Source organism: Malus domestica, chromosome 05 (assembly GCF_042453785.1).
Source record: "Malus domestica chromosome 05, GDT2T_hap1".
NCBI classification, from domain to species: Eukaryota; Viridiplantae; Streptophyta; class Magnoliopsida; order Rosales; family Rosaceae; genus Malus; species Malus domestica.
In genome coordinates this window covers 23,481,801-23,552,594 of record NC_091665.1, presented here as the reverse complement: position 1 = coordinate 23,552,594, position 70,794 = coordinate 23,481,801, and the positions used below count along the sequence as shown (strand labels likewise).

At 37.8% G+C, this 70,794-nt stretch overlaps 7 protein-coding genes, 1 long non-coding RNA gene and 1 pseudogene across 13 annotated transcripts in view; all 9 read right to left on the bottom strand.

Moving 5' to 3' along the window:
* The window catches only part of LOC139196454 (uncharacterized), a 2,402-nt gene extending 1,376 nt beyond the window's left edge, over positions 1–1,026 (bottom strand). Inside the window, exon 1 of one of the 2 annotated variants that reach the window (XR_011581369.1) lies at positions 1–1,026. This exon is cut by the window's left edge and continues 447 nt beyond it. The gene's annotated coding sequence lies outside the window, so the exon portion shown is untranslated. The other variant, XM_070822413.1, reaches the window with a different exon arrangement.
* Positions 1,027–1,962: 936 nt separating this feature from the next.
* LOC139196455 (uncharacterized) lies at positions 1,963–2,850 on the bottom strand. The gene is made up of 4 exons (XR_011581370.1): positions 2,633–2,850; positions 2,451–2,548; positions 2,270–2,367; positions 1,963–2,094 (listed from the first exon to the last, which is right to left on the bottom strand). It is a non-coding gene; the product is annotated as an uncharacterized lncRNA (long non-coding RNA).
* A 14,135-nt stretch (positions 2,851–16,985) lies between these two features.
* LOC103436239 (probable amidase At4g34880) lies at positions 16,986–19,600 on the bottom strand. The gene is made up of 5 exons (XM_008374663.4): positions 18,996–19,600; positions 18,318–18,532; positions 17,926–18,165; positions 17,629–17,827; positions 16,986–17,453 (listed from the first exon to the last, which is right to left on the bottom strand). The coding sequence occupies exons 1-5, from the start codon at positions 19,521–19,523 to the stop codon at positions 17,097–17,099; spliced, it is 1,539 nt and encodes a 512-aa protein (XP_008372885.3). The 5' UTR covers positions 19,524–19,600; the 3' UTR covers positions 16,986–17,096.
* Positions 19,601–19,711: 111 nt separating this feature from the next.
* LOC103436263 (probable amidase At4g34880) lies at positions 19,712–22,682 on the bottom strand (annotated as a pseudogene).
* Positions 22,683–24,580: 1,898 nt separating this feature from the next.
* LOC103436240 (uncharacterized) lies at positions 24,581–27,291 on the bottom strand. The gene is made up of 3 exons (XM_008374664.4): positions 26,387–27,291; positions 25,513–26,038; positions 24,581–25,137 (listed from the first exon to the last, which is right to left on the bottom strand). Exons 1-3 carry the CDS (start codon positions 26,535–26,537, stop codon positions 24,786–24,788), a joined length of 1,029 nt encoding a protein of 342 aa, XP_008372886.3. The 5' UTR covers positions 26,538–27,291; the 3' UTR covers positions 24,581–24,785.
* A 2,136-nt stretch (positions 27,292–29,427) lies between these two features.
* Positions 29,428–32,030, bottom strand: LOC114824841 (eukaryotic translation initiation factor 4B3-like). Its single transcript, XM_029102183.2, has 2 exons — positions 30,679–32,030; positions 29,428–29,778 (listed from the first exon to the last, which is right to left on the bottom strand). Exons 1-2 carry the CDS (start codon positions 31,842–31,844, stop codon positions 29,682–29,684), a joined length of 1,263 nt encoding a protein of 420 aa, XP_028958016.2. The 5' UTR covers positions 31,845–32,030; the 3' UTR covers positions 29,428–29,681.
* Positions 32,031–40,262: 8,232 nt separating this feature from the next.
* On the bottom strand, positions 40,263–44,116 carry LOC103420051 (probable magnesium transporter NIPA6). 4 transcript variants are annotated; one of them, XM_017328022.3, is made up of 9 exons: positions 43,722–44,116; positions 43,484–43,540; positions 43,279–43,369; positions 43,024–43,184; positions 42,788–42,915; positions 42,548–42,718; positions 41,955–42,047; positions 41,712–41,835; positions 40,263–41,185 (listed from the first exon to the last, which is right to left on the bottom strand). In XM_017328022.3, exons 1-9 carry the CDS (start codon positions 43,843–43,845, stop codon positions 41,088–41,090), a joined length of 1,047 nt encoding a protein of 348 aa, XP_017183511.3. In that variant the 5' UTR covers positions 43,846–44,116; the 3' UTR covers positions 40,263–41,087. The 4 variants fall into 4 exon arrangements, with proteins under 4 accessions (XP_017183511.3, XP_017183512.3, XP_008356336.3 ...); XM_017328023.3 differs by having other exon boundaries at positions 40,263–41,182; XM_008358114.4 differs by having other exon boundaries at positions 42,548–42,685.
* Positions 44,117–46,267: 2,151 nt separating this feature from the next.
* Positions 46,268–47,330, bottom strand: LOC103420052 (peptidyl-prolyl cis-trans isomerase 1). Its single transcript, XM_008358117.4, has one exon. It carries the CDS (start codon positions 47,029–47,031, stop codon positions 46,513–46,515), a length of 519 nt encoding a protein of 172 aa, XP_008356339.2. The 5' UTR covers positions 47,032–47,330; the 3' UTR covers positions 46,268–46,512.
* A 1,906-nt stretch (positions 47,331–49,236) lies between these two features.
* On the bottom strand, positions 49,237–67,473 carry LOC103436238 (uncharacterized). 2 transcript variants are annotated; one of them, XR_011580538.1, is made up of 32 exons: positions 67,227–67,473; positions 66,956–67,129; positions 66,424–66,519; positions 66,109–66,178; positions 65,869–66,002; positions 64,951–65,091; positions 64,714–64,871; positions 63,658–63,826; positions 63,331–63,429; positions 63,017–63,094; positions 62,872–62,931; positions 62,601–62,758; positions 62,146–62,347; positions 61,468–61,587; positions 60,477–60,562; positions 60,276–60,380; positions 59,243–59,320; positions 58,771–58,859; positions 58,400–58,548; positions 56,827–56,970; positions 56,630–56,737; positions 56,123–56,233; positions 55,481–55,585; positions 55,260–55,370; positions 54,485–54,648; positions 53,858–54,308; positions 53,365–53,472; positions 53,106–53,164; positions 51,939–52,318; positions 49,998–51,560; positions 49,661–49,868; positions 49,237–49,547 (listed from the first exon to the last, which is right to left on the bottom strand). XR_011580538.1 is itself a non-coding variant. In XM_008374659.4 (32 exons), the coding sequence occupies exons 1-32, from the start codon at positions 67,332–67,334 to the stop codon at positions 49,447–49,449; spliced, it is 5,892 nt and encodes a 1,963-aa protein (XP_008372881.3). In that variant the 5' UTR covers positions 67,335–67,473; the 3' UTR covers positions 49,237–49,446. The 2 variants fall into 2 exon arrangements, 1 of the variants encoding a protein (XP_008372881.3); XM_008374659.4 differs by having other exon boundaries at positions 51,939–52,323.
* Positions 67,474–70,794: the final 3,321 nt, after the last annotated feature.

The window sequence follows — 70,794 nt, the reverse complement described above, 5'->3', positions numbered from 1 at the left end:
AGTCCCTGTTTTCTTGCTTACCTTCTCCACTGCATAAGGAAAATCAAAATAAGAAATACAACTTTCCAAATAAAGTAAGGAAAAGAGCAAAGTTTACATGAAGGATACAACTTACTCGATCGTCCTTGGCTCTCGGAAACTAAGGGTTGGAAACCGTACCGACGAAATAAGGGTCGTAGCTTGCTTAAGTGTCTATCCTCTTTGGGCACCCTCAACACCTTCTCTATGTCAGATAGCTCCTGCCCAAACAGTTTGATGGTGCCCCGCGTCACTACATGAAGCAAAGTGTTAAAAGCAAGAAAAGACCACAACAAATAGCAAATAGTACGAACGGTTGATACGTTACAACCTACAGTCTGGAAGTGAGTAAGCACACGTCGCTCAGGCGTGACACCCTTATCATACTCCCAATCATTATACAGAAAGCACCAACGGTTTTTCCATGTGTAGTATGCCTTTTTCTTACCATACACAATACGCTCTCTCTCACTCCGACATGCACACTCGGCATAACCAGTGCATGATTTTGCTGGGCGCATCTTGTAACAGTAACGCCACTGATGGAAGGAAGGCTCACACAACCCACACTCCATCCAAATGATATAAAATCCAATCAAAGTATCCCAGAAACCAGGATTGAGTTGCCCAGGTGCATATCCGATCAAAGATAACATCTTTTGCAACCACGGATGTAAAGGTAGTCTCACCCCTAAAGTCAGTAATATCTGGGTGTAGAACATAACATGACCCTGGGGAGGCTCAGAAGGCCATTCTTCATCATGTACCAAACGTATCCCTACACTACGAGGGATATTACATGACTGCCTTAGCGCCTCAACCTGCTTCTCATTATCTAACAAGTTATTCTTTAGATGGTCTGCTGTGAACTCAGAGCGAACTATGGGTATGGCATCAAAAACAACCCCCTCACCCAACGCCATGGAGGAAGAACTAGCAATAGCTAAAGTTTGACGGTTGGGAAGATCATCCAATGTTTCTCTAGTACCGGACTCTAACAAAGACCCTGAAGACTCCGACATTGCAGACTTAGACTTAGAGCTAAAGCTAGAAGAGCCCTCATCACTAGAACTTCCAGGCTCTGACATCTACAATAAGAAGAAACAAATTCTATCACTACATGCATGATCAAAACATAAGGAAGTTCCTATATTACCCACATGAAGATGGTGCAAAGCGATGCCGGAACCCTTCTCAATCAGAAAGCAATCCGTCTTCCACAGTCACTACAAAACAAGCAAATGAAGACCGTGTCAAGCGCCAAAAAAAAAAAAAAAAAAAAAACAAATAGCTTCATCCAAAAAGCTTCACCCGAAAAGCTTCACCTCCAAAGCTTCACCCACAAAGCTTCACCTAAAAAGCTTCACCCACAAAGCTTCACCCAAAAAACTTCACCCGAAAAGCTTCACTTAAAAAAGCTTCACCTACAAAGCTTCACCTAAAAAAGCTTCACCTAGAAAGCTCCCTCTACATACTTTCACCATCAAAGCTTCACCATCAAAGCTTCACCTAGAAAGCTTCAACACCAAAGCTTCACCTACAAAGCTTCAACACAAAACCTTGCTCCAAATAAACAAATTTTGTTCACAAAACCCAAGATGCCCTTGAACTTGTACAAAAACACTTGGGTAAACATAAACATTTTTTGTTTTACACCCACAAGGGCCCAAAATCTTCCTTCTTATTTATTCACTTATATATGTTCCCAAACATATTATAATAGATCAAATAATAATTCAAACATATTATAATAGATCAAATAATAATTCAAAGTCCAAAATTTAGTTATGGACAAAAATACAAGCAATTCACCAGTACTGAAGTTGCTACAAAAACTGGAATCTTCCCCAGCTTAGAAATCCAACAAAGCTTCGCCTCCTTTCCCCTATCAAATTTTTGCAGCTGCTGCTTTTCTCCAATGGAGCTGAATTTTGGACACCCTCTAGTTCTTGAGCAGATGAACAACTTTCAAGAAGGAATCGTTTCTGTTTGAGCGACGGAAATTAAAGTGTTGAAGCTCCAAACATGATAGTCGGCTTCTTGCAGATTTCGAAGCTGTTGTGATGTTTCGAAGATCTGGAAATATTTAACCGTTAGTTCATCCTGAATTTTTGATATGTTATGAAAGAGTCGATAAGGAACAACTTCAATGAAGAAAGCATGCCGATCTGAACAATATAAAATGGAGTTTCAAAGCTCACAACAAATCTGACGGGTTGGCAGACAAATGATAAACAGTCACTCATCATACCTGGATTTCTGGAGTTATACTGCTCCGAGGGACCTCAAATTTGGATATGTTGTAGTTCACAAGTTAAGGAACAACTTCGATGAAGAAAGCATGCTGATCTGAGCAAGAGAAAATAGAGTTTCAAAGCTCACAACAAATCTGACGGGTTGACAGACAAATGATAAACAGTCACTCATCATACCTGGATTTCTGGAGTTATACTGCTCCGAGGGACCTCAAATTTGGATATGTTGTAGTTCACAAGTTAAGGAACAACTTCGATGAAGAAAGTATGTTGATCTGAGCAAGAGAAAATGGAGTTTTTGAAGCTCACAACAAGTCTGACGCGTTGATATACAAATGACGAACAATCACTCATCATACCTGAATTTCTGGAGTTGTACTGCTCCGATGGATCTCCAATTCGGATATGTTGTAGTTCACGAGCTAAGGAACAACTTTCGTGAAGATGGTTTTGCGATTTGAGCCACAGAAAATGGTGTTATATTGAAGAGCTACCACTCCCTCTACGTAGACACCCTCCTTGGTTTACCTAGCTCCAACACCCACATTTCCTTCAACAAGACTGCAGCAAATCCGATTGTGAGGAAAGATGGCAATCTTTCCAGCCAAAAAGGAAAGGCAAAGCAAAAGAAAATTAAACACATTGATGGCATATTATGAAAGAAGAAAAGGAAAAGTAGTACATGATGATGAAGTGTGGGAACAACATCATGACAAATGATGATGAGTCATGCTTTCCCCCCTCCTTGGATTCGGCTGAAAACATCCCCCTATTTGGATTCAGCTGAAAACATCCCACTCAGTCGACAAAAAAAAAAAAAAAAAAAAAAAAAAAAAAAAAAACACAAAAAAAACAAAAAATAAACAAAAAAATAAACAAAAAAATAAAAAACAAAAAAAAAACAAAAACAAAAAAAAAAACAAAAAAGGGCCTAGGCCTCCACTTCTTTGGGCCTAACACATCTTCATAACAAAAAAAACAATATATGAAGAACGAGCCTTGGGTTACCACTTCGAAAAGAAACAAGTGAAGTTTTCCTACTCATGACATTGACTACTAGCTAGACACCTCATTCGGCAACTCTCTTCGCCTGAAGACTTGGGGGACTCCCACCATATGCTACTGCACCTTGACACTCGGCAGTCTCACAACCACTCAGTGACTTGGATTTTTCAAGTCTCCAACCGAGAAGTTTTCCTCACTCGGGAAATTAAGGGAACACTACCTCAAACTACATGCTTCACTCACAAAGCTTCAACAATACAGGTTTCAACAAAAGCAAAAATTCAAAGAACTTTATGAAGAAGGCTTTGGTGTATTTAACACAATATGTTGAAATGAACCAAAGCTTATTTATTAATATTTTCGATAAGCCACAAATATGTACATATACATGAGTCAAAATAAACAAACAAAATGAAGCCTTCACAAAGGTTGCTTAGGGGAAGTCTCAGCAGTCGGTAGAGCCCCAGAAAGAGAAAGCACCGGAGGGTGGTTATCCGGAGCCTCAGTACTTGACAAAACCCCAGAAGGAGGAGGCATTGGAGGTTCATCATTTGAAGCTTCATTACCAGGTACAGCCCCAGAGGACGAAGGCAATAAATGCCTTTGGAACAAACCCACAAACCGCTGATGATCAAGTAAAACCTTACCATCAGATTCCTTCATCTGGTCAAGCTTCCTCTTCATGTTTGTAGCATAGTCATGGGCGAGCCGGTGCAACTGCTTATTCTCATGCTTGAGCCCTCTAATCTCCTGTTTGAGACTCATCACTTCAGCAGCCAATGATTCAACTTGGCGGGTTCTAGCAAATAGGCGTTGGGCCATATTAGACACAGAACCTGCACACTGAACACTAAGAGCCAGAGAGTCCTTAACAGCCAACTCATCAGACCGTTTGGAAAGTAGTCTGTTATCTTTGGGAGTGAGAAGGTTCATGGCCACCACTGCAGCGGTTATATCATTCTTCATCACAGAATCCCCAACGGTAAGAGGACCAGTAGGGGATATGAAGGATGGGCGCCATATGTTGTCTGGAGAAGGCGTGGCTGTCTCTTCTCCAAGGTTCAAGTCAAAACGACGGTCGGAGGGTCCAGACATTTTCAAATGTGTTGAAGAAGGAAGAGGTCAGACAAATCAAGATCTTAGAAGTGCAAGAAATGAGCTTCTACTGGTAGAGATTCAAGTGTGCTGTGGAACTTAATGCCAGCCTCTATAAAAATCTGCACTCGACGGAGCTTCAGAAATCGAAGAGGCGTTTGCTTTCTCAAAAGCTGGGCTGCTCAGAGACCACGAGGGCCGATCTCAGAAATCGAAGAAGCACCTGCTTTTTCAGCCTCGTCAGCACCTGTCACATGCACAATCAGCTTTGCGGAAATTACGGGCAATCTGTCGAAGATTTCTGGTGAAGTAGAAAGCACGTGAATCTTACTGTTCAATCACCGCTCTCCATATGCACCATCAACTCCTCGGGTACCACATATAACTTTGTCAAAGATCTCTGACAAAGTTTAGGCACGAGAATTTCGAAGTTCCAGCTACCCTACTATTACCCATAAGGGTAAAGGAACAGCACCACTGCTTGACAACTGGAAAGTCCCTATATGTGTCGACCTCCGTGTTTTGCGGCAAGACAGGTTGGCAAGAACGTCCAACCTTTACTCACATTCGAGAAAAGACTCCCAACATAATTACTTTCTCAAAAACCGGAGTAGCACCGCTTTCCGAATCTCGAGAGTCAGATCCTCGACGGGATTGCTTGTTCGAAAACCGAAAAGGCACAACTCTCGGAACTTCGAGAGCCAGATTTCCTTAGATAAAGCTTGTCTGTAATCTTCACACGTAACATCAGCTTTCCAGATACCACATACCACTTTTTCAAAGTGCTCTGACAAAATTAAAACACGTGAAGCTGGCAGCTCCCACTACATTGCTGTGACCAAGAAGGGTAAAGGAATAGCATTACTACTTGTTATTGGGAAATCCCTATATACATTGACCTCCCTCCTCAACGGACAGGCAAACCTGCAAAAATGCTCAACCCTTTCTCGCATTCGAAAAGGCACCCTCAACATAACCTCTCGAAATACTCAGCTTTATTTCCCCCCGATAATACCTCAGCAAATAAGCCACACCAAGAACAAGAGTATCTCATATCATCAGGGTCGAAAGCAAGAGTATCCCATATCATGCTTTCTCCCTGTCTTTGTCTTTGTCCTTGTCCACACCTGCAGGATAAGGAGAAAGAGAGCAGTCAGTCGGAACCTGAAATCAAACCTCCAATTTGGAACTGACTGCCTGGAGCCTTTGCCTGGTTGCTTACTTAGCATTGCTCTCGAGTACTCATCCTCAACTGCTGTCAAGGTCACGAATTCCACCGGCAAATACCTCATGACAGTTGATCAGATATTGGCTCTTTACACTGAAGCTGCCAAGCGTGGATGAGTCACTATGAAGGAATGTTCTGAAGGACCATTTAAATGCAAAGGTTGCACACCACTTCTGCCATGCAAAAGATTGAAGCAGAAGGTTCAACGGTGAGCTGAAACAGATCACTACAGCACGACACCTTTCCATACCACATTCATTATTCCGTCAACAGCAAAAGTATCCCATATCATCAAGGTCGAACGTACTCTAGATTTGATGGACTTGTTTTGACCCTCAAATTTTTGAGTCGGCCTTATACTCTGAAGGGCACCAGAAAACCCTCCAGCACAGTTCAAGAATAAGCCTGTGGAAAGTTACTTCTTCAAAAGCAAAAGTATCTCATATCATCTCTTATCCATTTGCTTCTCCTTATCCTGGCAGTTGAATGAGAGACAAGGAGAAGGAGAACAATCAACCGGAAGCCGAAGTCAAACCTCTGATCCTGGGTTGCTTACTTGGAAGTTTGACTGCTTACCTTGTCTGTCACCTCTTTCGGCAGATCTCCTAGCTCGGCGACTTGGGGGACTCCTACTATAGGGTTTGTATCACACTTGACTAAGCCCGAAACTACAACTAAGCTTCAAGTGAAATTGATACATTACCTTGTGCGTCAACATCAGCTAAATACACCATTCCCGGATGGAGGAAAGGTACTTCCAGAGAAGGGCAGATGAAGATCAGACCACACTTCGGTACTTAGAAGTTTCGTGATTACTCAAGGGATTGGATCTTGCAAGTCCCCAACCGAGGAGTTTCCCTCACTCGGGAACTTAGGGGAGCACTGTTTGTACCATACTTGACCAATCCCGAAACTACCGAGCACCGGCCAACGCTATACTGTCAAGGACCCAGAAGAGTTCCCCTCCGACCAGGAGGCCAATCACTACTCGACACGTGTCAAGATTAGAAGCCAATCAGAGCGCAGCACGTGTCGACATCAAGAACCAATCATAACATGACACATGTCAATGTGACAAAGCTACAAGTTTTTCTATAAATAGGGGTCATTCCCCCACAATATGGCCTAATGCCATTTGTGTTAAATCATTCACAAGAACTCACTAAATTGAGAGCTTGATCCTTTGTACTTGTGTAAGCCCTTCACTACTAATAAGAACTTCTCTACTCCGTGGACGTAGCCAATCTGGGTGAACCACGTACATCCTGTGTTTGCTTCTCTGTCTCTATTCATTTACGTACTTATCCTCACTAGTGACCGAAGCAACCAAGCGAAGGTCGTAAATTCAACATTTTCTGTTGGTCCAAAGTCCTCACAGATTTTGTGCATCAACAAAAATATATATATATATATATAAAAAAAAATTGCCATCCTCAACCTCTTCTTCCGGATCTCCCTCACAACCTCTCATCCCATCCCTTTGCTCAATCTTTCTTTCTCCAACCTCCACAACGCTCCCTCCCACACCTCCCGCTTCCATAATCAAGCTTTTTTATTTCCTAGCTCGCACATCCCTCCCACCCCCGATCTGCTGATCCCCATAAATCCTCATTTGTCACTCTCGTTAATAGGTGTTTGGATGGAAATTTAATGCTGGGCTTTGTGAGGATGGAGGCCCAAGAATGCAAAAGCAAAAGTAAGATTGGGCTCGGACAAGTCGACAGGCCCAAGAAGAATTAAAACCATTTTAGCAAGGTATAGGCCACATGCCTATGTTAGAAGTGATGGGCAACATAAGGGCATCTCACCATCAGCCAAAAAAACACTTTTCAAGGGTATGGATGGTAAATGTCTATAAAAGCATAAAGGGACACCAGAGACAAGTTCATACCCAGAAAGCTGTGTTTTGTCCAGACTTTGCCCTTTTTAGTCATAGATTCCCCATAGAAAGCCACCTTTTGTCAAGTTTAGAAGCTCTGCTACCTTCCCTTAGTATTGTAGTATTGAATCCCTTTAGGAAACCCTTTTTACATTTCATTTTCCAGTGTCTACAACCTCTATAAACATAAAGAAAAGTGGTTGCAAGAAGTTGAACATTGCCCGACAAGATTAAATCTTGTCCGAGTCTCTTTTGTTTGTACTTACATAAAGTAGATCTGTTGTTTAATGCATATCTCATTATGTTTTAAAATCACTTTCAACTGTTTTTCATTTGAAGTCTCATTTGTGATCAAATCCGGCTAAACTAATGAACCTGTTTTCTTTAAAGCAAACTGTGATAAAAGAAATGGTTGGAAGGACCTTGAACCCTCTTCATTTTGGACATACAATATCATGAGTAAAGGTCCTTGTTTACAAGGCAAGAAAAATAACCTTATGCAGACTTAACTCATCTGTGACAATTCAATAAGATTAAGAAGTTTAAAGTAACTTGTGGCGCAAGTAATGAACCCAATAAATAATCAATAAAGACAGTCTATTATATAAGGATAGCAGTGCCACGCTCAGATCTATGTTAGCTTTGATTGTAAGCTTCAAGGCCTAACAAAGGCCCTACAAAGGCACCTTTCAAACTAACAGCAAACTCATATTGCAGCACACCAAGCAACAAACCTTGCCCGACAGGCAAGAGCCCTGGGGAGCTATGCGAGGGACAGATCCAGCCCGAACAATAGGTTCTACAAGTAGCTAAAACATCGTTTGTTAAAAAATATATATATATATAGTGTTAATGGTCTATTAAGTGTAAAAACACGTGTTGAAAAATTAAGTAAGAAGACATAGACGGAACATGCATTCTGAGACAGCAGGCCACAAAGCTTTTTAAGAGTGTATAAAGTTTCTTTCCACTTACTTCTACATCTTTTCTAAAATTGTATGTTGGTTAAGAACAAAAGTTAGGAATGTTTGATAATCATAGATTTGAAGAAGTTTTCAAAACAAATGCTTATATTATCACGTTGTGAATCTCAATCTTGCATGTAGAAATTAGAGATACAAACAACATTACAACCAATTATTTGACCAATGGTCACCATTTCTTTTCTAGGACATATGACAAATTGCTAACTATTTTGAGTAGCCAAAGTAATTAGCTACTGCAAAACCAAAAATAATTTCGTCTTAGGATAGTTGAGAGATGTAACAGTCGATCAATCGGTAGAATGTCGTTGTTTGACCAATATATAGGTGTCAATCAATCGACGACACCCGCATGCCGCAAAGTATTTCGTACTTTTGGTTCCGTTATGGAGTTCCTTCTAAGAAAATATAAATGTTAGTTTTAAAAATAAAATGCCAAATTTTAAAAGTGAAATTCTTTCTCTAAGTTTTTGGAGCTGAACTATATTTTGTGAATGGTGTTCAGCTATTCGCACATATGCTTTTTTTTTTCTTTTTTGTACGAGGGAATTTTATTGATATCAAAAAAAAGGTACACCTAGTAAGGGGGAACGTAAACTTAACTCCTCATAATACAAGAAAAAATGATTAAAAAATACATGAAAATAAGGGGGGGACATAAACCTTACCCTTCTAGAAACAAAAACAACACAGATACAAGGAAAAGATAGGGAGAACATGAAATCTAACCCCTCTAAAGCCGAACCTAAAGGTCTAAACCTGCAAAACAAAACAAGCAACATCACAAGGTTAAGAAACAAATTAAGAAAGTGAAACAAACCTGTATGCCGAGATGCTCATTAATTTGAGAAGCGAAAGCCAAGCAAGCCAACATAGTATGAAAACAAAGCAAGACGAACCGCCATTGGAGGGAAATCATGCCCATATAACAAAATTGTTCGCAACTACATTTCATTTGCAATATATGTGGGAGGCATAGAAAGTCATCTTCCGAATAACACTGAAAGAGTCACTTTCAAGCCAATGGCAATGCCAACCCTTTTTTTTTTTTTTTTTTTTTTTGGTAATCTTTTTTTTGGGAGGGGGTGAACATTCCAAAAACACTAAACTATCTAAGAAGTACAAACAAGGTGGTTCTTATCAACTCCCAAAATATCATCAGACAAGAGATCACCAATCCAAATAGGAAGTTCTTCACGAAAACAAAAGCCCAGATCAAGGTTGTAGCTTCAATTGGCTAAACAATCTGTCACATAATTCCGCTCTGTAAATATGCTTGAGTTGAGAGTATTCGAATTGGTTCAAAATCTCATGGCAATTACACAAAAAAGACGTGAGAGGATGAAAAGTAGCAACCTCAGCCAGCAGCATAGCCTGCATTAGATTCACAGAAGTAGCGGAATCCATTTCCACAATAATCCAAAATATCCCTTTATCAGTTGCAAGATAAGGCCAAAGAACAAACCCCAATTTCATCTTCAAGAACTTGACCTTACCCAAATTGACAGTAAACCCACCTATCCAATCACCAGAAGAATCACGGATAATAGCATTAGCCCCAATTCTACCTAACCCACTCATTCTAGAGCCATCCACGTTCAATTTAAAACATCCCATCGTAGGAGGATCCCACTTAAGAAGAGTATGAACTTTCTAAGAAACAACCATATCAGCTTTCTCAGCTTGGTAAGCATTATGCCACTCCACGACATTCAAATAATCAACCCCTTTTAGGATCAATAGGGAACTGAAAATTATCATGAAAAATATGATTGTTCCTCCATTTCCAAATATTCCACAACACAAAAGCAAAGATGTCACACCAAGCAGCATGATCATACCATTTTTCTTTAGATAATAAATTAGCCATCAACCACTCATACAAATCAAGACTAAAGGAATGACTAACCTGATTAAGAACAAAAGCAGCTGAACAAACACCTTGAGCCCTGCCACAATCCCTTAAAAGGTGCAAAATAGATTCCTCAGGCCAAGAACAATAACTACACGAAGCATCTGTAGTCATATTTCTTCTAGCTCCCTGAGCATTAGTGAGGAGTTTCCCCTTGAAAATAAACCATAAAAATATTTTCAATTTAGGCAGAATATTCCATATAAATTTCCATCCCACCTTAGGCCACCAATCACCTAATAGAACAAACTATAGGCAGACTTCACATTGAAGGAACCATTAGAAGTAGTCTTCCAAATTCGACAGCCACCCTTGGCATTAAAAATACCAATGGGAAAACTAATAATTCGTTGAACAAGGTCTTCACTCACAACAACTCTGAGCTTAGGAATATCCCACCGCCCATCTTTGAAAAAAATCAGAAACAACACAATTATGATTCTGACTATTAAGAGCCATTTCATGATGCATTAAAGGTTGATCTATAATCCAAGAATCCTTCCAAAACTGAACTTTATTACCCCTCCTAACTTTCCATGTCATACCTTTACAAAGCAACTTAGTACCATAAAGCACCCCCTTCCAAGTTGAAGACCATGCACCCTTATCACAAACATCATGACTAAGAATAGACTCACCTTTCAAGTATGTAGAATCAATAAATTTTAGCCCATAGCCCGTGATCTTTACAATGAAGCCTCCAACCAATCTTAGCTAGAAGGGCTTGATTCATTTCTGCATATTTCTTATAACCAAGACCATTTTTATTCTTTAGTCTACAAACAAGGTCCCATTGACACAAATGAACCTTATGGTGCCGTTCAGTATCCCCCCCCCCCCAAAAGAAATTTATGTTAAGATTATCAAGGTCCTCACACACATTGACAGGAAGCTTGGAGATTTGCATCACATAGACAGGAATTGAAGAAGTCATAGCTTGAATAAGGGTAGCTTTACCAGCCGAGGACAACACTTTGCTCTTCGAGGAAGCTAATTTCTTACAAACTTTGTCAACAACAAAGCTATAGGTAGAAGAAGTGACCTTAGAATGCACAATAGGCACTCCCAAATAATTACCAAGATCATTAACAAGAGGGGAGCCACAAATGGAGCTAATCTTGCTAGCAGTTTCTTTGCAAGTGTTAGTAGTAAATGACAGATTTGTGTAAATTCAGCATCTGACCAGAAGCATTACAAAACCTTTCCAGACACAGTTTCATAATTCTAGCTTGATTAAAAGTAGCCTCAGAAAACAAAATTAGACCATCTGCAAAAAAATTAAATGAGACACACTTGGCCCCGATTGAGAAGTTTTCACAGGCTTCCACCCTCTTCTTCGAATGCAACAAAAATAAGATGAGACAACTTCTCAATCCACAACATGAACAAATAAGGAGAAAGAGGATCTCCTTGCCTTAAACCATTTGTAGGAATGAACTCATCAGTCAACTCCCTGTTCAAACAAATCTAATACTTATCGGAAGAAACACAAGCCATAATAAGCTCAATAAAAGAATGAGGTAGCCCTACCTCATGAAGCACATAATCGATAAACTTCCAACTAAGATTGTCATAAGTCTTAGACAAATCAATCTTCAAACCAATAAATCCTTTTTGACCTTTTGAGATTTTAAACTTATGCATTACCTCCTAAGCAATCAGAATGTTATCAGTTATGTGTCTACTGGGAACAAAGCTAACCTGATTCGAACTGATTAAATCCGGGAGAATAGGCCTTAGTCTAGCAACAATAACTTCAGAACAATAACTTTAGAAATGATCTTATAGAGAGTGTTACATAGACTGAGAGGCAGAAATTGAAGCATAGTTTGAGGATTATCCACTTTAGGAACCAACACAATCAATGTATTATTTAAGCCATCCGGAAGTCTTCCTCTGTGAAAAGCATCAGAGACTAAATTATATAAATCACCTCCATAATGGGACCACTGATTCTGATAAGAACCCGAAGGAAAACCATCAACATCATGAGCCTTAAAGCTACCAATATTGAAAAGGCTTTCTTTCACTTCTAGAGGAGTAACATTTATATTTAAAGAGGCACAATCATCAGGACAAATAACAGGGAAAAGACTAGGAAGACCTCGGACTTGACGAGAATATTGACCATGAGAAAACAACTTTTGAAAATAAGCGACAGCAGTAGCCTTTATGCCTTCGGTATCTTCCACCCATACCCCATGATCAATTTTCAAACCTTCAATTATGTTCCTTCTCCTCCGAATGATAGTGGCAAGTTGGAAAAATTTAGTATTCGTATCACCTTCCTCAACCACTTTAGTCTAGATTTTTTATGCCAGAAAATTGCTTCTTGCGCCAGGAGCTCATTGAACTTCGCAATCAGCTTATCTTCCAAATTACTAAGATAAACATTAGGACCACTACATAACACCTTCTAAATACCTTCTAACCTAGCAAGGAGCCTGTTTTTCTTCTGTCTTAGATGACCAAACACCTCATAATTTCACGTTTTTAGAGGAACAACCAGAGTACAAGTTTTGTCCACAGCAGACCCACAAGAATTCTCCCAAATATTAGAAACTTACTCACAAAAATTCTCATGTTTGCCCCACATTGCTTCAAACCAAAAAGACATCAAAGAAGTAGAAGACATGAAACCAAACTTCAAGCATATCTTAATAGGGCAGTAATCAAATTTCGTGTTGGGTAAATGCCAAACATAAGCTTAGGATATAAAATTCACCCTAAATTACAAAAAGCTCTGTCAATTCTTTGAAATGCTTTTTATTGGTCTAAGTGTATTTAGGACAAGTAAAATCCAAGTCAATCATACCATGATTATCCACCCACCTTTTAAACCCCTTTAATATGCACAGATGAGCAACCCCAATTTTGTCATTAATACTCAACATATCATTAAAGTCCTCTGCAAGCAACCAGGGCATTTGATGGCATTCAGCAACAAAATCCAAATACTCCCACAACCTATCCCTTTTAGCAACACAAGGACTAGCATAAATTGCAGTGAATATCCAAGAAGCATTTCCATAACTTTAAACACAAACAGAAATAGACTAATCAGAGATTCATAAGTACCAATCAAATCAAATTGAACCTTTTTATCATCCCACAGTAACCACAACCCTCCAGAGAAATCAACAACATCCACAATCTCATAATTGGAATATCCCAAAGATTTCACAACAAATAAAGCTTTACTACCACTAATTTGTGGCTCACACATAAACATCTTCATACGATGATTATGAATTAAATTTTGCACATTGGTAGAAAATTGGGTGCATCCTTCACCTCGAGCATTCATCATAAACAAAATCAAGAAAAGATAAGACAAAAGGCCTAAGCCCATCAAAGACCGAGAGGTATACCTTCAACATTGTTGAAGGCAAAACCTGACAAATTCCCACCTGGAATGCATTGCTGACCATTCATCAAATCCATAATCTCATTTTGATCTAATCCCTCAGACAATTCCTCATCATTAGAAACAGAATGATCCAAGATATTAGGGGGTTGATGACAGAAGATAAACACCCATTTCTCTTTAGAAACATGTTGACCACTAGCTCACCCAGCATCTTGATGAGAGAGCCAGGATCATCAACCTTCTTTCCATCAATATTCATTTCCCTATTTGTAGCAAGAGCCCCCTAATTAAATTTCATTTTTTTCACAACCATCTTAGGACTTGCATCAACAATAGAGTTAGCAACCACATTTTTATTAGAGTTATCATTAATAATTGGTCGAACCTCATTCCTTTTAGCACAATGCCAACCCTATTGATATGCAAACTCTATACCAAAATAATTGCTGATAATTCTACCAAAAAAAAAAAGTTGCAATGACCAATCCCTTGGCAGACACCACCAAGGGACTGACCATGACAATCTAAAAAAAACTCTGCAACAAGCAGCAGAACCAGGATTTTCTTTAGACAAACCATTTGTATCAAGTTTAATCCAAAAAAACCAAGGGGAAGACCAAAACACACGAAGAATAGTTGGCACCTTGCAAGGGATAGATGGGATCATTAGAGAAGAAATGATACGAGAGTCAAAACCCGGAGAGTAACTAAGAATAAACTTCTTACCATGAACAATCCCAGAATTGATGGACATGCAAAGACGATAAAAATAGATTGGGCGACCCTCGAAAATAAACTATTTTAAGCTTTCCATAGTAGAAAGGCCCACAAAAATCTAGAGATTGTGCAACTATTGGAAAAAGGGCTTACGTACATAGGCATCCTAAAAAACAGCCAATGAATTTGAAAATGACCAAGATGTACCAAATTAATATGCTAACCACCTCTAAAGCTACCTAGGTATCTAGCACTCGAAGAAATGATGAAAAGTAGATTCCTCAAAGCTATGACATAAACAACAAATGGATGCCAAAGAAATTCCACGTTTTTGTAGTGCATCTTCGGTAGGAAGTTTGTCATGAAAGCCGCCAAACCAAAATAGACAGTTAAGGCGGAATAAAATGTCCCTAAATAACCTTGGCCCAAGTACAATCTCTACATTTTTTCCAAAATTTCAATTCGTGTTTATAGTAATTAATTATTTCATTAAATCCACCATCATATTACAAGCAAAATATTGCCCGTCAAAATTGTTCAATGCTGATCATTTCAATAGTGAATACACTCAATAATAGAATCGTCATTCGTAACACTAAAATAATGGGTCTTGAACTTTGCAAACACTCTAGCGATTATAAACCTCTCCTTAATAAATATACCATCAGTAAAACCAAAATCATCGTACGTCAAGTTCACATACCCTAGCTTGCTATCGTCATAGACTTATGACACATAGAGCCCTTGCACGTTTCTAATCACTTTAAAAGTGCGCTCGAGGCCTTCTGGAAGCGGATTGTAGATGGCCCACATGCTGCTACATGGCATGGGCGACTTGTCGCATTTCGGTTTTACTAAGGATAAATTTACGGGGAGCTCTTTCAATATGTTTTCGCAGACTCAAGTGACAGACGAGGAGGCTGATTGAGAGGTGGCGATTATGGGAGGCAGATGGAGGTTTAGAATGGCTAGAAAGTTTGTGAAGTTCAAGACCCATTATTTTAATGTTACCGATGATGATTTTAACATTGAGGATAATGTCTCTCTCTTTCACCATTAAAATGAGCATTGAGTAATGTTGAAGGGCAATATTTTGTTTGTAATATGAAGGTTGATTTAATGGAGTAATTAATAACAATTAAACCAAAGTCAATGTAGACCGTAAAGTGTTTGGACTTGATTCCTTAGCGAAGCTTGAAGTGTTTGGACATATTTGACAACGCCATCTAATGCGAAGCCCGTTACCTATATGTGGGTGTTCGTAAGGAAGCGTAATGAGTGTGTTGCAAAGCACGCCTTGTGGAGCAAGGCTTCTCTCAACACCCTGTAATTGACTACAACGTACTAATGTCAATGTAGACCGTAAAATGTTTGGACTTGATTCCTTAGCTAAGCTTGAAGTGTTTGGACATATTTAATTAACAACGCCATCTAATGTAAAGCCCGTTGGCTACATGTGGGTGTTCATAAGGAAGCATAATGAGTACATTACAAAGCACGCCTTATGGTGCAAGGCTTCTCTCAACGCCCTGTAGTTGACTACAAGGATGTCATAACGTTCTGCTACCTTATCAGTCTAATAGCTTCCAAGAAACTAAGTATGTAGCTCATGGACGTGGTCACAACACATCTCTATGGGGATCTAGATAGTATGAAAGTTCTTGAAGGACTTGCATTGACTAGTTCAAAAAGTTTACGACCATGGAAAACATTTTCTATTTGATTTAGACGTTTGGTATGAATTAAAGCAATCCAGACGAATGTGATATAACCGTCTTAGCGAGTATTTGATTAGTCATGGATATGTGAATAACAAGTTATGCCCTTGCATGTTCATTAAGAAGTCATATCCTGAAGTTGCAAGTGTTGTAGTCTTAGTTGATGAGATGAATCTCATTGGAACTCTAAAGGAGCTTGAAAAAATTTCTCGCACCTGTAGTCAAAATTTGAGATGAAGGATCTTGGAAAAAAAAACTCAATATTGTCTTAGACTAGAGATAGAGTGTTGTTCGGATGGTATTCTGTTCCACCAATTGAACTACATCCAAAAGGTGTTGGCCACGATAACAAGGATAAGGCAAAGCTTTCGAGTACTCCCATAGTTGTCCGAACTCTGGATGCAAAACGAGATCAATTTTGTCCTAAAGATGAAGATGAAGAGATATTGAAACCTAGAGTTCCTTACCTAAGTGCAAGCTTTATGATGAACTTTCTTGCCTTACAAGTAATGATGATCAGATATATTGATATATTGATAATTTGATCTAAAAATGAATAGGCAAAAAGTGGTTTCACCTCTAATGGATAAGAACAATCAATCTAAAACAGAACAAAATAATATATCAGAACATGGACTGCTCATATCAGATTAGAATGTGAATAATGCTAAACCATGTTTTGCATTGAAAGACTAAACATCATTTAATCCTTTAAACTATTATGCAAGGCTTTAGTTTTGTGGACAACACATATCAAGTGACGTGATAGCATGTATAGATGTTGGGTTGCACATATGAATAGCTGTTTAGTAAGATGATATCTTCATTAAATTCTTTAATGTAGAATGCTCTTAGCTCATTTATAGATATTACAATACACCACCGTTCACGATTCGAAAACAATAACTCTAAAGCTTCAAGGCAGAAATGGAGGAGCCTTTCTAACTTTAGTAGCTTGCTCAAAGCCATAGGCAATCTGTATAAGCTTTGGCTCAGAACCCTTCAGTCCCCCAAATGTTATCCCAAAAGGTACACCCTTCTTGTCAAACCCAGCAGGGACACTGATTCCTGGGAATCCCCCAATTGCAAGCACGGGTGAAACATCTGATCCAGGAGTCACCAATGCATCTAACCTGTTGTCCTTCAACAATTTCTCAAATCCATCCTTTGTCAGCTTTGCCAAATTCAACAATGCTGCCTTTTCATTGTTTCCTATCCCATTTGTTGCTTGGGCTGCAAGAAAAATATCTTGCCCAAATTCCTTGATCATTTCCTGGAAAATCAATCAAAGCATAATGGTCACCATTTAGGAAAGGCTTGAGTAAGTCTACGTCGATGAAGGAAAATTCTTGGCTCCATACGTATGTGAAGTCATTCCTCCTTAATGTAAGGATAAATGACTTTTTACATGTAAAGAGCCAAAAAAAAAAAAACAAAAATGTACTTACCACACCCGAGAACTTGAGGTTGAAGGCAATTACATCTGCTAAAGATCGAACCGGAGATACTACTAGGTCTTTTAAATACGCATTCAAGGCTAGTTTGAACTCAGCCAGTGAAGCTATGGCTTCCCCACTCAAATTGAAGTTCAATATAACATCAATGTTAGCTATTTCTAGATGGTCTACCAATACAGCACCTTCGTGCCTGCAATTTTGCAAAAAACAACAGGGTTCTTCACAAATAAGCTCCTCGAAGGCTAACGGGTTGATAGAATAGCAGTTGGGAAGAGCAAATGTTTTTACCTTAGAGTCTTGAAATGTTTCTCAAACGATTGAAGTTGGAGAGATCCGCTGCCAGAAGTGAAGAACGGATTCCTGACTATTCCCAATCTCTTACCTTTGAGTCCATATCTCTGAAGGAATTGTTTATAGCCACCACGCGGAATGTACTTGGATGCCTCTCGGGTTGCTTGATCATTGTAGTCATAGCCTACAATGGCGTCAAGAACATCAACCGCGTCTGACACTGTCCTTGTGATGGGTCTGATACAATCAAACACAACGCGATTCATTAGTAACCGTTGCCAAATATTGTTGAAACAAGTAATGAACATTACACTTGCAAAATATATTTTATGACATCTGATTATCTATCATATACTCCAATTTTATTGCTGATTAATTAACATAATTACCCAATGGTGTCCTGTCTGGGAGTTACCGGGATCACCCCAGCACGGCTGGTGAGACCAACGGTTGGTTTGATGCCCACTACAGAGTTGAAACTTGCCGGACAAAGTATTGAGCCATCAGTCTCAGTCCCCAGAGTTACTGCTACCAAATTTGCCGCAGCTGAAATTGCAGGTCCACTGCTTGAGCCACATGGAGTTGCTGATAGCACATAAGGGTTCTGTTCACAACACCAACCATAGTGCATTTGTATTATAACGAAATGTTACAGAAATAGGCATAAACAAAACCGGTTACAAACTTTTGTTAAAAAAATAATAGAATTGTCAGCATTACATGGACAATAATCAGTAAATAAACCACAGTTTAGTGCCCTTTATTGTCTGTTTAGTGTCCCTATAATTCTATTTGATTAAAAGTTTGTAACCGGTTTTATTTGTGCATAGTTTGAGTAAAAACTTTGAGTTCACAAGCATTACAAACTTATAATAAATAAAAAAATAGAATCGCCAACATTACACAGACAATTATCCGTATATAAACCACAGTTTAGTGCCTTTTATTGTCTGTTTAGGGTCCTTACAATTTTATTTTGTTTTAAAAATTTGTAACTAGTTCTGTTTGTGCATAGTTTGAGTCAAAACTCAGAGTTCACAAGCATTTGACAAGAACTTCATACTGACCTTTCCTTGGCCACCTCTGGGACTCCAACCAGCAGGTGCTGCAAGAGACCTAAAGTGAGCCCACTCACTCAAGCTAGCCTTCCCCAATATGATGGCACCGGCATTCCTCAACCTGGTCACCACGCCAGCATCCCGAGGCACCACGGAACCAAGCAGCGCAAACGAGCCAGCAGTCGTGTTCAGCTTATCTTTCGTTCCAATGTTGTCCTTGAGCAAAACCGGAATGCCATGCAACCCAGAGTAATAATTGGGGCCCTTACTCTTTCGCTGATAGTCGGCCTTATCAGCTTGGTAAAGCACGTCCGGGTTGACCTCTATGACGGCGCTGAGGAGAGGGTTGAGCCGGCGGATTTCTTGAAGGTAGAACTCAACAAGTTTTCTTGAAGTGAGTTGGTTTTGTTTGAAAGCTTGTTGGAGGTCAGAGATTGTAGCTTCTTTAATATAGAACCCATGGACATACAAAGTTTGGGAACCAAATGAAGTTAAAGACAGAAGAATCAAGAGCAACAACGGAAGTTTTGTGGCCATGGAAAGGCAATGGAGTAGCAGATTGCTGAGACAAGTAATTTGCCTAGGTTCTTGATCTAGAATTCATTTAAATAAACAAAAACTTTGGACCAACTGGCAATTTAATTAATCCCAATTTGGCATGGTTTATTTTTTAAATACATGCTAAGACAGTAAAATACATGGTGCAGTCAAATACAACAACGAAATTAGCAGAAAAGGGCTAAGAGCATATAGAATTGAATCAACAATCGGCGAAATTCTGCGGCGTTGCCGGTAGAAGACATAGTCCAGATAAATGCAGACACGGTTTTTAGCATTATATCTTTTGCTAGACACTTGTTTTATGACCAATTCAGAGCCTTGGCCGTCCCAATTCCAGTAGATGTAACTTCTACTGCTTAATTGTTTGTGTTTGGGATTTGATAGGCATTTGTCCTGTACTTTCGCACGCGTTTGGGAAAAATGGTTACTAGGGTTTTGATACATCAACAAATTGTAGGTGGAATCTGTGACTTGATATTACACACATCAGAACAACTTGCAGAACCAGACACTGATTGTTCATGAGCCGCATAATTTTTGTTTTGTTTGCTGTACAGCATGATTGTGAACTTTACTGTTTGGAGGGTCAAGCAGCCTTGTTGAGCCCCTCACGTTGACGGTGTTCTTGCAAGGGACTGTGTTTGAGGTGTTCTCGAGTGGCTAGGCGGGGTCTTTCTTCAGATGTGGTGAAGGTGGGTTTCGAGGACTCAACTTCAGGAGTGACATTGGCAGTGTTGGACATAAATTTGGTCTGAGAACCAACAGGTGGTGGCTTCCTGATCTTAGTTGCTTGCTCAAATGCGTACGCGGCCTCAATCAGCTTTGGCTCCGAACCCTTTAGTCCCCCAAAGCAAATGCCAAATGGGTACTTTTCAGTGTCATGATATCCTGCCGGCACAACAATGCCAGGAAAACCACCAACTCCGAGGATTGAATGAGCAGAGTTGGAATAAGTTACCAAGGCATCTAGGCTCTCATCTTTCGTCAACTTCTCAAATCCATCTCTAGACAATCTTGCTAAATTTGACAATATTTCTTGCTCTTTTGCTCCTATACCGTTAGTCTTCTCAGCCGCTTCTAAGAGATGTTGTCCATATTCACTTAACTTTTTCCTGCAAATGACCATTTAGTTTCATTCGTAATTTGTTCGTCCATGGTTATCGAATGCACTTAGTTTAAACTTGTTTGCACACAATATTTTGGGATAACAAAATGACGAAGACGTCAATGCATAAACAAAGAGTCTTGTAGTCAGTACTCATACTCACCAAAACTGAGTTATTCTTGTTGAATGCTATCACGTCTCTCAAACTTCTCACCGGAGATTCAACTAGTTTACTTAGGTATGGGTTCAAGGCCATTTTGAATTCCGCTAATATTGCTACAAGTTCACCGCTCGAAGATGAATCCAGTATATCTTCAATATTGACTATGTCGAGATTCTCAACCAAAACTGCACCTTGTTTCCTACATTGCAGCAAGTAATAGTATATCATATTTATAGACTAGAAAATGTTTTCTGTTACCTCAGTGTGGTAACGTGCTGCTCAAAAGTTTGATTCAAGAACTGATCGTCCTTGACTTGACTAAACAAGCGACTTACTATCCCCAATCTCTTTCCTTTGAGACCATTAGCCCTGAGAAACTGTCCATAGCCACCCACCAGAATGTACTGTGAGGCTTCATTTGTAGCAATATTGTTGCTATCAATGCTGACAATAGCATCCAGGACATGAACAGAATCAGCTACAGTCCTACAGATTGGCCTGTTCCAAGTTCCAAATGATAACTTTGTTACTCTCAGTTTTGAGTTAATCAGATAAATTAGATGTTACTATTGATGAATTAATACAAAATACCAGAGCAACGGAAAGTGTAAATGTACGATCACTTATAGAAACTGCAAAACTTCAGGCACAGAGTAAATTTGCTAGATAACAATAAGCATCACGTACCCAACTGTGTCCTGTCTTGGACTGACTAGTGAGACCAACGGTTGGCTTGAAGCCTACTACCGAGTTATAACTGGACGGACAGAAGATAGAGCTGTCAGTCTGTGTCCCTAGAGCCACAGCTACCATATTTGCAGATACAGATATTGCTGGTCCACTACTTGATCCACAAACTTCCAGTGATGGATTACAAGGATTCGGCATGTCAAAACAAAATCACGAGTTTGATTCTAGTTCATTCCAAATTTGTTTATTAAATCCACAGATGAAGTACAATTTAGATACTGATCCATGGACCCGAATTTCACAAAAACGGAAATCACATTTACTAATCACAACTCTTAAACAAAACACAGAAACGTTCTAAAGGAGATCACTACTCGGTGCAAACACTAATTTAGCAAAACATATCACTAGTTTTCGGCATTGTGAACAACTAACTATCAGTATAAACAACACAACTTGATGCTGAACAAACCTCGCAGCTTTATAATGCTACTGCATAGATATATCATGTGTTAAAGTTTCAGAAACGGTTAAGTGGGCCACCACTAATCACACCGATATCGTATAACATTTAAGGAGCTGGTAATCAAGTCTAAGTAGAACTCAACACACCTTGGCCGCCTCTGGCACTCCATCCGTCCAGCGCAGAAAACGACCGGATATGCAACCACTCGCTCAAGCTACCCTTTCCTAGAATAACAGCCCCAGAGCTCCTCAGCTTCGCCACAACCCCGGCATCCCTCGGAACTTTGGAACCCAACAGCGCAAACGACCCGACCGTGGTGTTAAGCTTGTACCTGGTTCCAATATTGTCCTTGAGTAGAATCGGAATCCCGTGCAGCTTCGGCAGCGGTCTGCTTCTGGCTGATGGGTTGGATGCCCATTCCCGGCGTTGTTCGTCGGCGGAATCGGCCTGGGAAAGCGCCTGGGTTCACCTCCAGGACCCCTCTGAGATGGCCGTTGAGGGTTTGGATTTTTTCCAGGTAGAACTGAACTAGTTGACGTGAAGTCAGAGTCTTGACCTTGAAAGCAAGCTGGAGGTCGTCAATGGTGGATTCTTCGATTGGGGTTTTGGGTGGTTCGGTTTCGAACCCATTTGAGATTTGGGGTTCAATTATAAGCAGAAACGAGAGGAGAGAGGAGAGTGCAGCCATTGTTTAAAATTCATAATTTTTTTTATATTTCATTTTGTTTAGGAGTGTGCTATTCACACATCATTTTTTAATTCATTAATTTCTGTCCCTAGATCTTCTTCAATTCATTCGATCCGACGATTGAAAATCAAAAAGATATGGGAGAAGTAAAAATGAATGTGTGGATATCACACCCCTTTGTTTATTATTCTGCAAAGAAATCAAGTTTGTTTATGCCCCCTGTTGCAAGCAATCGCGTTGAACAGTGACTCCGGCTCGACTAGTAAGACCAACAGTTGGTTTGAAGCCTACTACCGAGTATCAGATGACAATATAAAGAGTAGTCTAACCTCATGTATAACACATGGCAACAAGCAAGGTGCGTAAAGCATATCTCGTGGGCCAACCTAATCTGATAGAGTGAAGAAAATTAAGGACCTACTATAAAACCAATTGATACGATGAGAAGTCGTCAAACCTCTTGTAAGTTCATGCAAGGTCACTATTCCCGTGGGATCTATTCTCAACAAAACAGAAGATGAAGCCGTCTGTCTCTGTCCCTAGAGCCACAGCTACCGTATTTGCAGATACAGATATTGTTGGTCCGCTACTTATCCACAAACTCTCAGTGACGAATTATAAGGATTCTGCAATAATGCTGCTATAACCAATCAAAAGTGGCTCTAAAGCTTCAAACCTTTAAGTGAAGGAGGCTTCCTAATCTTTAGTTCCCTGCTCAAAGCCATATGCCATCTCAATTAGCTTTGGCTCCCAACCCTTTAGGCCTCAGCTCCCCAAAGGAAAGGCCACCTGGTACCCCATCATCATATCCTGCTGGGACAATCACACCAGGGGAGCCGCTAATCGCAACCAATGGCGACACGCCTTGAACAGGAGCCGCCACGGCACCTATATATATATATAGGAATAGGATCCGAAAGGAGAAAGGTACCAAAAACAGCTAAGAGAGAGTGTAAATAATTTCTCTGTGATCTCTTTCTGTGAAAATCTTTCTTCTTTTTTTGTGGGGTAGTAATTGTTCCTTGGCATGCCCATTGTATCAACCATGTGTGTCACATTGTTGACATTGGTGTGGAGATGAGTATATTTCATTGTCAATTGATTAATTTTGAGTTCGATGCTCTAATTCTACATCATTCGGAGCGAATTGACAGAAAACTCAAAAGTGTACGAAAAAATAAATAGTTAAGACCACAAGTAGACATGTTGATAATCTCAAGACATTATGTCGCCGATTTATGGTTGTGGCAGCTTCATTTGATAAACAAGTTTGATGCCTTACTGTTACTATCAAATTATTAATAATGTCTCATCACCATAGTGTAGAATCATCCTTTGTTTCATTAAAGAAAATGTATTTAACTCGCACCTTCCTAAACTTGGGCCCACCAACCACCGCAAACTCCTGCTCAACCTCCGTTACCGGGTTTCTTGAAAGTAGACTGATGGAGCTGCCATTGAACTGGCCACTAGTAACCCCAAAGTTAAGGTGAGCCACAAGCATCAGTTCATCGTTTACCCGTAAACACATATGCACCTGTAGAGACTAGAGTTCCCAATAACTGTGAAGGTTTCTCCGTCGATGAGTCGTCCATGACTCATCGGGGTCGGCCCGGCCCCAAAACTTAAAAATGCCCGATGGGCGCTGCCAGAGCCTGACCAAGCCCAATGACGAATCGTGCTTGGTATGTAGTTTGCCTTCACATTCACCATCCTAATGGACACCAACCTTCGAACCCGGAACCGAGAGGAATAATGCTTGGCACTTATCCACTAGGTTCGGAGGAAGGCCGGTTACTTGTTATGTAGTAATTGTTCTGTTTTTACATTTTGCATTCAGGTGTTTGCTCTTTCTTATGAGTCTAAAACTTTAAATTTGTAATTAATTATAAAATTTGGATGATGGATGAACTACAACTCGTTAACTCAAAATATAGATGAAGATGAACTATTGTTCAAATAAAATACATAAAAACGTCTTGCGCATATCATAATATGCAAGAGATTATAGTTTCAGCAGCAAAGCCTTTTAACTCTATACTCATAATTAGAGTTCGACTCTCAGCCTCCCTCTCTCTAGAATAAAAAATACATAATTGTAGCTTAAGATAAACATAGAAAGAAGCTCACTTGCAAGCAGTAAATTTGCAAGGGACTTTCCCATAACCTGAATTAGCCCTAATAAACCTCAGTCCTGTGAGGAGGACATTTCTGTTGGAGCCAATCAAGCCCCAATTCAAATGCTGAACCACAGCAATTGAATTGTAAGGATATTGAAGACTGTTGTAGGAGTTGAGAAGGGCGGTAATCCCTTCCCTTAGGAGTGTCCTATAAGAGTCTCCTCTTCCTTGTAGGCCTTGCCACAATGTTAGGTCAGTCCCATATCTCCTAGCGGCCAGCGGTCCGAAAATAACGGCTACCTTGGTGTTCGGGTTCACAGCCCTCCAGTAGCAGTTGTGCTCCCGCAATGTCCACTGCCTGAGAGATCACGATCCAATCAAATAGTCAGCTTTTTTTCATTGGTAAAAAGGAGAGGAGGGATTCAAACTTGAAATTTGTTTCATTATTGGGAATACATGTATCACTCTATCAAGAGTTAGTTGGTAACTATAATACAGTTATGTGTAACGTATTACATCATAGTAAACTTTATATTTTGTGTTTTTACGGAGCAACGAATCTAAATTATTCGGTGTTTGATGTGCTAAAGAACCTTAAAACTTCTTACAGAACTACAGTATATTTCTACAGTCTAGTACAACTTAGTCAATTGAACGGTAAAAGTCGTTCCTACTTGCTTCGTAAATGATAGATTGACACAATCCTATACGGCTTACTTAATGAATAACTTACTGATGTGGGCATGCTGTAGCTTCCACGAAGGGCATTGGTGGCATTGGAGGCAATGAGGGCAGTGGTGGCAGTGGGGGCAATCGAGGCATTGGGGGAAGCCTAAAAGGCGGAGGGATCCAAGGCGTCACTGGTTTAGGCGGAGGGCTAGCCGGCGTTACTGGTTTAGGCAGAGGGTTAGTTGGCGCTACTGGTATAGGCGGAGGGTTAACCGGCGTTACGGGTGCAGGCACAGGATTATAAGATGACTTAGGGCAAAAAGACATAGGCTGAGCAGGCTGAGTGAGCAAAGAGTCGACGGCATACATCTCCATGTCAAACATCCTAAACATAAGTTTAAGACTTTGAGCAGGACCGGCACTAACCACACAGCCACTACCTGTGCTTGAAGAAACCTGAGCATAACAACCACTCAAGTCTGGTGTCCCATCAAACTTGATGGCATAGTTTCCGAACAAATTTGTAGTCTCCTCCCTTGACATTGTGATCTGCCCATTACTGTCACTACATGCCACTTGCACCTTAACTCCTGAAAAAATCAAAGCATATAAGTTTAGCATTAAGAATCTAAATAGAGAATGTGATTCAACTACCACGAAAATTACATAAATTTTATCCTTCTGTACACTTCTATATACACGCGTCCCCTTAGCGAGCGTGCATAAATAATTTTCCTAGCTAAAACGGGGACCGATCTTATACCGGTTATCCCATTTTGGAGTAGCCTCTTGATTGTGTTAAGTATGTTTGCTTGATGATGAGATTGCAGCGAGGCTCGGTCTAGATTGATTGTTTCTTAGTTTCTTTCGGCTTCAAACACCGAAAATAAATTTAAAAAGAGAATGTAGTACAAGGAATCAGAGAATAGGGAACTCACCATAGATGGGGTAATCAAAGAGGGATATTTCACCATCTTTGCATTGGTCACAGAAGACAGTGCCACTCACCATTGTATTTGCCTGAGTTCCATCAATGACTGCACACAAAACCAGAATTGCTGCCAAAATTAAATTCTCCGGCCAATCCATGAGAGAGAGAGAAGGTTGTTGGTGTAAGAAGAACGTGAAGAACTACAATACAATAGCAATAGTGAGAAGAAGAAGGCAAAGGCTTATATTTCCAACTCTCAACTGCCAATATTTATGCAGGCCGTCTCTAACATTTTGGAGGCTCGTGCGAAATAAAGTGACCCTCCTTATTTAAAAATAATAATAAATAAAAATTAAACAATATATTCGTACAGAGTTGAACAATAAATATTCAAATTTAATTGAAATCAACATCTCATTCTTATTAATTGAATAATCTCCAATTGTCATGACATTATGATTTATGGTTCATCTATGAAAAAAAAATGGAGCACGAATGAAAGATTGATACAGAAATACACTTGTAATTGTAGAAGATAGTATTACACAAGTTAGTTTTTTTATTACTAAAGAAAAGTGAAAGAAAATAATACACTAGTTTTTCTATTGCTAGAGAAATGTTTAAGTATAAGCTCCACTTAATCAATTGATAATAAATAAAACTAACGAAAACTCCAAAAAAAATTTAGTTTTAATGAAAAATGACAAATAAATGTGTAGTGAATAGTATCAAAGAAAGATAAAAATATGATTTTTCGTTAAAAGTGAACAGTATCGGAAGTGTTTCGTTAAAACTTCCTTGATAATATCATATGATGATGATTTTTCTTTTTAATAAAAAAAAATTTCATTGTAAAATTTATACATTTGTGAAATATAGGAGGGTCAAAATTTGGGGACCCTCTATCACTGCACTTTTTACACACCCCCAACGTCCCTTGTATTTATGGTGTGTGGAAAGGGAAAACTATTTTCAAACTAGGAGGGACATAGTACAGATTGCAGAGCTACATTTAAGGCTTGGTAGTAATTGCCCAATATCCTTGGTTTCATTACAACTACTGTTGGAATCACGAGTGTGACACCGACAATTGATGGCCTAAATCATCTAGATCTACAAATTTAGAAGTTGAGACTTCTCTAAACTTTGATTGAAAATCACAAGTGGTACTTGCGGTTTACGGTAATTAGTAAATTTGAATGTTAATTGTAATTTTATCAATTTTATGCTTACGGTATACTTCTGATGCTAGTTTTGATTTAAATGTTTATTGTCGATGATTTGTATAACTTCACATCCACATGTATCAAATCCATGCGCATGACTTCCAAATTAATGTACTAATGAAATCTAAGACCCGTCGTAAACTTAACTGGTTACTTCCAGTTACGCAAGTCAACAATGGAACCCGCTGCATTCTCAATCTGGGGTTCAACTAAAGTTGATGGTAGAAGTACATTATATATGAGTAAATGTTGTTAATTTTGACAATTAGCAAAAAAAAAAAAAAAAAAAAAAAGGGAGTTTTAACTCTTCTGGACTGTTTATTTTTAACGAAAAACTACATTTTTACGTTTTACTGGCACTATTCACTATACCTTTAAAAATAAGGAAAACTAATGAAAATGGCTGGAAAACTTTGAGTTTTAATGATAAGGACAAAATAAAGGATAAAGTGAATAGTATCAGGATTGACTTTTTAGTGTAAAAATGTGGTTTTTCGTTAAAATGAACAGTACCGGATGCTTTTCGTTAAAGTTTCCTTAAAAATTACACTAGCCGGTGGGCTGACATTTTAGTTTAAGAGTCACTCAATACATGGACATTGAATTCACATTGAGAGAGACCAAAAAAAAGGTCCGTATGTTGGAAGTATTAAGAGACGTGGGTCGGTTTGCTGCCAGATATAGACATGAATTTCAAGCCCCTGCTGGTCGTTGGATGGAGGGTATTAGTTGGCCGTCAAAGTAGCAACACACATTCATGAGAGAGAGAGAGAGAGAGAGAGAGGGAGAGAGAGGGTGTGGTGAATTGCAAGGCCAACAACTACAGAGAATGGGGTTTCTTCTTTAATGTCTTTCAACTGCACCTCCTCATACGTCTGCAAAAGATATGGGCTTTCTCTTCGGTATGTCTATTTGATGGCTAGGGCACATGGAGAAGGTGAACTTTTCATTTGATGTCCATGTCTCAGTTCTTTTCTAGACAGGACGTCGTTCTTGTGTCGGAAAAGCTGGAGTTGACAAAATTTTCTAGATGTGTCTGCCTTTTAAGAAAAAATAGACGTCATGCATAGAAAATCTCTACTCTTCAAATTCGCTCCGTTTAGGTTTAGATATCAATTACGTGAACCAAAAGTTTTCGTTATAGCAGCAGAACAAATGCATGAACAATGTTTTATTTTTTTTAGTACATAGATATTTTTATACTAAGGGAAGAGGGAGTTCGTTTAGGCCAAACAATGGGCAGCCAAATTTGGTATCGAATTCGCCATCCACGAAATTCAAACTTAAGACATCTTACTTCCAAGTAAAGAGAAAGACCGAGTCTGGCCAAATAAGAAAATGATTTCAAACATCTTTCTCAGAATAAAGCATACAATACTTGCCCTGGCCCCTAGTGTATGACTCCACCCCTGCCAATACATTACATTTCATTCAATCAGAATGTCAACTTGCTATACTTTACTCGAAACTACCATGCATTCCATGGAGGTAAAAAATCGGGTGATTCACAAGGCATTAAACTTCACAAAACACTAACGCTGCAAAATTGCAAATAAACGAACAATCAACACACCCTCTTCCAGTATTGTCTACCTATTCAGCTCACACCAAGCCTACACGTTCAGCAACATATCGATCACACCGTAACGCACAAAGTTATACTGCATCCGCGTAAAAGCAATGAAAAAGTTATACAGATAACATACGAAGAATCGTGAATCATCAAATGCACAACACATGAACATCCAGATTTACTTGATCACAAATTTAAACCAAATTCAGCAACCGCGCACAAGCGCTCAACAAATGTGGGAACCAAGAATTCAGGGTCAAAAATAATAATTAGAGTAACAGTAGTTCTCAATCTTAAATACAAGATACAAACAAATCCTATGAGCAAAACTAGTATAACTGTTTAAAAAAGCCTACAAAAATCGTCTCAAGTTCAACGTGTAACAGTCACATCCGAGAGCATAAATTATAAAAACTGAAAATTCAACAGCGTCGTGGATCCAACATCTCAAGTAACCTTAAATCTTTTCCCATGGCTTACACCAAACCTGCAAAATCTCCTCTTCAATTCTCATCAACATGCTCATTCTCTGGTTTATCTGGTTCAACATGGTTGCCCTCTGGTTCCTCAGAGTTGCTCTTAGTCTCACTTTTATCAGCACTGCACCCAAATGAAACAATGAGGATCAAAGTTTTAATAAAAATCTGAGAATAGCAAACACGTAGTTTGAAGGACATGCAATTGCACAGTGACACGTTACAAAGTTGAAACTAACGGAGGAGGAATGCATGGTTGCATGAGCCTTAAACTTTAAATGATTCCATTCAAGGTAGCTATATCCTTCTAGCCCAATATTCAGAAATTAGCAAATACTTGCAACTGCAAGTAGTGCATAAAACACCTTCTTTCTTTGTGCAGTTGCCGGGATAGGTAGCTAAGTGTGTGAGTGTGTGTGTTCAAACAGAAGGATAAACATCTATGGATCACTGCTTGGCCTTCGAAATATGTAATAAGGTAAAAAATGAAAAAGAAGGGTGCTTTAAAAAAATACATTACAGGAGGGACCAGTAAAGAGATAATAGTGCCCTTACTTTAAGTTTTTCTACATGAGACAGATAATGACAAAGTGGATTGCAAACCACCAAGTTCGTAAAACTCTACCAATTAATAAGATAATAAGATAGCGAGCAATGGTCAGCCAAGTAAAATTCTTTTGAATACAGAAGCAGCGTTCAGAGTTCGAAAAGCTTCATTTGAACATAGATGTGTGCATCAATGCCCAACAACTTCCCACAAGGTTCATAGAGCTAACCTAAACAATCCCTATATACAAAGAAAAACTGAAAGACTCAGCACACACAACACACAACTAATATGCTAATTCACTGTTCCATCAAGCACCATTTCCCAAAAACTCATTCAAAAAATTCCAACAGCAATGCATTGCTAACATGCAATCAAAATCAACATGCAAGTACCGAAAGGATCAACTTTACAACTAAGCATCCTAACTACGAGTATTTGAAGTTCCCAATCGATCATATTACTAAAACAACATACCTCTGGGGGCGTGAATCAGGCTTCCTCCAAGCTCTCTCAGTTCGATCACCAGCACGCCCATTTCCCATCCCAAAACTCCTCCTCCCTAACGACTCGCTGTTAGCTATCTCCGCCACCTCCTTAATCTTAGCAGACTCAAGCTGCTCATCAATCTCCTTCCAGTCCTTCCCTTTCTCCGCCAACACCTCCTCCCTCGGCCTTGCTGCACCAAATGGGTTCGAGCCCTTGGGCTTCGGTGCAGTGGCCGACCCTGGTGAGGTCTCGTTGCTCACAGGCAAAGTCCTAGGCTGCAAATTGAGCCTCGGCCTCGCAGTACTCTCATTAAGACCACCATTACTCTCCCCCCTCTTCTTCCCCCACACATCAGAATCCGCACCACCGCCATTGGACACGTACCCAACCTTCCTCTCTCGATCAAATCCAGACCCACCATTAGTCTCCTCCTTCTTCCTCCCCCAATTATCAGAATCAGCACCTCCATTAGACGGGAACCCTACTTTCCTCTCCCGATCAAACCCGCCACCGCCAAATCTCCGTCCCTCCAACGGCATGGAGCTCTTATTCGACACCCAGCTGTCGGATTCATCAGCCTTCGACTGTGACCCACCCAAAAAACTACCTCCTCCTCCTCTCTCCCTCCTCTCAAAGGAATTTCCCGGCATCGATTTCTTCGCGGCGCCCCAATCATCAACCTCATCCGCCCTCGAAGGTTCATCTCGATTCGATTCCTTCCCAAACCCACCTTCCTTCCTCTGACCCCACTTCGAATCCGACGACTCGTCACCGTTGGAATACCTGCTGTTTCCCCGATCGCCCCCATAAGTCTTGAACCCGCCGCCGAGCCGATTCCGATCAAGCTCCTCGGCCGTTCGCTCGCGCGGACCGGTCGGCAAAAGCATCCGGTCCTCGTGGGTCAGGCCCACGGGATGCTCCGCAGGCTTGGGTTTGGGCGCCCCAAAGGTATTGAACTCGGCGAGGGAGATGGTCGGTTTCTTCTTCTTGGGCTTGGTGGCGGCGGCTACTGAGAGAGATGGAAAGTCAGAGGAGGGCGGCTCAACGGCGCGTTGTTGTTCCTCTTTGGCTTGCTGTTCGAGTTCGGCTTCCTGCTCCTCCGCGGCGAGGGCCCAGGCGCCGGGTTTGGCCCACGGAGACACGGTGGCCGCCATGGTTGCGGTGGTAGCTCTGTGGAAAACTGAAAATGGTCGCTTCTTTTTTCTCTTGCGCGAAGTGGGTTTGGGGGTTGCGTAGGGGAGATGCAGTGAAGGGGTTACGAATGTATAGGGTAAGGTAAGGTAAGGGATGAGGATTTAATCCGACGGTTGAGATTGGTGGAGTTTATGATTTTCCTTATCAGAGAAGGAATCTGTGAGGTTTTGTTTTTATTTTATGTAAATTATACATTTACCGCATCAACTTTAATATTATATTAATGGAGTTTCAAAGAAAAACTTACGATACTGTTTATTTTAATGAAAAATTACATTTTTATACTAAAAAGTCAAACCTGATACTATTCATTTTACCTTTTATTTTGTCTTTATCGTTAAAACTCAAAGTTTTCAAACTATTTTCATTGTCTGTGAATTAATTTATTAATTGTTGCCGTGGGAGGCGAGGAACCCACTTCCTTGCTCAACTAAGTTGAGAAGTTAACTAAATATTAATTAAGATTTTTTTTTTGTCTTAACAAAATTATAGTTAATGAAAAACAAAACTCTTATTACCATTCATATTGTCTATGATTCCTATTTGAAATTCATGACAGCTCTTCCATCCGGATTCGTGTCCAAGAAAACCAAGTCTGAGGAAAGACACAGAGAAATCCGGCTAATTAAGCCGTTGATGGAGAGGTCCAATCCTTAAGGATTCTGAGTCGACCTAACAAACCGGGAATCGCACCGACTAAGTTGCACTCGATGAGCCAGAGGACCCTGAGTTTCGTCTAATTGTCGAGCTTTGCCTCCCTCGTCGTCCGCTCCCTCTTCCTCCCAAGGACAACCTCACCGGCTTTTTCCTAACCTTCCTATGCCGCCTCCCAAACGTCACCCACCTTTCCCTCCACAACAACTTCATCCTCTCTTCCTCCCTTTTCACGTGTCAAATTCTCGAGCACCTCGACATCGCCCAGAACCTCCTCACTGGCACCCTCTCGCCACCCTCCCTAACCTCTTTAACCTCAAATACCTCAAAGACTCAACCTCACAGAAATTTCACCTCTTCACCGATGCATCGCTAATGTCACCCAATTGCGGCGATTAGAGTCGAAGTCGACGATCGAGAACTGGATTTGAACAATGACGTAATGGATTGATGAGGACGGTGATCAAATTTAGTGAAAGGCATCGAGATAGGTGTCTTGAGAATTTTTATTCAAAGCATAGAGGACGAAGGCTGCCATACACAGAGGTATAGGAGTGTGAACTGGGTTGCAGTACTGGATTATGGGGAAGGTTGCAAAAAAAATATTATAATTAACTTCGAAATCCAATCGTGTGAACAAGCGGTTCGTGCCGACCACATCAGCAATTAACAGATAAATTGATATACCAAAAGACGGAGGTCTGACACTCCAACCAATTCATAAGTTCATGTATGAAGTTGCAATGTTCAGATTATGGAGGTCTGACACTCCAACCAATTCGTAAGTTCATGTATGAAGTTGCAATGTTCAAAAGATGAGTTATGAGTTTTTTATGTGACTTAAAATTGATGTGATAAAATGTAATTTATTCTTTTATTTTTTGGTTTTTGATATGGAAAGGAATCTGACTTTGGTTTTTTTCAAAATTTCGAACTTTAAAAACCTACCCAAATAAATAGCTCAAGAGGCCATAATCATAATGGTGTACAACCGAAATTCTTGTGCATGAAACTAGCACATTATGTAACACACTTCCATTAGAATCTAAAAAGAATTGATTCAATACATTTCTTATATACCCATAGGTGCTATATTGGATTTGAATTAGATTTCAGATTAATTTATATTGATTGGTTGCCTCTATTATGTTGTTGTTGTAAATACCGCTATTTTTTATTTTGGATCTTCCAAATCATTCCCGCAAGAGGTCCGGACCCATTTTTTTCTAATCCTTCAATAAAAAGATTCATTCTCTTCATAAAAAATAGGAGGTAGAACCAATAAGGATTTCTTTTTCGATTCATCCTTGGAGTTAAATACCTCATTCAATTTTTTTTTTTTTTATCCAGTCTAATAGAAAAGGAAAATTCATTATGATACACCAGATCTGGCTTAGTTATTGATAGAGTGAATAGATCTGCCATTTTTTGAAATCTCTTTTCTAATTCAAAATCATGGTGTAATGTGTACCCCCTGTTCCAGTCATGGAATAAATGAAATAAATCAAAAAATGGATTTTTGTTCAAGAATGAAATCTTATTGGAATTGTCAACATCCAATTCATTCTTCGGAACCATATCACATCCTAATTTGATGAAATAAGATGAATTCAGACAATATGTTGTAAATATGTAACTATCTTGAATATATTAACTATTTCTTTATTTTTCGATTGCTTGGAAGGGACAAAAGAAACATATTTTTCTTTCTTCAACAGTTTCTGATCTGTAGTGGACCTCTCAGTAGGATTTCAACCCAGATGAAGTTCTAAGAAAAAGAACGAATGGATCTTGTAGGATTCCTAAGAAAATTTTCGATTTCTTCTGAAAGCAGGTGTTTATTCTTCTACTTCTCACGTTCCATGAATAACTAGGACATTGAGGAATATCCAGAAAGATATTTAGGGAATTGTTCTGATTCTATCTCTGCTCTTTCCGTTTGAAGAAAAGAAGGATCCCAAAGAATCGATCTTTCTTTTTGTTGTTGAATCTCTCTTTGATTGATCAATGTGTGATATTTTGAATCCTCATTACTAATGGAATCGAAATGATCTCTGGATCGATCAGAGGATCCTTTCAATTGGCTAAAACCCGTTACTTGAACGAAACTAGATCTTGTGGAATCATATTGAATATTTGACAATGCATTTTGTACCTTGCTAGAAAAACTGATCCTTGTTTAACAACCGCACATTGTCTAACCAATTCTCTCACGATATGTTCCTCAAAAAATCTGATTCATGTAGATTTTTCCCCCAACTAAAGAAGAGATCTTGGCGGAATTGCCGCATCTGAAAATGAGCACAATTTTACATAGCCCACTTGTTTCTCGAGAAGAGATGGGAAACATGCTCAATTTCATTTGATTGAATAGCTAACCCAGCTCCTTGTTGTTTGAAGAAATCCTCTGCTTCAATTGATATTTTTTCACAAAAAGCAAACATGATATAACAAATCAAGTCTTTCACTAAGATTTCGAATAGCTATCTCAAATTTAAGTTGATTATGTTTCACCTTTTCCTCGGAGAAAGATGATCAAACAATTCCCAATCATGGTGCTTGCGGATCAAATCATCCATATAATACACAAAAAGAAACTTCAGATATTTGATATATTTCTCTTGAAATGGTTTCATTAGAGTCAGCCGATGGCGATGGTATTGTTGAACGCTTTGAATGAGATCTCAATTCCAGCTGGTAGAGTCATGGAAACACTTGTTTCTTCCATTGGACCTTAGCTCCATGGAACAATATACTAACTACTACTGAAACATGGAAGAATTGAATCTTAGATCAAAACATTATGTACGGATGGTATGAACTACCTAAATAAGAATTCTTGAACAACGAACAACCATAGCTATTACTCACTACATCAGAAATTTTCCATTAATGAATGATGTAAATCCATTGAAAAATGAAAAACACACATGTTAGATGAAACAAAGAGGGACACGATTAAAAGCAAAGGGATAACGATTCATGATACATCACATCTAAAAGCAAATTGTGAAATATTGAATTCGAAGTATTTCTTTTGAAACCTTTATTTACTATGGGAAGAAAAATATCATTAAACAAAAAACTAATTGGTTCAACTTGGAATATCTGAACCAGAGTGCCACAGTTTAAGAAAAATAAAAGGGCTTTAACTATTGTAGGAGTTGTTAGAATATGTGAGAATTTTATGATTGCATTTCTTTTCTTCATGAGGATGATTATAAGAAGATACCAGTGCGCTATATAAGTCAAGTAATTAACTACATGAAGATTCTTCCCTATACTATAGGAGTCTTCCTTTGAGTCTACATACCATAAAAAGTATGGAGAACAGGACACTAGGTCTAGTCACTCTAACATTTCCCCTCAAGTTGGTACATAGATGTTACTAATGCTCAACTTGCCAAGTGAGCTATGAAACACTTGCTTTGATACAACTTTAGTGAGAATATCTGCCAATTGATACTTTACGAAAGGAAAACAAATCAATCATTTTTTTTCCAGTTTTTATTTGGTAAAATGTTTATCCACTTCAACATGTTTAGTTTGATCATGTTGAACCAGATTGTGAGCAATTCCATAACTTTTCCAAGTCTAAAACCCAAATTTGACAAGACATTATATTACGAATTCATAACAACTCACAAATTCTATGTGATATACCTCGATACTCAACTTCAACACTTGATCTTGCAACAACATTTTTTTTCCTACTTCACCAAGTAATAATTTGCCCCAATGAATGTGAAATAACCTAAAGTAGTGTGTTTGTCAATGATGGATCCAGTTAAATCAGCATACTTAGGGATGTTTAGATGTCCATGCTTTGCAAACATAAGCTCCTTTACCCAGTGCAGACTTCAAATATCTTAATATACGATCCACAACATTCCTATGGTCAATATTAGGTGCATGCATAAACTGACTACCAATACTCACAACATATGAAATATTTGGCCTCATGTGTGCTAATCATATTAACCTTCCAACAAGGAACTAGTATTGTTCCTTATTAGTTCATGTATGACCTTCTTGCTCACACATTTTGTGATTCATCTCAATTGGAGTGTCAACAAGTTTGCACACTAATATCCCAATTTTAGTTAGCAAATCCATCACATACTTGCGTTGAGATAAGAAAATACCTTGTTATGACCTGTAAACTTTAATCCCAGGAAAATATTTTAGGGATTTAAGATCTTTCATCTCAAACTCTTGAGACAAGTACTTATGTAATGAGTCCATTTCTTCTTGATCATCTCCTATTACCACCATGTCATCAACATACACAATTAAAGTAGTAGTCTTACGTCTTTTACGTTTCAAAAACAAAGTACCCAAATGCCTTCATAGATTTAATGAATCTTCCAAACCATGCTTTGGAGATTGTTTCAGTCTATGTAGTGATTTCTTCATTCTACACACATGACTCTTCAAAACCATGTTACACTCAAGTAGGGGAGCCATATAAACTTCTTCCTAATCACCATGCAAGAAAGCATTTTTTACAACAACTTATTGCAATGGCCAATCAAGATTTGCAGCTAAAGATAGAAGTCCATAGAAGTCTAACGGTGTTGATTTTTATCACTAGCTAATGTTCCATGATAATCAATTTCATATTTCTTAATATACCATTTTGCTACTAACCTTGTATTGTATCTTTCTGTTGAGCATGACTTTATCTGTAAAAACACATTTGAACCCCACAATACATATTCCTTTTGAAAGAGGAACAAGTTCCCATGTACCATTCTTTTGAAGTGTTTGCATATCTTCATTCATTACCTTCTTCCACTTAGGACCTTTGAGAAATTCTTTTGTTGGAGTATGTTCAAAAAGCAATTGACCTGGCCACACGTAATTGGTTATTCGTGACAACCTAATATCGATCCATCGACGACAAGTGCAAGTGAGAACATCTTTCAATCAAGCACGTGACCTAATAGCAGATTAGGAAGGTTTGTTGTTGATTAGGATGAGCCCAAGGAATACCTTGAGTTGTAGGGAAAAGATTGTGAAGAAGTTCCAATCCTGAGATACATACCCTAAGAATATTAAGTCCTAAACTATGATCCTAGTCATAGGATGATCGAAGGACTATCGAACATCCTCAATGCCTGTTTGTATGTAGTAAATATAGTGACATATAATCGACATAAATGTGATCGTCTATGAGATGAATTCACTGAACATTGGCCAACCATAGAAGTGTAGGAATGGAAGATTACATAGTTGTCAATCGTACCACACTTTCCAAGTTATGGATGCAACTAATTCTTAGTTTTGAAGCATCATTGGTTATCTCATGTTAGTGAATGTGATCTTTGGCCTCACCTTAAAGCTCTCAAACGATAGAAAGGCCTTATAGTATAAGGATCGGGGTCATATGTATTAACATGAAGATACGTGAATGCACAATAAAGAATCTGCAACCTTCTAGGTAATCATGAAGGTAGATGTTCCTAGATCCTTTGATCTATCTCCATAAGTCGTTGGCCAAAGCAAAGTACAAGAGATACATATGGGTGATCATGTTTACATGTAGAATTTGAAAATAGTTTCATTCTCTACAATTATGACTAGAATATAGAATACAGTGGAACTAAATTGCATTGTAACCATAGCTAAGATTCTAAATATGTATGGTATGAATTCAAACATATTCTGACTAATCTGGATAGCCGATAGTCATAGCTAGATGTTACTACTCAGTTTGTGGATATTTCTACAAGGTTAAATTAGAATGGTTTCTTATTATGTAAAACTAGATTAATTTATTTTATTTTATTAATTATAGGCTTTTTAGTCAAATGATCCCTGAGATTTGTATAACTCCTCAATTTGGTCCCTGAGATTTGAAATTGATAGAATTGGATCCTAAGTTTGTCCACAATCAATCATTTTGGTCATTCCGTGAAAAAATCTCCGTAAAATAAGAATAAAATGACAAGAATCTCAATTTTGGTCAAATCATTTTGGCCTATTGTTTATTAAATTGAGGGTAATTTTGTCATTTTGGTCCTTACTTAACATAATTTTTCACCCAGGGACCAAAATGATTAATGGTGGACAATCTTAGGGGTCACTTCTATTGATTTCAAATCTCAAGGATCAAAGTGAGGATTTATGCAAATCTTATAGATCATTTTGGCTGAAAATCCTTAATTAAATTACCCGCTGCCAGCTTTAGTTGGAAACTACAAAGTCACACATAGTAGAATGATATCAAATGATAAAATTGGTGAGCACCAAATTTAATATAAATTATTTATATTAAATGTCTTATTTTATATGGGTAAACTGTCGGTTTACCCCCTGAACTTTCACCTCACTTTCGATTTCCCCCTGAACTTTTCTATTGGAAAATTAAGGACTCAAACTAATTTTTTTAGCCAATTTGCCCCTACCGTTAGTTTTTCATATATTCCATCCATATTTCCGTTAAGTGAGACCATGTGCACAACATGTGAGGATAGTTAAGTCATTTCACTCTTAAAAATGATTAAAAATTGAAAATAAATAATAATAAAAACTTTCCCTCTATTTTTTCCCGCTAATTCCTATCCTCAATTTTATTTTTCCCTCTCATTCCTATGCATGAGAAATGACATATGGTGTTATTGTCTTCATAAGTAGTTAAGTTAGTCTTTTTCTTGAAGCATGTACTACCATTTTTATTTTCTCTAACAAATTAATAATTTGACAAATGCTCATGGTGTTATTGTCTCCAAAGCAGTGCATTAATATAAGAAACATGTTCATAAAAAAGACTAGGGTTTCTTATATTAACGCACTGCTTTGGAGACAATTGCACCATTAGCATTTGTCAAATTATTAATTTGTTAGAGAAAATAAAAATGGTAGTACATGGTTCAAGAAAAAGACTAACTTAGCTACTTATGAAGACAATAACACCATATGTCATTTCTCATGCATATGAATGAGAGGGAAAAATAAAATTGAGGATAGGAATTAGCAGGAAAAAATAGGGGGAAAGTTTTGTTTTTTTTTATTTTCAGTTTTTTAATCATTTTTAAGAGTGAAATGACTTAACTACCCTCACATGTTGTGCACATGGTCTCACTTAACGGAATATATGGATGAAATATATGAAAAACTAACGGTAGGAGACAAATTGGCTAAAAAAATTAGTTTGAGTCCTTAATTTTCTAGTAGAAAAGTTCAGGGGGGAAATCGAAAGTGAGGTGAAAGTTCAGGGTGTAAACCGACAATTTACTCTATCTTATATTTAATTAATTGGTTTGAGATTGGTTCTTTGAACTAAAATAAAATAAAAAAGCTCAGTTCGAAAGGAAATACCGAATAAATTAAATAAATAAAATAATAGTGAATCGGGCTAAAGCCCAGTGGCAGAGGGAGGTGCAGCAACGCCCAACGAAAGATCTCCTAGGGCTTGCGACACGCATATAGTGTTTAGGGATTAAATTGTATTCCTATTGGCTTATGAAATTCCTCTACATACCAATGTGCTATGTAAGTTCAGTAATTATAATTTAATTCAGACTCAAATAATTCATTAGGCAAAAACATAAATTAATGCAATTTTAAAACCTTAGTTATAATAATGTAAAAAAAAATTAAAACCTCATCTCAATTTTGAAAATTAACCTAACTTAGAGAGTAAAATATAATTAGCCCAAAAAAAGAGTGCACTTCATTTGCCCTTAAAAATTTGAAGACGTCCAAAAAAGAAAACAAAATTGAAGATCCCAATGGAACTCATCCACAACAAAACCCAAAATTCAAGAGTTTATACAAGATTTACATATTCCATGTAGTATTTGCCCATTACATGGCAACTGTGCCTATCAACTCTATTCTATGATCCTTCAATGCCGGTATTATACACACTAGAAATAGAGGAAATAATCAAACTCAATCTGGATATCAACGAGAATCATAAACGAAAACCTAGTGAATGAGAAGCCGAGCATCAATATATACAGATGCAATTAGCCATCACGGATAGATAGGACATCGCCACAATGACAACAAGTCTCTCCATCCCCTGGTATTGATACAGAACTGCAACCCCATTCCAGAGCTGAGGATGATTCAGAACTTGAAATTCAGAGGGTTCCAGAAACACACCATACAAAATTAACTTTGTTTGAGTGTCCGGCTCAGGGTCTCATCTGCTGGCCGGTGAAGTGCATAAAAGTAACTCCGCAATCTGCTACCATCCCCAAGGTCTGCCTCGGACAAACCAGGAGCTCCCTACTCTACAAACACTCTTTAAAGGGTCGCTCTATTGGCACCCAGCACATTGCTAAAGAAAAGAAATTATAAAACAGGCCAGCCATGGGACTGAGGGGATGCAAGGAAAGGGGAGGAAAGGTGAGGAGACAAAAGGGGATGGTGAAGGGAGGGGAGAGGGGGGCCAACCTTTCAAGGAGTAAGGGTAAAATGGGTAGCAATGTGCTGGATGCCCATAGACTCACTCCTACTTAAAATGATAGTTGCAGTGCAGCTTCCTCGCTTGGGATTGCATTCTTCAAGATGATTGTTTCAGATTCAAATTGGCATCACGGTTCTGGATAATCTGAATTCTGCAAAGTGAGCAAACGTTCATCTTCAGAACTCTTCACTGAATCTCCTCTAATGTACCATGTAACAGTTCCTGCTATGACGAGAAGAACTACTGTAAGCTCAAGTCAATACTCAATACAAAGATTTACATGATATGTTTTAAAAGCACTCGGAAGAAGCATCTCCTCGTACCAATCATAAGCAATGAAGGAAAATATTACTGCCAACTGTAAGTGTAATATGACCCTTAGTCAAACCAATGTGTTAATCACAACCTGAAACAATTCAACCCAATAAAGAAACACTACCCCCGAAATTTTTTCTCTTTTGGTGCTCAAATAGAGTAGCAGTTACAATGATGATGGAATGTTACAACTGAGTAAAGCTTCAGGCACATTGTAAATATTATTCCTGATCATTGTTTTCCTATCAAGAGGAAACCAAATATCTCGCATCATTGGGATCAAATTTAGCATGCATCTGTTTTATGTTCAACCCGTTTATTAGAGAAGAATTTGTACTTGTCATATTGATCTGAATTCAAAGGACAAATTAAAAGGTAACAAAGAGCCCCAAATCCCATATAATACAAGTTAAGGAAACAAAGTCCGTATAAATACCTTGTGGTTGTGGAGCAGATGGTTCCTGATCTCTTGTTGCATGGAGTATGATGGTTCCTGACAGCACAGTAATGAATCCACTTATTTCAGAGGCTATGCTGCTTACATTCTGACCAGACCAATCCTGTACAGAGTATAGAAAACAACGTGAAATCAGAATCTCATGTCTTAAAAATGCATGGAAAACAAGTAACAAATGAAGGCATCAGAAGGAAACCCCACTATATAGAACAAGCGATCTACCTTGAACATTATTACGCTAGCAATTATGGTCAGAGTTGTAAACATCACATAATATACTGGGGCAACAATTGCTGCATTAAATGTATCCAAAGCCTGAAACAAAGATGCCGCCAACATCAGTGATATGAGACTGAGCATGTAATAATTTATAATTTGAACTTCCTAGAGAGATCTGAGTTACCGATGGCTGAAATGAAATACCAACAAGATTAACATCCAAGCAGCATGTGATAAGTTGAATTTTTCAATAAGTAGGCCAACTTAAAGTTACTTTCAAACTCCAAATAAAATTTCAGATTTTGAGAAATTTCCAAATTTATCAGAACGCAAATACTGTATGCTTTATCTACTGCTTTATATTGACAAGTTATATAGCAAAAGTAGAGTACATCAAATTCCCCTCCTTTATAGGCTAGGAACACAATGTAGTTGAAAGGTAACAAATGGGCTGAACAGGATCTAAGAAAGCCAATAAAAGTTAGGCATTCAGGTAGACCAAAGACTTTTAGCAAAAAAAAAAAAAAAAAGGCCAGTCAAACACCAATGACGATAGTCGTGGAGGAAGGTGCCAAAATTAAAAGAGCAAAACTGACCTTGTTAAGATAATTTAACTGTGTAACAACACAGATTATAGCAACTGTCAGAAAAAACCACGTCTGAGGATAAGCAATCTGACTTACTCCCTCAAGAGTTAGCTTTATTGCAATTCCAATTGCCTTTATGCTTACAACCTGAAGTAGCACAACAGAGGTACACAGCCAAGCCTAACAATATTTGAGCACATAAGAACAAAATGACTATACGTGCTTGGCAAACAAGAAAAGGATAGTTACCGTAAGTGAACCCATCAAGGAACAGATTCCCAAGTAGACTAGTATATTCGTTTGCCCATATTGTGGTTCAAAATGCAAGACCAAAACTAACACTAGGGAAATTGTAGCTACAACATAAACCAGAAAGGCTGTGTAGAAAAGGAAAACACAAAAAGTTAATTACAACTTACAAGTCAATGGAGGTTTTACGACAAGTAGCATTGAAAAAGAAAAGGAAGAGATATGGGGTCACGAACCTGTTTGGGTAGCCAGGACCCAGATTTCCTCTACAGAATTTAGAGTATGTTCCTGAGGTGCATGGATCACGATCACGACTGATCCCATGATGCAGGTAACACATCCCACGATACCCATTTTCGTTATTCGTTCCTTCAACAAGAAGTGAGCCAAAACAGCACTAGACAAATCCAACAAACACGTAAGTCGGTAACAAAAACTTTCAAAACAATAATCAACACAGCGATGAACTCAGCGTCTACAAGTGCATTTACCTGACAATTATACTCAGTGCACCAAGTGGGGTTACAAGAACTGCCGGAGCATATACATAGGCCACGAAATTGGCAACTTCCCCAACAATCACTACCCATTTGAAAAAATCGAAAACCGAATATAATTTCAGTAACTCATGATCATATATAGTTATGAGATCAGTAAAATTTTCTGCAGAAAAAAGAGAGAGGGAGCTACACTTACTAGTGATCATGCCAGCCCACCAGAGTGGTTCTAATAAGTATGTATATCCACCAACTCCTACCCAACTCAAACAAATCAAAGGGAGCACCATAACAAATTTTGATTAAATCTTTGTAAATTACTCCAAATTTTCAATCAACACATCACTAATTATTTTCAAAAATTGAATCTTTGATTAAACATTTGCAATTTACTCCAAATTCTCAATATCTGAGACTAAAATTCATATAAAACTGACCTGCTCGGGTGCCGGCGGCCCCGGCGCGCTTGAGACCCTTCTTTTTCAGGATGAAGCTCGCGCCGATGAAAGCACTCGACGCCATCGCCAGTATCAACCCCTTCGCATTCTCCGAAACCCCCATCTCTCTTTCTAGGGTTTCGATTTCCCGCCAATCAGAGTCGAACAACTGGTTTCTCACTCCTCTCTCGCTCTCTCTGCAAATTGCAATACGCCTGTGAAGCTCAGCTCTCGAGAGGAGAGAGAGATCTGATCGCGATTTCTAATTTCTAATTAGTTCTAATTATTCCTGATTTATTTTGCTAAACTGAATTTGTCTCTCTCTCTTTCTCCGTCTCCCGACTCGCAGGTTCCGTCGTCTGGCCGGAAGTTTCCGTGGCCGTGCGGAAGGAAGTAATGATCCCCTGCTTCGCGTGCTACTTACCATGTTGCGGGAGCTGATTTCATTGGTCCGTGACTTGTTGTGGGGCCACACTGAAAGACGAGAGTGTCCTTCCTCTTCTGGAAGGTGCCACGTCAACAAAAGGTGAGAAATTTTTCTTTATACTCGTAACACAAATGGTACATCATGTGTTATTTTAAAAATAGTAAAACAATTTATATTTTATGATGTTAAGCACGGATTGGCTGCTTAAACTAGAGGAGTTTCTTATCAAATTACTTCAGGACTTATGAGATAGAATCATATTTCTACAACCTTAATATTTTATTTATTTATTTATTTAATTAGTTGATTTTCCTTTTTTATGATTTTTTAATGTCATTTTCGTTTTAGTATCGGTCCAGTTTGGTAAAGTGACAATTAGAGATTAAATAGAACAAGAAGGAACAGAGTTGGACTTGATTTTGGATTGCATTGGAGGGAGAACAAGAACTAGGCGTTTTGGAGCTTATGGAATTGTCAAACATGTGCAAAACTCTTGAGGATTTGAAGATGACGTTTAGAAGATGAGGAATATCAAGGATCCTACTTGAGGAGCCAAATCTTTATTCCCAAAAAAAAAAAGAAAAAAAGAAAAATGCATAACGTGGTATAGCTGCTATAGTAATACATTGGACATCTCAAATAAAAATTGAAACAATAAAAACATCTCATTTATTTTGTATTAGGTCACGTGGAACACATTCCACTTTCTTAACAGGTTGAAACGAACGGCTTCTTTGTGGTGAAAGAAGAAAAAACCCAACAATTTTTACTATTTTTAGTTACAAATTCAACCCTTTGTAAAACCACACCTAAGGACAACAACAAAAATAAAAAACAAAAATTAATGAAATTATGTTCTTAATGCCGGGAAATAGTCTGTTGTCTTACAAAATAAGAGGCCTCCTGTAAAACGACCTCAATTGTGTGCGTGGCGATACCTTTTAGATTTAGCAAGGGGTTGAGGGAAGTACAAAATTCACCAAAAGCCTCTAGAATCACTAAAGGACTTTTATGTGCCACAATTCAAATCCAATAGTATTAGAGTTTCGACTAAAACTCAAATTTTAGGTTCTAAATCTATTCCAACTTGTTTTAACTCTTGGATCAAATATGAGTTTTAATCCAAAATTCATTTTCGGGCAAATTTAGACCAAAAATTTTTCTTGGGTTATTGAGCTTGTCCACTACATATGTGTATTTCTTTTAGTTTTATATCTACATATATCTATTTTTTAATTTACTTTTTAAGAAGAAAAAAAATTATCTTTAAATTCGGACCTCCTATAGCTAAAAACAAAAACATATAAATATAGATTATAGCATTGGATGGACCACACACAAAGCTGACAAAAAAAGTACATAATTTATATCACATGTTCAAATGATCTGCATCATCAAATATCTGCCATCCTCCAATCCCCGCATTCTTACCTCTGCCTTTGCATTTTAAAAAGATAAAATCAATTTACATCCAACGAGTACATAAATTTCTAAAGTCCCAATCTGATTACAGACTACGTGGAAAAACATACTTATAACAATGTCACATTACATTATTAAACTCGCCACTCGCCATATCAGGGCCCATTTACATACAAGTCCTTCTCCAACTTTTTTCCACTAAAAGTTTATGAATATGCTCAACAATCCTAAATTCATAAATTTGACCATATTTAGATACCAAACATATCATGCTAAAATACCTACTTTTTATACTAAATTTACAAATTATATCACCAATAGAAAATAAGAAAAACTAATGAAAAAGACTTGAAAACTTTGAGTTTTAATGATAAGGACAAAATAAAGAGTAAAATAAATAATACCAAAATTAACTTTTTAATGTAAAAATATAATTTTTCGTTAAAATAAATAGTACCGAATACTTTTCGTTAAAATTCCTACAAAATAATCACTAGAGCAACAACCGTCCTCCAATCGTTTTGACTTAGAAATTTTGTTTTATAATTTCGGTCTCTTTAAAATTATCCTAAAAGCAAACGGTTCAACAACTAACAATTAAACATAATTAAACTGCATAATTAAATCACAAGCAATAAGCAAGCATAATTAATATTATAATATAAAGCGCTGGAAAAAAAAAAGTGGATAAAATAACTGAGAAAAAGCCTAATTTATTTAACGATAATAGCTCAGTTCGACAGAGAATAAAGAGTCTCAGATGAGAAACCACCGGAAGAGCATTAGACGGAAAATCAGATAATTAAACCATAATAAGGTCCATAACCCAAACCCTAATATGACGCCACCTAATTAGTACCCAAATTTAAAGACTCATAAGAACAAAGACATAGAACGACGACGTTTCCATCATCCACAGATGAGCTGCCGAAACGGCATCGTCTAGGAGAGCTGGCCACAGTCGGCGACCACCACCGGCTTCGAGGTCCTTCCCTGTCCAGACCCCACCTTCTCGATGTTCTTCACCACGTCGAGCCCCTCGACCACCTGCCCGAACACCACGTGCTTGCCGTCGAGCCACTCGGTCTTGGCGGTGCAGATGAAGAACTGAGATCCGTTAGTTCCGGGACCGGCGTTGGCCATGGACAAGATTCCGGGTCCGGTGTGCTTCTTGTTGAAGTTCTCGTCCGCGAACTTGGCGCCGTAGATCGACTCGCCTCCGGTGCCGTTTCCGGCAGTGAAATCACCTCCCTGGCACATGAAACCGGGGATCACGCGGTGGAAGGCGGATCCCTTGTAGTGGAGGGGCTTGCCGGAGCGGCCGACGCCCTTCTCGCCAGTGCAGAGAGCCCTGAAGTTCTCAGCGGTGCGGGGGGTGGTGTCGGCGTAGAGCTCCATCACGATGCGGCCGGCCGGCTGGCCTCCGATCGTCATGTCAAAGAAAACCTTAGGATTTGCCATTGCTAGGGTTTGATTGGTTCGTTGGAGAGGAGTGATTTGGGGTAAGAGAGTACGATTAGGGTTTGTGATGCGTGGACGAGGTCACGAGGACGAGGGGGTTTATAAAAGGGCTTCTGCGATGGATATCCAGGGCAAGCCTTTTTCAGCCGTTGGATGGGAACACGTGGAGAGAATCCGAAAGGGGATGGGTTAACCGTGGTTGGGTCGGGGTTTTAACCGTGGTTAAGTTATGGGGACCCGTGGCCGAGTGAAGTTACTGAAGTAGGTATATGCTCTTGTCATTATCCGGATAAGGGTTCGTCGACATCTCAGGAGAGAAACGACGCCGTTTGGAAGAGGGCCGGTTGGTCATGTTGCTGAGGCACACGTGGCACACATGCTCTTCAATCAAAAAGTGAAACACTGACAATTTTGACCGGTTTTACCGACCCTCATCTGGAGCAGATCCAACGGTGGAGATGTCACGAGGGTTAATAAGATGCCAACAAATATGTGAAGCCAAAAGATCTGAAATTACGGATCGGGGGGCCAATCTTTATGCGCCCAAAAAAAAAGAAGGGATAAATTAATGTATATCCATGGAGCATGGAACCACCAACCGTGAAAATGTGGTTGGTCCAATGATTTAAACATTTTAATTCGTATTTAATGTTATTTTTATTTCAATAAAAAAAAAAACAATCAGATTAAATTAAAGATTAGTCGGTTCTCAATGGAGTAGGCAAATAGATAGTCAAATCTATTTTGATAAGCCACAATCACGTAGGTAAAAACCTGCTCCAATGATGTAGTCAATTTCGCATGCAAATTTTGCCTGTACTCACAAGTCACAAAGTAGGCAATTTTCACTACTTTCAACCAATGTTCTAAAAGCCTCTGCATAGTACCGTCTAGGCGGTTGACTACAATCCCAATTAATTCATAACCGTTTGAAAATTAAAAAATGATGCTTATACACGCTTATGCATCCGCTAGTCAGCCTACACGCCCGCCTAGACCTGCCTAGGTTGTAACTTTCACTTAAATAGAAAACCGATAACTTTTATTTTGCATTTGATGCTTTTCAATAAAATGTAAGAACTTGTTGAATACTTAGTTAGATGAATACTTATTATATGCTTGTTTCCATGTTTTTAATATGTTCTAATACTTTATACTTTATTTAAATGTCATTTTATTTTACAATTTATATATCCCAAAACAATTATGTATTTTATTAAGAATAAAGAAGCACTTATTTATACAATATATAATTAACTAACTTAATTTGGCTAGGCCTTAACACATCGCCCGACTAACGCCTAGTGCTCGACTAGCGCCTAGCATTTTTTAGAACTCTGCTTTCAACATTATAGGCAAATGTGCCCCGCATCACTATTTTTTATAATAAAGTATTCCATGTAGAGGGAAAAATATAAAATAAAGTATAAAAGTAGATGTTAAATATGAAATAAACTAAAATTTGCCTACTTAATTTAACTATTCTATTGAAGTGATAAAACTTTTTTCTATGTCGCAATTGAGTGGCCAACTCACCACGTCAATAATTATAGGATAGTTTGTCTATTTTATTTACCTACACCATTGGAGATGCCAATGGAAAATATGAATCCCAAGTCAAATATGCTTTTATAGGGTCATTGTTCCCAAAAAGAGGAGGGCACTTTCTCTACAAAAGTTGGGGGATTCTCTTCAAATTATTCCAATTTCTTCTAGAACTAGTGATCATGTATGGTAATTTTCGTTGAGTGCTTGGCCATATCTTCTCCCAACACTCAACACGTGACAGTTACTAAGCAACATGTCCCATAACGAGCATTGCTTCAACAATCCCATCATTTTGTTCTAGATAAGTTGCTTCTTTTAGCCATTATTACACCTTGAATAACAAGCTCACCACCACCATTCTAACAACTTAAAACACTAACTTGCTTATTTTACCCTTGAAATCAAATTTCATTAAATTTGTGGTAACTCTAAATCACGTGAGGAAAGAAATAAAGAGAGAAAGGCAATGAAACCGCGACACTTCGCAAAAATACTTTTCCAAAATTACATGCAATGCCACGGTAAAGATACATGTTAGGTCCCACTAGTACCAAAAACAATGATAAACACCCATCATACCATCAAGCATGGAGGGAGGACCTTTTGGAAAAGGGAAGGACAGAAAATTCGCACGCGACAATGATAAATGGCCACGGATTCAACAAAATCTTGCCCATCAATCATACAACACATCTTTCTCGAAAGGAATTCAATACATACAAAATGGAATGGCCGAAAGAAATCCCACAATTTTATAAGCAAAATGTGGAATATTTCTGAAGCCATTCATCTGAGAGATACAAAGTTTTTACATTATCTTCCGAAGCCTTACAGTTTTCGGTTTTCGCCTATATGCACAAGATTATCTCACAGAAACTCATCGGCCTGTAACAGTCCTGGATAAATGACTGATACGATCTGTTTCAAGGACTTCACAGATGGTTTGAGGAAAGCGTGTCTCTTTGTCGCTACAAAACACATTACAAGAAAAAATGAGTACTCACTGAATGTGCAATAACTTGGTAAGAAACGACGAATTCAGTGCAAATGGAAGGCGGTATTCAGAGAAATGGAGTTTTACCTTTTATTAACAGTTTAACTTCCTTTGAAAAATCCTCCACACGCCCTAATACAGGTCTTATGCCATATATCTGTAGAACACAGAGTTCCAAGTGCAAGGCCATCTCCATTATTTGTACCAGTAAGCAACAGATACTCTGGACTTCGATTTGAATCTCGTTTGATCTGTTAGCCTCACACAGCTCCGTAACAATTGTAATTGCTTGGTCCTACATCGGAGATAATAACACATCCATGTTAAAAAGGAACCTCAACTCGAAACTTACAAGTTATGGTAGACCAGATGTTTTACATAATGAAACAAAAAGCTAGTCAAAGAACAAAAACTATCATCGTACCTGTAAGCCATGTAAGATCTCAGGCGTTGGAAGCTCAGGAAAATGGTCAAGATCAACAAAGCCAACCTCTTCTGCCCTTCTAGCAGCACCCTCAGCTTGTAAGCTGAGGAACTTTAGAAGGAGAAAAGTTATTCTGTAGATCTGTACGGCAATAGAGTCGGAGAAGTATGATTGAGAAATGTGATTGCCATTTACAGATGCTTGAGTTTTCATAATCAGCGCAGTAGATGTGGTAGGGATGGACGAGAATTTTGGTTTTGACACACAACTGAGGGCTGAAAGAGCAAACCATCCGCTTTTACTGTTGATAAATGAGGGTTTCTTGCAGCCATCAAAATCCTCTTTAAGGACAGGAGGACATAAGAGAGGGGCACTAAGAGTCGAAGGTTCTCCAAGCCGTTGAGTTCCCCGACTGATAAAAGCTAAAAGATGGATACTTTTCTCTCTCAACTGAGAATCCAATTCTTTCATGCACTTAACCCAGGAGTTCCAATGTTTTGCTAGCATACACATTAGCATGAGAGTGTGCTCAGTTTCTTTAAGATCAGAAAGAGAAGTTTGTCTCTGCTGAGCCCGAGGTCTGGTCTTGTCATGATCATTAGATGGGAAATCCGGAGCACTAAGATAGTAAGAAATCATATAGGCTTTCTCTGAAAAGAAGTAAGGTATTACATTCTCCACAAGATCAGAACAAGCAGAACTGTCTCCTAACGACTGAACCATAGCTGTGATGACTGCCAAACCAAGTCCCCAAATTTGCTGAGGCTTTTCCAGTTTCTCAGATGATGAGTTGGAATTTCTGTTATCAATAGTTACGGAAGAAGACATACCATCCAAGTATTCAGCGAACAAGAATCTCAGAGACGAGAGAAAGCCATAATTAATAAGCATTTCTGCACCCTGCCTAACACGGGCAAGAGTCAGAAAGAACTTCATTATAACAGGCACAGATTCAAGAGAATCTTTATCTTGAAGCTTCAGAATCACGCGCTGAAGCTGGAGGTGATTCTGTATAATGGGGAGCCAAGTGCTGGGAGTCAAGAAATTTCTAAGTATCAAGTCCGTAGTAGTTAGGGAGAGGGTTCCGTGCTCAACAGTAGCAGTACAGTTACAGAGAACTGGTAGTAGACTAAGACTCACATTAGATATTTTAGCCGCAACTTCGACAGAAGCTACATCTCTTGCCCCAACCAAATGCGACTTATGACAACTGAACTCCACCGCCGAGAGAAGCAACATAAGTAAGAGCCTTACTGCAGTGTCAACCCCCATATCTGATGGCCCCGTAACTAATGCTCTGAAATCACTCAACGCTTTAAGGCCAGAACCTGATGTTTTTAGTACAAGAATGCAAACAGACAGAGGCAGGCTTTTATGTGCATACATCATTAGATAGAGAAGCAATTCTGCTTGAGCCGCAAGGAAGTGGAAGACATCTTCAGAAGCACCAGGTACTGGAGCTAATGATTCTACTGTGTCGTGGAAACTCTGGCATACGTGATCTATGCACGAAAAAACAAGTTGATCAGGGATTTGTCTCGCTGTACTCTTCGTCTCCAGCGACTGCAGTAGCAGGCACACATGAATTAGTTTCAAAAGAAATAATATATTCGTAAAAAAAAATCCATACGACCTTTGACACAAGGTATAGCGTAGTGTTCATAAGACTAAATTGTCACTAATGCTGTTCAACTTCCAAAATCTTTGAAATGAGAAATCAGATGTTTGAAATAGTTTATACACAAAAATTACAGGTTCTGTAAAATATTACACATCAACATTTGTTTTTAATTAGCATCAGATGTAACATGTTTTAAACCATTACATCTTTTACATCTGCATGATCGTTAAAATATCCAACCATAAATAGCAGTTACAGATCAAGTTTTTAACAATGAGAAGGCAACTGAAAGCAAGTAGAAATTCTAAGAGAGTACTTACATTATCACCGTAAACAGTTAAGACACTTTTTAATGCTTTCAGTGCAGAAAGCTTCGAACTTGTTAGCAACGCCATTGAGTTTGCAGCTTTCATATGATGCAACATTGTTTCTGCAGTTGCCTTTGACTCCTTCCATTTTGAATAATCCCAAAGATCTAACCCCAAATCAGCACGTACACGTTTAAGATCAAACAAGTATGTCTCTCTTCCAGTTACAAAAAGATCACCATCATCCTTGTGTTGGTAAGTCTGAAAAACATTTGATTCAATCAGGAACCGAGAGAGTTCTTTGAATGGTCCAGCACTGATTTCACGGCCTTCAAGCTCTCCTTGCAGATGATAATAGAGATCACTAAGTATCAAATAGTTTGGCTCCTTCCCTGCACTGAAAAAAGATAATATATTATTCATACATAGGCACATACTTATCATGAAATATTCATTGCTTCCATTTCCTCACGTGGTACTCTCAGCATTCTTATGAGATATAACACATCTTATTTAAAAAGTAATATGTTAAACAAATAACAAAAATCAAATATGGTCTTCAAAGCCTATGCAAATTGAACCACCCAAACTTATGATTGCATGTCACCACTTAAACGGTTTGTCAAATACTAGAACACAGTATCAACTTTAAGATCACGGGGGGATGTTCATCATATACGGTCATTATAACAAAAAGAAACACTGTTACATGCACATGCATAAAGTTGACAGCACATGCACACAAACGGATCCAAATATAACTACTGAACGCGACAAAATGGGCTGATGATATGTAGTCAATCGACATACAGGGAATATGAATACAGGCAAGAGAATAAAAATATTTTGTAATGTTTTGAAAAAAATATAAAATAAAATAAATTGTACCGTACATCTTGACAAAAGCATTGAATAACTCTTCCAAGGTTCAGTAACTAAATGCTTTACTTATACTTTGTTAACTTCAGGGACTCAAAATTAAAGTTTCACACATCATTCATACCACAGGAAGGACTGTTTTCTCACTATAAGAAAACATTTACCAGTAGGGACAGTTACAAATATCCAGAATCCTCAGGCCGTATAGAGGCAGTTTGTTGACTTAAAAATGCCTTGTTCAAAAGTGGAGGTGCTGAGTATAGAAATTCCAACAGAAATTAACAATAGTAAACATATCACCTGTAACCATGCTGTGAGTATTGAGCTAACAATTCAGAAAAAGCAGGATGACTTCTCAGCTGCCGATGAAGAAGGGTAAAAAGAAAGGTAACAGCAATCAGATATGATGCAAATTTTACAATCTCAATTTTAATAAAACGGAAAGTATTAAATATGAGAATCTATGAAATTAGAAACTAAACTGAACCTTTAATGGATTTCTCAACATACAATTATCTTGGATTACAAATTAAATAACACAATCAAGAAGGGATCGAACCTTATTTGACAGGATTCTAGACTTCTCAAGTAATGACACAGACAAACTTCCTGCATCACCAATTGATAAGTTCACCATCACATGAGCAGTTATTACACTCGCAGCAACCTGTTAAGTTACAGAGGTATGAATACTGCATTCTAAAAATTAAGAACCTATAAGAAAAAGTCTGACATCCTATCAAGGAACAACTTCATTTATAAGTTAGTACTAATGTATGTCATACAGCAGATTGAACAGAGCAATGCATAAGCGAGAAACTTTTTATACAAAAAAGGACTTTCCTAGAGCAGTGAACGTCAGCGGAACACTAAATGCTTCAACTTATAAAACATAATGCAACCAACAAAAACGCACAGAATGAATGAAGATGAAATCATACGTGATAAATAGCCAACCAAAGTGAAGAAAACCCCAGGACCAAAACCACAGACAAAATTCACAAGTTAAAATTAGCAGACTCGTAGAGAAAATAATTCTAACTAGAACTTACCTTCGCCCGCAAATACAACTCAGGGTCATACTCACAATAGGTAAGTGACTTGGTCAGATTGCCCAAAACAGAGCTCCCACACCAGGCTGATAAAATATCTTCAAGATCTGCAGCTTTTGATTTTTCTGATCTTACTGTATTTTGTTGTGATTCAGGCAGCTGTTTTACAAATGACTCCGCATGTAACAGCTTTTTGTGCAGGAACATGTCATGCGCTATTATTTCCAATATGGCAGATTGGCACTGGTATCTGACCGACAAATCTTCAACTTCTGTCTCAGCATTTTCAGGTGGAGGAGCTTGCATACTAGAAAATATCGAAATAGGACCGGACAATTTTTTCCAGAAATTTTCAGAGCTTTTCAGGCATTCCAAAATATTAGTGTACTGACCAGCACCTTGCCACAGCGCCCTTAGAAAGTTAAGAACATTCAGCAGTATTCGGGGATTGCTGCAGATTTAGAAAAAAAAAAAAAAAATGTTCAAACTGAATGCGACTATTCAAGATATGATCATATCAATCTCAGAAAAAAAAAATTGCAGAATTTTCAGGACTGCAAGGTAAATGATGAAAGGGAAAGTAACTGACTAAGAAACAAAATCGAGAATTCAATCAAGACTAAGTACCTGTTGATAAGATTATTAGATCTTTCAATGTGATGCAAAACTGCATGAACAGCGCTTGCCTTTTCAGACTCAAAATCATTTGTTGGCAGCTTCACACCGCCACCATTACTCAGTTGGACATCCTTATTCGCTTTGGTTGGTAATACAGCAACAAGAAAAGCAGGCTGTATGAATAAACAATTAAATAAGAAAAAGCTAAACCACATAGTGGAGGACTCCAGGGAAAGGTTTCACTATAACTACAAAAGTTTGCTTTGGCAAGGAAATGCATTAAAATTGCCACCATATGCACACAAATACAATGCAATCCAATTAACTAGTTCTTTTTTGGAAAAAAAAAAAGAAAAAAAAAAAAAAACTAGTTCTTTGGTTGGGTCAAATCAATCTAAAACACTTTTTTCTCTTTTTTTTTGCAACATAAATTTTTCTTACTAATCAAGCAATAAAATTGGAAGTTGACAAGGCAGCATTCACTTCAAAGAAACAGAGTTAAGTAAATTAGGGCAATCGATTGCTAAAACACAATGCTTGCCAATCTAACTAAATATTTGTGAACGATAAGCTCGTATGTAAACACAGAATTTAAAAGTACTTTTTTTCCAAGAAATTGAAAAAAACAATTAAAATTTTGAGGCATTAACCAAACAATTGTGAAGATACCTTAAATTAAGTGGAAGGAACTGGACCATTAGCATTCTTTCTTTTCTTTCCTAAGTCTATGAGTGATGCTCCAACAATTAAAAAAATACAGAACTTAACACCTACTGTAACAAACCTGATAACGCGCAGCAGAAGTGAGGAGATTGACTGCAGCAACAAAGAGATCTTCATTCAATTCCGACTGCTCAAGTAGTATGTAACTAATAGAATGCCTCAGCTCTCCAATCTACGACGGTTCAGTAGTGCCACAAACAGATTTAGAAGCAGTTGATTCACTCAAGTGAATTTACAAGAAATTAACATGGAACTAAAAGATAAAACATAAACCAACATTACCTGTTTGTCATCCAGACCGAAGCTGCTACCAAACAAATACGGTTGCATAAAATCGGCCATCATCAAGAACAGTGATAAAACCCTAGCAGCACCAACTTGTATTCCCTGCGTTGGGAACTCGAGAATCTTAATAAAGATGCTAAACAATTATAAGAATACCATCCCACCTACCATCAAGCAATTCAGTTAAGGTCAACAAAGAGTCAAAGACACATTCCCCCATTTTTATAGTCTGCCCAACCTTTTCATAATTAAATGCAAATAAGATGTGCATAATGCTATATTCTATCCAGTAGTGCATGCCAGTTTGAAGGTAAAAAAATCAGCATTACGCGCCTATCATGCCCAATGGTCTGAGTAACAAACCACTGAATGCAATTATAAGTTTCCTATGAATCCATGTGTTGTACAAAGTATATAAAACAGAAACAAATTGACATGCAACTCCCACAAAACAATAATTAGATAGATAATGGACACAAGTAAATGGGGAACTATTCCAGCAGAACTAACAATAAAGAAATCAACATTGTAATTTGATAATATATATGTAAATACACAGTTACCCAACTGGGAGAACTGTATTATTTAGAAACATATCAAAGAGAATGTAATCAACAATTGAGCATGGAGAGGCCATACAGGATTGCGAAAGTAAGATATCAAGGACACAAGCGCTGCAACAACAGGAAATGGTTTTGTTGCTGATGAGAAAACTGCTTGATGAAAAAATGGAGGACTGGAAGATATATCCTGAAAATAAACCCGACTGAACATCAACTACAGTACAGAATAAAAATACAACGTGTAAAACCAACCATCATATTACAAATAAAGAAATATAGCTATCACAGATTCAAAGATGCATATAGTTGGCAACTACACAGAACACTCTAGAATAGGGAAAAGAGCAGACAAGATTTTGTTATACAGTTGACTGCTCTTTTTCCCTTTTAAAGCAAGCTAGAGGGGATTTATTTTTCAAACTTGTAATGTACATCAAGAAAACTCACTTTTGAACAGAAACAAAACACCAAATCTGTACATCATCTAAGTAATACCAAAAAATTGTAACATGTGCAACTTTAAAAGTCTTTCAAACAGCGCATACAATCAAAATGCATATTCAACAAGCTTATGTCCAAATACCTTAGAAAATTTAGAAAGCATGATGAAAAGAATATCTAAAACAGAACATATAGCCATCTGTAAGCCTTCAATCTCTGTTAGATCAACAAGCCGGCTGAAATAAAGTCTCTGCAGAAAAATGCTCCCAAATTAGTGATAAGCACAAATGACAGCAGGTCATCACCAAATAAGATTAAAAGATACATAGCATAGCCCACCTCCAGTGCTTGGGTGGTTGTACAAACAATCCGAAAGAGAGTACTATGGATGGAAGAATCAGACAGTAACCTATCCAGGATGGCTTCATCCAACTTTCCAGAGCATGATATTGATGTAATACATTTTTTCATCACTTCAAGCACCTGAAACAGTAAAATGATGTTGGACTTGGCCTTCCCGCCATAATTGACATTTACAACACCAAGTTTCCATTTCATAAGTAAACAGTTAACTAGCATTGAGAAGCCACATTCAGGTGCAGAAAACAATGTTCTGTACCATGTATGCATGCATGCATTGATGCACACTGCAATTCCCTAACAGGAACACATTGATGCAGACAAAGTTTCTGATATGAATTCATTTACAAGCTTGGTTATTGGGCTCACGTGTATCAGCTTAAAAATATGCTTACAACTTGATTCTTTTATGCTTTTCTTTTCTTTGATAACAAACAGTATAAACACTATTAAAATGAAGTGAACAGTACAACATTGAACAAGTAAATCCACTAAAGATACTTTAGTTCTATAACAGCTTGTTATCTACTCAACAGTTCTGGAAGATCATTCAAATTAAGGAACAAAAGGAGATAAATCATTCAAAATTTCCAAAAATTGAACTTCCAACTCATTGGAAGTTTGGAATATAGGAAATTGGAGATTGACAATTGGCACATCATGGACAAATTATATATATACTAAAAGAGTAACATTCAAATGAATTCCTATTTTGTCCCTTTAGACTCAGATCACTGTTACTTCTACAGTGGATTTCCTCTTCCCCCATTCCCATAAGTAACCAAAGATCACGAAGAAAAGAACTAACTCCCATTGGAATGTCACTCCAAGGACCTTAATTCGAAACTCTAGCCACCACAATAAAGCCTCACATAGTGGCATCAATGCCAAATCGAACACGAACGGAAAAAAGCCAAAGCGATTATCATCCCAATGGAAATCTTTACAGCCACCTCCTAAAAAAACCCTCTTCCCTATTTAACTGCACTCTCATTCATATTTTAGAAAGGTATCTGAAAGATTCATGAATCATATGCCTCGTACTCTTTAACTGGTTAAGTTACATCAATTAAAAGAACAAATGCAGAAGGTATACGAAAGACAAATGGCTTCGCACTCACAGCTTAACAAGCTACAACAAATATGATAACAACTGCATGCAGAATAAATGATTTGACCTCGTATGAATGGAAAAAAAAAAAAAACTTGATTTTCCAAATTTCTTGTCATTTCTATAAATCTATAGGTGTTTAATAACAATAAAATTACTCTCTTGTATGTGCCTGTGTGGAACCATCAATTTTCTCGGTGTTTGACGGTTTAACGCTGATATACGACGCAATCCAATTACTAAGACCAGATCAGAATTTATGTTAGTTATACACAAACCAAAAGTCTGAAATCCATCAGTTTACATCCTAGTGTGTTCCATACGCATATAAATAAACATTGGGAACCAACTTGCCACAATACCAGCACAAGAGAAACCAATTTATGTTAGTTATACACAAATCAGAAGGCTGAACCCCATCAGTTTTCATCAAGGCTGTACCTTCAATGTTACTCTCCAACGATCATGCTTCACCTTGTATTTCCAGTATTCATGGTTAACAAGAACATACTGAACAGAGAAAACAATTAAATCCTGGACAGCATCATTTTTTAATCCTGTCTCCATGAGACCTAGAGTAAAGTCCAGCACTGCAACATTTTAAAATCATCCGTGTCAAAGCAGAAAGCTAAGTATAAAAAATAAAACCAAAAAAAAAAAAAAATCCAGTACTTCATATTTTATTGTATGTATCAACATATTTTAGTACAAAACAAATCAAGATAGAACTAAATGATGTTATACCAGCAAAAGCACATCAATGCAAGACTTAGCAAAACAGAAGATGGCAAAATGAATGATTTAACATATACCTGATATAGTCAATGAGCAGTAACTATCATTCTGCTCACAGTCAATTAATAGCATCTTTGCTAGTTTTCCAGAAAGAAACCATGAACCACTAGAAACAAAAAACAAAAAAAAAAGTGATAGAAAAGGTTAGAACAAAAAAAGAAAGTGCAAAGCTGAAGAAGTGCCATAAAGAGAAACAAATCTTCTACAACACAACTGGAAACAAGTAGAGCGTTCCCAGGAAAAAAAAGTACCAAACGAACAATTATACAGGAAAACAAATTGGCCAGCAATATACAGTGGCGAAAAATGTCTTATGAAGAATGCCAGACAAAACACTGAAAAATAAATAGAGATAAGAAAATTAAATAAAGCTCCACTTTAGATAATTGTATACCTCAATTAACTTAAAGTAAGAATGTGTAACACACATTTTTATGTACGCATGATAACAGCAGAACAAAGAAAGCTGATATTTTCTCAAAGATTCACCTTGATGGATCATTGCGGCCATTGCTGAAATCAAATATATTTGCCTTTAAAGCCAGCTCGGACACACGAGAAGGGGAACTGTACAATAAATGCATCTTAGAAAAACAGGTTGTGCTCACATCCGGCCTAGGCCAACAACAATTCAAGCAATAATTATAGGCTCAATAACACTCAGAAGTTCGGGATATATTATTTACTCACACAAAGAATATAAGAGTTCAAAATATTGCATATAAGATTGCACTATTAATTTAAAGAATTATGTCATGTCCAACTAGGACTGCTAGCAGTGTAGGGAAGTCATCGACGCCAGCTTTATTTTCTTATGAGGAAAGAGAACCTTGTTACTATCAAAGCAAAGTTACAAACACAGTGAACAAGTATCCACCAAAACAAAACAAACCTACAACAATGAGCCGTATCAAACATCAGAATCATAACATCAAACTCTCATGCATACGTACCTAACAACACATTTCCAGTTGAAGACATATTTGAGTAACAGTTTCTAGTCAATTGCATGCGACAAGGCTAAAATTTTATATAGAAATTAACTTAAATATTAAATATTTAGCATTTTTGCATGCAATGGACTAGCAACTTGTTAAGTGTATCTATACTTGCACCATATCAATAAATATTAATTTTTATTTCAGAAGAGAATGCTTTCCTGTGTGTCATCTGCATTTCCTCCTGGTACAGAGGATATCAAAGGGGGAGGAGTAGGTTTGAATTGGAATTTGGGTGTGGGGTTAACGGCTCTCTACCACTGGAGCTACAAGCTCCCATCATATCTATAGTTCTTCCAGTTTCACTTATTGCTATGGTTGTACTAAATGAAGGCTTTAGATAATAGCACTAAGACTTTATGAAAACTTTCAAAAGACAGTTTTTCTGTCAATTTAAGTATAGCACAAAACCACAGCATTAGATGGGAAAGGAGTCTTCCACATAGTAAGGATATCAAAATACCCTGAATTAGAAAGACACACAGATACAGAACAACTCAAAAGAGAATAGGGGATAAAGTTACCATCTTAACATCTTTGCCAAAATATTTATACCCACGGACATCAGAGCAGCACCGCCCGAAGTAGGAGATAGTTTTCTGACCAAAGTGCAAATGATCTCAACCAACCTGGATGGTAAAACAAGAAAGTGCCAATTACAAGAAATGCTAATATAGGCAAGAAAGAGGAACACACAAGCACAAACAAAAAGGTTGCATGATTACCGCATATTACTTTCTATCTGTCCACCCATGTCAGTTGATTGGAAATGCGATGAGCTCCAAATGTCCATCAAAGCAAAACATACCGCCTAAATAAAACACCAGTACGAAAAGCTTGGTAAAAAAGAGATGGTTACAGAAATGTAAAGAAATTAAGAGAGGAGGGAAGAGGGGAAGGAAACAAGGCAAGGTTAAGCTCAATTGCAGCTAAACTATTCTCTGTCCACTCTAAACAGCACAAGAACTCAGAAGTTGGTGGTGGAGGCTGATAAAATGTTATCATATTTATGGCAACCCAAGGGGAAAACTATTTCAACGTTCTGATTGCATCCACATTTATTTAATACAGCTTAATCGAGATTCAAGGCCTTAGGCTTGACACGTTAAGGCATAAACCTTTCAGAACTCTATAATAACAAAAATATAAAAAATTACCAACTTCCATTCAACCATTAAACATATAATTCAACCAGACCATCAAACTTGAATACAGATCCAAACAATATAATCAAAAAAGCAATTCCAGTAAGGGAAAATCTCCCCTTCACACATTCTAGTCCTCCTCATCGTCGCTACAAAGATCACCATGCAAACTACCATCAGGTTATTGGAGTTAAAGGGTGTTTCTGAAGCTTTTACTGTTAGCACCTTAAACTATGCCTTTTGGGGCATGTTTTATTATGTTTCGAAAGTGTCATTTTATCCCAAAAAGAATAAGCCTTGACGAAAAGTGTATGCCTCAGCCAATTAGAGTATGCTAAATGGGATAAATGCTAAAAAAAGGAACCCTATAAAAAACTGAATGCCTCGCTATGAGGCGATCCTCAAGGTGTGCCTGGCTCAAACTTTTTAAAACATACAATAGAGCATGAAAATCACCAAATTTCATAGAGAAAAACCAAATGTTAACAACAAATTGTAACATGAACTAATTGATGTAACCAATAGGCTTCGAATCCATAAAGACTCCAGCAATGAATGATGAAAACCATACTGTGTTAAAGGTAACCATCCGCCTAAATAGGTCAAGGATAAGAAGAGCCTCGTCATTTCTGTCAAAATACAGCTCCTGGGACAGGCGCATGAGCAATACTAGCACCCCAGATTGTTTATACTGTACAAAAAAGGCATAAATTAGCACGAAACAGCAACCAAATAAAATTTAATTGAAAATACAGTTGGATATCTTATATTACTTTCCTTGATATACTGTTTTACAACCCACTTAGTAAGAATGGACATGTCACCCATTATCTCAGAAAAAACCATGGCTAGTAGAAAGTAAAGGAAGACAAAATCAAAAAAGATAAAGGAAGATAATTTAAGAAATAAAATTTTGATGTCGCACACGTAGTGTGTATAATTGAGACATAAAAAATTAGAACAATTTAACCTTTTGAGGATGGTAATAATTTTTTACATGACAACTCCTGAAAATGACTATTCAATTTTCAAACTACACTAGAAAGAGCATTTTGCAAAACATTGAAGAGGAAGGAGAAAAACAACACACACAGATAAATGCACTAACATTGGAAAAGTCTCTTTAAAGTATAACCTAATACCCGTGCACTTATAAGCAGTTGAAAGTCTAGTGATATTTGTCTAGAATATACAAAAGTCACCAATACAAAGTAATTACCAATATTAGTTAAAGTAATTAGCCATTTACCTCCCATCGTACAAGAGCGGTATTTCCACTAACTAATCTTAAAACATGTCCACAAGTTTTACTGGGAATAACCAGACCTTCAAATCCAGGAACAAGCAGAGGGAGGTGCGTCTCAACAATTTGAGACATGTCCTCCCCAACGGAGCCATTATTAATCTCAACAAGGGATGAAATACCCACAGACTTATCCAAAAAGTTATACCTGTTGACAGGATGATTACACAACAATGAGGGAACGACATAATAATTCATTCTTTAGATAATCGATTATAATTAATCGATACAAAAATTCTTCTTATTATCAAGTTCAACTAATAAAGTAAAAACTTCCTGACTGAGGATTTTGATAACCAAATTAAAGTTTAACCCTACACCCATATAGTGATTAGGTCTATAACTCATTTTGTTTATCAAAAACCAGAATTTGGACAACCATGCCAAATAAGTCTACTTACACACATTCTGCAGGCCAAGTTCCTTCACAAAGTGATGATAAAAAGCGAACTAGTTCCACTGTCCTGAAAGGAAATTCACCCTCTAAGTTGCAAAGAAGACAACGGATAGGGCCATCAATAAAACTCTCACGATCCCAAAACTGGATACAAAGTGACTCCTGCAAAATTCAGAAGAATTTCAAATACACTATTCAAACAATAATCGCAATTTGAACTTTATAATAATTATTTTATTGAATCACAGATGCTGGAAGATAAGACGTGTCCAAACCTCTCCCTGATAAATTTTGCAAAGAATATCCAGTATTAACTTCAGAGATTTATCTTCCAGCTGCACAAAACAAGGACAGAAGAAATAAGAAATACATCCAACAAAATGCCAACAAGGTTTTAGCAGAGGTCCATTATGCATTTACCTGAAGATTGATCTCATAAGATGCAATAAATGCAGATATAAAAGTTCTCAACACACTGTGATACCCATCAGCAGGCCCCTAAGGAGAAGGAGACACAAAAAATATCACTGTTTAGGAAATGAAAAGACTTTGCGAGGGAAGAGACCAAAAAATGATTCTTAAAATGGAAAAGTCAAAACATAAATCAGAACTCGTTGACACCTCGAGACGGATCCCAAGCGGCGAAAAAACCAAGCAGAAAACTTGAACATATGGGGCACCACTAGAAACTGATCACTCTAAACACATACACTTACAAATTGAGAATAACTTACATCTGATTCTTTCAATACATCACTTTGAAGGATTTCAACACAATAAGACAAAGATGCAGCCTCGAACGCTTGACGAACATAACCAACATGATCAATTTCCTGGAAAATTAAAGAAAAACTAAGCACAGTAATTATGGGAATTGTTATTAGCACTCCAAAATTCTCATTTTGCACTCCAAGATTTCTATATTTAGAAAGAAAAATACACTTGTGAGGAGTGCAAAATGCGATTTTTGGAGTGTTACTGTGCTAATAAGAGTTCTCTTAATTATTTCTATTATTCATACAGCCTGGAATTGGAGACAACATATGTGCAGAACCACATACCATTAGTACATTGCTCTCTTCACTACCTGGAAGTGATGAAATCAGACAAAGAAAAACAGCCCAGGCTAGAATTAATGGACCTGCTTCTTTTGTTTCAAAAGCATTGAATGTTGAAATTATCGCTTCCATCTCTTGGACATCAGCCAAAGTAAAAACAAATGTGCCCTGCCTGAGGAATAACACAAGTGGTCTAACATTTACAAAAAGAAAATAAGAAAGGATATAGTTAAGGATGTATAAAGTGGCAATTTAAAAATGGACACAAAGAATAGAGTGAACAATAGCATATAAGCCCTAAGGAATCAACCACTGTTTGGAATGATACTGATGAAGATTAACAGTTTTCATTTGAATAAATAAAAAGAAAGTTACCCAGCACTAATAAGCATATATGTATACCTATGGTCCTATGATTGCAAACCTAAAATTATAGATTGTCCTGAATTCCCAGTCACATTCACATCACAGGCTTGGCTAACAGCATGCTTATAGATCAGATAGTAGTTAAGCTTCACTCAGATCGGGAATCAGTGTTTGGATATGGAAACGTTCAACCTAGACTGCCCATATTATTTTAAAGATTTCTAGACTTGCTTGTAATGAGTCAGTGGTTCTTATTTATATATAAGTATCAATCATATTGCATTCACATGAAAAAATAAATAATAAAAGAGCATATCATCTGTGCTTGGGTTTTCATAGTTAGTAGAATTTTTTGACCCAATAGAAACCAATACTTAAGTCCGCCTTTGTTATTTTAACTCAGTCGTGTCTAAAATACAACACCATGTCTTAATGATGAGGCAAACTAAATGCACGCAGCATCTGCCTCGCAAGTGGATTCCACCTCAGGACATTTCATCCCTTGGTCTCCGCCAAAGGAATCTTCATTGAGTACATAAGCGAAAAAAATGTTGCACTGTAATGTGCAAGAAAGGTGATCTCCACAATCTAGATATTTAAATGTACAAACCAACAATTTGACCAAAGATATTTAGTGTTGCTAGATCATGACTTGCAGAATGAATACAAGATGCATCCTAACTAGCTAAGAACCTGAAAGGGATTGCATCGTGAACCATCTGGAGAAGACTTTCCAGGTCCAGGGTTTCTATAAGGATGAGAAGCAGCTGGACTTTGGTTTGATAAGAAGAACGTAGCGCTTCAGTTGATACTGCCAGATTTTCAAAGTTATAGGACCCAGATAAAGTTCCCTGCAGGACAAAGGTTTTGACTTGGACTGGATAAGAGAGTACTTTGTAAATGAATTATGTGACGAAGATAACAAAATACCTTATAGAGCAAACACAAAGTTTTCCACCTTTCACCATTACAAGTACAAAATGACTCATAATAAGCAAGGAAAAGAATGTCCAAAACCAAATTGTCTTCAATTAGTGTCTCCTCGGCCCACAAAGTGAAAAGGTCAAGATCCTAATAAAGCAACCAGACAAGATAAAATAAGGCTTTGTAACAAATACATAATTATTCAATTCCAATAAAAATGTGCATGCACACATGTACCCATGCGTCGAGACACGTATTTGTACATGGGCATCAACGTAGAATTTCAAATATAAATAAGGAAACATAAGACATAAGATTGGTCAAGTCAGCAGAATAAACTATGATAGGATCGTCCAACTTGCTGAAGCTAAAACTTGTTCCACCTCTTCTGTCCTAGAGCCTCATATGAATGTAAAACAAGGACAGCTAATAAGATATTCCCCACCCGAATACATGATTCATAGGCTACTGCACAACGCATGACAGTAGGGACTTGTTACTTGTTAATATCTGGCTTAAAACTTCCCCCAGGTGTTGTTATAGCAATGACTCCCACAGTCCCACTAGGTCACCATAACCTTAGTTTCACTTAACATAACAATATGAAATCCTTGTAAATGATAAATACCAAAGAGGAGTCTCGTCCATTGTGTCAGCTTCCTATCGCCCACTAATGACATTGTAGCCAAAGCTGGTCAATCATGCAATAAGCTGTTATTTCGACATCAATGAACTTCGTAATTTGGCATAGCACATCCCATAAGAATGAAAAGAGTAAAAGGGTGCCCGAAGAGGGAAAAACAATAATTGCTCCGCTAGGGAGTAGGGATTTATAAATCTAAAGGGGTAAGATCATATCTGCCATCTAGTTTAGAAGACTCAAAATCGAACAGAGTACGTTCTTGAATTGGGATTTAAGCATACCATTTGTTCCGGGTGACTGGAGGAGAAAAGGACTTGCAGCACATTTATCAGCTTCACCTCCAATCCGTCAGTAATCAACTTTAGTGCTTCCTTCTTAATAGCATTACCATCTCCAGAGACGCTTTCCAAAGACACTGCATTAATGATCAATTCTCAACCGTTGTTGAAGTACAGCTCTAAAAATGTATCCTGATGCCATAGATAGTTTAAATGGAGAGGTGGGACTGTTGATTGACTTACAAGCATGTGTGAGAATACTCCTGGTGCACTTCAGCAGGCACTGCCGTTCAACATAATAGTGAATAATCACCTGTGTGAGGGAAGAGAAGGGGGAAAACAAAGACAAATTAAGTGAGACAGACCACTAGCAATAAATGTCCCTCTTCTTTTTCTTTCCCTGTTTGTGGTTAAAAAAATGTCCGATTCATGTAAGCAGCAAAAAATTTTGTTCACACTGAGCTCATCCAACCTGTACCCAAGTACTTCGAACATAGGAACAATTATAGCATCCAACATTCATATAAGTCGCAGTCAGACAATAAGTGAGATACTAACCGCATAGAAATACTCGTGCAGTATAGAGTCAAGAGCTACATCTTTGTTCTCGAGAGACCTTTCAACAAGAATGTACGATTGCACCTCATCTAGACACTTTAGACAAACAACAAAATCAGTTTCGTAGCAAATGGAGAATCAATGACCATCATTATTTTCTACAGAATACCAAATCTACATGTTTCCAACAACATTAGAACATGCTATTAAATCAACTAAGCAGCACCCAATTGTTGAAAATTTGCATGTGGATCATTAAAATCTCAGAAAAAGTCTCATTACAAACGATTTCATTAATCCTAAAACTACTTGATTAGTTTTACAAGTCGGTAATTGTCATTGATAATCCAAAACGAAATCAAAGTTCTCGCAGAGCCCGAAATCAGAAAAACAAAAACTTTTACACTAGGCCGAAGTTCGAATTTGGAATGTTTGGTTGATTTGAAAAATTCAAAATGTATGTATATATAAACATCAGATGCACACACATTTTAAAAGTAAAAGTGGCATAAAAGCAGCAGTACAAACTCACCAAATAGGAGCTGACTTTCAAAGCTTTATCTTTCAACTCAGGCTTTATATTCAACTGGTGAGACCCAATTTTCACTTGCTGTGAATTCAAAGCCTCCCTCGAATTCTCATTGGGCGGCTTGAAGCGAGACACTGTGTCCACGAACCAAGCGTGATTCTCCGTTAATTTCTTTACCTAACCAAAATACCAACCAAGTTCAACACTTTTCATACATGCATATATCTATAGAGAGAGAGAGAGAGAGAGAGAGAGAGAGAGATGGGGGGTTTACCAGAATGGGAGGGAGGTCGGAGGAGAGAGAGGCATTTTCGAGCTCGGTGAGTAAGAGAGAGAAAGAGTCCCACCAGAGCGAGGCGTCGATGGACTTAGGGCTCGCCATTGATGGAGCTTCGATGTTCAGAGAGGTGAACTTAAAACCCTAAAAGAGTGTTTCTCAGTTTCAGAATCATAAACCCAGAAAATTTTATGATTTTTTATTCTTTTTCGCGCTTCAGAGTTCAGAGCAAGTGAGAAAACCTAAATCTGCCAAAATTGGGCTCCAAAAATTTTAGTTTAGTTGGGTCACAAACGACGAAAATTGGATTTTTTTTATTGGGCTCAGGTTTGGGCTTCGTGCGGGTATCTGCCGGATTTCCTAATGTGGGCTCTAGGGGGTCCTCTCTTATCGTTTATTTTTTTAGAACTTAAACCTCTCCCTCACTTACCCTAAACCTGAAATTGTTAGAGTTGCAAATGGTTTGTAGCTTTAATTTTATTTTTCTTTTGGGTGAAAGAAGAGAAGGATTAGACGAGATTATTTCTTCACAAATATTCACTTGTGAAACATTTACTCTTTCCCGGAAAAAAATAAAAAATAAAAAAAAGATCATGGCACCCAAAAACCCACCTCCCCTCCTCCCCCCCCTCTACCAAATTTTATTAAGGTACAAGCAGGGGCACTAGGCCAAAACTCGCAAACAAATAATCAACGAAAATGGTAAGTAGGCAATAACTTAGGGGTCATTTGATAACTATTTCATTTTCATTTTTTTTTTATCTTGGGAACAACTTACATTAAGTAGAAATAGCTAGTACATATCCGTTTCGTTTGGTAAGTAGGAAACAAACGGGTGTAGATGATTTAATCTCCTAAAAGTAGTTACCAAACTATATTTCAATTTTCAGTTTAAAAAAAATGAAAACAAAAACTGAAAACAAATGGTTTTCAAACTAAAAACAAATGGGTGTAGAACATTTGATCTCCTACTAGTAGGTGTACCCGCACATTGCCGCGGGATTTTAAACTTTGTTCAAGGGGTGAAAAGTCTTGAAAATATGTGGCAGAGTACTGTTTACAGGTTACATTATAAGTAACATCCATGTAAAGACTTGAAACTTTTGGGGATGTTGGTACGCCTAGTGTTATTTACATTCATATATTACATAACAAAAATTTGAGATATTAATGTGCCATCCCCAGGTAATGTTTTTCAAAAGCTATGGTCCTACTCAAACTTGTAAAGTGTCCTTTTATGTCCAAACTGTATAAAGTTCAAAAACTAAAGTATTGTTCCTTTATAAACACTCAAATGCGTAACTCCAATAATATTGTCTCCTTCATTCTCCACAACAACGTCAAACAGTAAATAAAATAAATAAATAAATAAAACTCAAAACATAATTTAAGCACTTATTCAATCACATATGATACCAGATTTTATGCCACCAAAGTATTTGATAATATACCTCATCCCATGCCAAAAGAATCATGGAGGGAAAATTAGAATATTAGAATGTATAGACACACTAAGGGCTGGTTTGGTATTGCTGTGCTTTGAAAAAAAAGTTGCTGTGAGAATAAACGGCTGTGAAATAAATCAACAGAGTGTTTGGTAAACTTTTTTGTAAAAGTGCCTTTGGAAAAAAAAAATAGTTTGATAGTGGGTCTTTTCATTAAAGGAGCACTGTAACTCCGTGTGCTTTGAAAAAAAGTCAGTTTTCCAAAGCTGCAAATAGCTGCTTCAACTTTTCCTTTGATTTCAGCTTATTCTCACAACAGCTTCCAAAATAAGCCCTTTTTTTAGGGGTAGTTTGGGAGTGAGGTGCTTAAAAAAAAAACACCCATGAAAAAAAGTTGTGAGGGTTTTAGGTGTTTGGTAAACTGAAAAAAAAAAATGGCTTATTTTGGAAGCTGCTGTGAGAATAAGCTGAAATCAAAGGAAAAAGCTGAAGCTGTTATTTGCAGCTTTGGAAAACTGGTTTTTTTTTAAAAGCACACAGAGCTACAGTGCTCCTTTAATGAAAAGACCCACTATCAAACTGCTTTTTTTTCCAAAAGCACTTTTACAAAAAAGTTTACCAAACACTCTGCTGATTTATTTCACAGCCGCTTATTCTCACAGCACAGCCGCTTATTCTCACAACAGTTTTTTTTCAAAGCACAGCAATACCAAACCAGCCCTTAGTTTACCAAACACCTAAAACCCTCACAGCTTTTTTTCATGGGTGCTTTTTTTTTAAGCACCTCACTCCCAAACCACCCCTAAGCAGTTAACTGTGTACTCAAAGCATATTCATTCAAGAAGAACATGGCATCACAACAGGAGAATCACTACCTCAGGCTATTCTTGTGTAGGCAATCTGCAATGGTTTTCTTTTCTTCCTAAAAGCCTATTTGAGAGAGTTTCGGCAGATTGCTTACAAATCACTTAATTTCTCGTCTGTCGCCCTGAGGACACATTAGACATGAACTATAAACAATTAAAGAAATAAAGCTACTTGAACAAAGCAAGTCTCATGGGGATTTTTTTCTTCTGGAAAGGTGGGAGGAGCAGTCCAGATGGTTCCATATACAATATATTGTAGGAAAAATAGGGTATAATTGCTAATATTAAATTACATGGAAAATCAAGAAATAATTCATGCAATTATATATCAAAGCAATGCATGCACATGAGTAACTAATGTTAAACAAACATGACATAATGGATTCGAAAAACCTGAAAATACGGTCGAGGCAAGTGTTACACACTTTATCCTTAAGACAAGTTTACGCCCCATTACGGTGCACATGGTTGATCAACGCATGTCTCCCAAGATACAACGATCACATTCTTGTAATAGTAGCACTTCAAATCATAAGGTTCCATGAACCACGATTGTCTTGAATACTCTCTCATATGGACTCAATGAGACTTTCTAATATTTAGTGCACTATATGTATGATTATGTAAAACAATGAAAAGTTATTTTATGTTTATAGAGGCTTCCCTATTTATAGAATTTAATATACCTCTTTGAAAAGTATGTGACCATTCATGAAGAGAAAAAGTTACAACTCTTCATTAGGATAGACACGTATTTCTACCAAAATGCATCACTTCTAATTTCCATTCAATTTATTTATTTAATATAATAAAAATAATATTAAATTTTCCAACATATATAACTTTCCTAATTCTAAGAAAGTGTTAACAGAATGAACACAGAATCGAACCCATTTGAGTCTTACCTCGCGATCATGTGCCCAAATAACGATGAGACTTCCAAGTGATCAATGAAACATATAACTACCATTCTAAATTACCATGCCAAGAGAATGGAAAGGAACATTGGGAGGTGAAAAATATAACTAAGGACATGGATTAACCACTTTTTGATGGTTTATGTTTCAAATGAATTGAAAGGAAAGGGTATTGGAATATCTTGCCTAGCTAAATGAATTGAAACAAATTTCAGAGTGATGAATAGTCAATGTTTTGAGAGAACTGTTATGAAAGATCCCACTCCAAAAAAAGAAGATTAGGCCATCTCCAATGGAGATGGCTATAGGACTATAGGCCAAAATCCAGCCCGAAATG

Excerpts from the sequence above, each read along its gene's own strand:
- LOC103436240 (XM_008374664.4), bottom strand. The coding sequence starts at position 26,537 with ATGGATTGGCCGGAGAATTTAATTTTGGCAGCAATTCTGGTTTTGTGT. Across the intron at positions 26,039-26,386 it reads CTTTGATTACCCCATCTATG|GAGTTAAGGTGCAAGTGGCA; the intron begins GTGAGTTCCCTA and ends TGATTTTTTCAG. Across the intron at positions 25,138-25,512 it reads GCTACAGCATGCCCACATCA|GCAGTGGACATTGCGGGAGC; the intron begins GTAAGTTATTCA and ends GTGATCTCTCAG.
- LOC114824841 (XM_029102183.2), bottom strand. The coding sequence starts at position 31,844 with ATGGCGGCCACCGTGTCTCCGTGGGCCAAACCCGGCGCCTGGGCCCTC. Across the intron at positions 29,779-30,678 it reads CCTGATTCACGCCCCCAGAG|TGCTGATAAAAGTGAGACTA; the intron begins GTATGTTGTTTT and ends ATTTGGGTGCAG.
- LOC103436238 (XM_008374659.4), bottom strand. The coding sequence starts at position 67,334 with ATGGCGAGCCCTAAGTCCATCGACGCCTCGCTCTGGTGGGACTCTTTC. Across the intron at positions 66,179-66,423 it reads TGCACGAGTATTTCTATGCG|GTGATTATTCACTATTATGT; the intron begins GTTAGTATCTCA and ends TCCCTCACACAG. Across the intron at positions 59,321-60,275 it reads TTGGCAAAGATGTTAAGATG|TTCCCCTTCTCGTGTGTCCG; the intron begins GTAACTTTATCC and ends TTTATTGTACAG.
- LOC103420051 (XM_017328022.3), bottom strand. The coding sequence starts at position 43,845 with ATGGGGGTTTCGGAGAATGCGAAGGGGTTGATACTGGCGATGGCGTCG. Across the intron at positions 42,916-43,023 it reads GGTCCTGGCTACCCAAACAG|CCTTTCTGGTTTATGTTGTA; the intron begins GTTCGTGACCCC and ends TTTTCTACACAG. Across the intron at positions 42,719-42,787 it reads CCTTGATGGGTTCACTTACG|GCTTGGCTGTGTACCTCTGT; the intron begins GTAACTATCCTT and ends AAATATTGTTAG.
- LOC103420052 (XM_008358117.4), bottom strand. The coding sequence starts at position 47,031 with ATGGCAAATCCTAAGGTTTTCTTTGACATGACGATCGGAGGCCAGCCG.
- LOC103436239 (XM_008374663.4), bottom strand. The coding sequence starts at position 19,523 with ATGGCCACAAAACTTCCGTTGTTGCTCTTGATTCTTCTGTCTTTAACT. Across the intron at positions 18,533-18,995 it reads CCAGAGGTGGCCAAGGAAAG|AACCCTTATGTGCTATCAGC; the intron begins GTCAGTATGAAG and ends TGTTGTGAACAG. Across the intron at positions 17,828-17,925 it reads AAACATTTCAAGACTCTAAG|GCACGAAGGTGCTGTATTGG; the intron begins GTAAAAACATTT and ends GCAAAATTGCAG.